We start from the raw sequence: 72,089 nt of genomic DNA, 5'->3' as shown, positions 1-72,089 counted from the left end.
TGCTAAATATGACAAAGGAATATTATAAAGCCAAATCACTTGCCTATAATGTTGTAGCCCTATGCACTACACTTCATGCCAAAAAGTCAATTAACTGAATAAAGATTAGAAAACTGTTTTCTGTGAGGGAACTTTACAACCACCCCCCCCCCCCCCCCCCGCGTTTTGCTTGAAGAAGTTTATGATAACTGACTTTCGGTTTTTGTCATCTCAAAAGTCCTCTATTTTCTGTATTATTTTATTCTGTTTAATGAACCAAAAAAGAAAGAGAAAAGGAAAACCAGTTCAGGTCATTGACATAATATGTAGAGAAAAAGACTTCCAATCCACATAAGCTCAAAGTGCTTCCTTTAGCTTCTTGCAAAAACTTTTAGTTAGTAATAATTGTTTAGATCATTTTTTTTTTGTTTCTAAAGTCTTTAACATGTGACCAAGATATGCCAATGCTTCTCTTCTTTCTCAAAAATTTCGATCTTGGAGTATAAAGTAAGTTACATTTTTCAGTTTTCTTGCTTTTTATTCCACATGTATTTCACAAAAGACCACTCTTTCATGAGGTGTAAAACTAAATAATAAAAAGAAAGAAACAAGTTGTATATAGATCTCTACTATAAATATCTCAACTCAAACTGCTCAATTACTCATCATCTCAATTCTAATCTTCTCAGTTTTAGTCTTTAATCATTTCATATCTCATAAAAAAGATGAAAATGGAGAACCCCATTTCTTCTCTTTTTCTTATTTCACTTCTCTCCATTTTCTTGACTGAAGCCATAGCTGATGTTGTGACAATATTAAATGTGCTGAATTTGGGGGCAAAGACAGATGGAAAAACTGACTCAACAAAGGCTTTTTTAACTGCTTGGGCAGCAGCTTGTGGCTCTTCAAAACCAGCCAACATATTTGTCCCACAAGGAAAGTATTTGGTTAAACAAGCACATTTTAAAGGAAAATGCAAGAATAGAGCCATAACGTTCCAAATTGATGGCATACTCGTTGCACCCTCTGATTATAATGTGATTGGAAATGCCAAAAATTGGCTTCTGTTTGAAGGTGTTGATGGAGTTTCCATTCACGGTGGAATTCTTGATGGCCAAGGGACTAGTTTGTGGAGTTGCAAAGCCTCGGGCAAGAACTGCCCGAGGGGCGCCACGGTAAGTTGTAACATTTTTACGCTATCAGTGTAATTATCTTTAGTTTATCTTTTAGGTGACTATTGATGGTGTGTAGTATATAAGTTAAAATTTTGAAGTGTTTTACTTGTATACATTGTTAACATTTGTACTATGCTGGTCACATTGGAGAAACAAATTCAAAAGTTGTTCATATCTCAGAATTAGCAATTCTCTAAATTAGTGTAACGTACCCTTTAAATAAGGATAAACAAGTACTTTATGTAAATAAGTGTCCAAGTATTTTTTACCCTGGTATTATGGTTTATTTTATTTTTTCAAAAGCAGAATTAAATTTTCTATTGGTAATAATGAGTTTTGACCTTAGACCTTAAAGAATCTTAAATGCTGCTTTTGAACTGAAATGAAATTCAAATTCCTTATACAACAAGTAGATGCTGTTTGCCTTTAAAGCTCACCAGAATATTTATGTGCTTTCTTGATATTTGCAGACTCTGGGATTTTCCAACTCTAACAATGTAGCAATAACAGAACTAACCTCATTGAACAGCCAAATGTTTCATATTGTCTTCAATGGGTGCAAAAATGTGAAGTTGCAGGCCATTAAAGTTTTTGCCTCTGGCAAAAGCCCGAATACAGATGGCATTCACGTACAATTATCGTCTGATATTTCAATCTTGAACTCAAAAATCAGTACTGGAGATGATTGCATATCCATCGGTTCAGGAACTACTAACTTGTGGATCCAAAATATAGCTTGTGGCCCTGGCCATGGAATCAGGTAATAATAACTGCAAATAGCCTTCCATTATAAGTGGGATATGTAACCTGGAAAATAAGGTAGGTAACCTGCTAAAATAGGCTAAAATACAGTGATCGCGTAAAAATATTTACATTGTCAATGAATAAGTTAAATCCCTAATACAATGCTATGGTGGTGAATTTTGTTGCAGCATTGGGAGTTTAGGCAAGGATTTTCAAGAAGCAGGGGTGCAAAATGTGACAGTCAGATCAGTTATATTTAAGAACACACAAAATGGTGTGAGGATCAAAACATGGGGTAGACCAAGTACTGGCTTTGTCAAGAATGTTCTTTTCCAGCATGCTACAATGATTAACGTTCAAAATCCAATCGTTATTGATCAAAATTATTGTCCATATAACAAAAATTGTCCCGGCCAGGTATGAATTTTCTAACACTACATTTTCCAGACAATTCCTCATTTTCTTGGATATTTAACTTTGTCAATAGGTGTCAGGTGTGAAAATTAGTGATGTTACATATCAAGATATCTATGGAAGTTCAGCAACACGAGTCGCAATGAAATTTGATTGCAGCAAAAGAAATCCATGCCAAGGAATAAAATTGGAAGATGTACATCTCACTTATAAGAATCAACCAGCTGCTCAAGCTTCATGTGCTAATGCTGCAGGAACAACTTCTGGCATAATTCAGCCTACCAGTTGTTTGTAAGGGAAAATCCAACAAAAGGGGTTCTTTCCCTTCCTTTTTGTAAAAGTATATTTAGCTCTTAATTTAGATAAGAGAGCTAGTGGTTTTATTTAATTGGTCAGACTAGGTATCAGTAATGTTTGTAGGCTGTAGCTGTCATTTTTCTTGGGTTGAAATTAGAAATGCTTGCTTGAGCCTGTGGCGTGCCTGAATCTCCTGGCCTAGCGACGTTAGTTCAAAGCCATAACCCAAACAAAGAAATTGGTTCTCACTATTCATTGTAATTGAATGTCTTTCTCGTTTGCTCTATGAGATGTGTCAATTACATGTTTTTATTGGTACATATAGGCAAGTAAAATGTTCAATTCATATCTGAATTTTGTGTTAGGGATATAGTAGATATGCCCTAGATCCAATCTCATATGTGATGATTTGAACATATTTTTGTGAACATTATTTGATATAAAAATATATGGCATTTGATATTCTTTTATCATAGTTATTATCAATTGCTTGATTAATTTGATAAGGTCCGTGATTAAAATTTTGAGATTTGTCATCGTGATGGAGATCATGATAATGAGAGTGAAGTTTCTTATAATTTAATCTAAATTTGTTCTTGATCGTATGATTATTAATTTGGACATTGGTAATCCAGTTAGATCAATATTTATGTGATCGTCTTTATGGGATAAAGATTAGTTGATCTCATTAACTAAATCACATAGATAGATGATGCATATAGAGATATCACCATTGAACCGGCTCATTGGATAATTCCTAATAGTTAGAATTACCATAAACTGTCAATAGGATATTCTCTTGAAGAATGTGATGTAAGAGTTTCCTTTGACCTGAGATCGTCATAGTAATTGGCAAGTTATTTGTTGTGCTTTGATGCTAGACACATATTGTCCTAGGGCGATAGTTGAAAGGATATTGGGTATGATTGAATACTTGTAGAATTAGTGATTGATCAAGATGGAATCTGTCAACTCTTGGTAATGAGTTTAAGCTCCATGTTGTCATGAATTATAAATGACCAAATTAAGACCTTGGCCAGGGCAATTGAATGAAAGAAGAAAAGAGTTTCTTAGGTCATTCAATGGTCGATTATAATTGACTTGAACACATAGTTGGTCGCCTATTAGGATTTGACAGTTGAACCATATCCTAGGTTGACCCAGAGCTATAAGGACAGAAGGAATTACTACATTATTCTTCTACTGGTTCTTGAGAGTAAATTGTATACTTCATGTTATCCGGTCGTTAAGGAGTGTTGCTAGACGTCACCCTTGATTAGTATATTGATATGATCAATTTACTACCGGCTTAGAATTGAACCTATGTGGCCGCACACTAACGAGTGTTCTAATCTTTGCTAAAGGAATAATTACTTTATCATTTGATAATTAAATTAAAGAATTTAATTAGTCAAATAAATTTAGTTATTAGTCCAAATAAAATATTATTATATTTTTTGCTAGCACAAAGAATATAATTAATATTATAAACAAATTGATAATTTCTATTTGTAATAGAAAATTAAATTATATCTCTTGGTTAAAATAAATATATGTGATATATATAATTAGTACTTATTTTGTATAAGATATGTTATACAAAGTGTTAATAAAAAAAGTTGATGGAAACTTATTAGTGAAATCCAATGTGAAATTAGATTCACGTATTAAAGTCCATAAAGGACTAGCCGCCGCCGACGTGCATATGATCCCATTAGGAATCGGATAAAAGTTTTCCAATGGAAAACCTTTTACGAAGTCTGTTTTTGGAACTAGACTTGTACCCAAGGTAATTCACTACCTTAACCAATAGGAAAGTGATGTTATAAAAGGGTCATGGAAAAATATCGTAGGTGGTCTATTGAAACATATACTTTGTGAAAGTGTGATTGAAAAAAAGAAGTTTTTTGAAGAAACTAAAAACTAAGAGATATATTCTTGACAAGAAAAATAATTTCTTTGTCGCATTATTTGCTGGAGTTTTGAGAAAATTTCAGCATAAGTTCTTCATTCAATTTGTTCACGGGTTTCATTGATCAAAAAGTTGATAGCAAGGATCGGTCTTGGTATGGATACGCATAGAGTCTTCGCACTATCGAAATATTTTTGAAACGAGACTCTCTTCACCAGGTACGTCTCAGATCCGATATTTGACATGTAAATAATAGTTTAAACACGAAAAGATCTGCCTAGGATTATTATTGTCTTCCGCTGCGTGTTACGAACACCTATACGCAATCCTACAGTGGTTTCAGAGCCATGGTTTCTCGTGTCTAAAATTTACTTATAAAATATTTTAAGATTATATTTGAAGAGTTCAAACCATAATACTTGTGTATTGTGCAATAGTCAAATTGTTTGAATGCATATTAGATTAATATTATTTTATTATGAATAAAATATGTATACATATAAGTTAAAGTACTGAGATAGTTTAGATACGACGGTAATCTATAATAGTTTATTGGATTCTGCTGTTATTTTAATTGTTATTAGTTCACGAGATGTTAATTAATAATAATACTCTGACATGAATTATTTTTATGTGATATATGTGATATACAAGATAAACATGTTAGAAGAATGTTGAATTTTGTTTTCATGTCACATGATTGTCCGTTAGATAATTTTGAATTATTTATTGCATGTGATATAAATTAATTTAGGACTAAGCATGTAGATAACTTGAACTAATTTCATGTGCTATAAAAGATTTTATCATCACGTTATTAAAGGTTGTTTTAATAACAATTCCCTCTTAACAAAATTTGAGTTCTTAAATAATAAAATATAAGATATTTTATAATAAAGCTATCCATCAAAATAAATAATTTTATTTATTTCTTGTTTATAAGGAGCGGCCTGACAACCAGGAGACTTATAGTTTGAGAATATGTTAGAATTATTTATTGCATTAGATGCATATATTGAAAGAATTATTTAATTTTACACTAGATGCCTAAACTACCCGGGGAGTATAAAATTTAACAAGTTCTTTGTTATCATGATGGTTGAACTTAGCTATGCCAATAGGATCGACCTGACTACCGGGGGACTATTTGGCATAGAGCTATTTAAGAAAATTGTATGGGGATGCAATTGGTAAGAGTACCTACTTTTAAAATATATGTGAGAAATGACTTGACTTCCAAGGGGCTCATATATATTGTTAAAGGATTCCTTTATTTCACTAACATAAATAAATATTTCTTAAACTATAATAAGGGTATGTAGTTTAAAATAATTAGTGAAAATATTATTTAGATAAAAGTCCATGTCTTTATGATATATGTAAATATATTTTTATATTATTACTTTTTTCTTTTCTATATTTTAGATTTCTCAATATGTCTGTTATATCACTGCGTGAAATACTTGAAACTAACGAGTTGGTAGGATCAAACTTTGATGACTGGTATAGAAGTTTGAGAATTGTTCTCATGCATGAAAATCTCATTGATATGATCGATGATCCTGAAGATTTGATCTTGCAGTCAGTATATGATGCTGAATGTTTTCACTATAAGAAGAAAGAGCATTAGAAGAGAAACTACAAGGAGTATCTTGCAACTCTAAAGGACAAGAAACAAGGTGAGATATTAATGAAAAATATTTTCAAGGCTTCTTTAGCTACTACTAATTCTTCACTGTGGGTATTAGATACTGGCAGTGGTTATAACATCTGCAATATGTTGCAAGGGTTCAAGATAAGTATGAGACTAAATAAAGGAGAAGTTAATCTACAAGTTAGAAATGGTGCAAAAGTTGCAGCCATAGCTGTAGGATCAATTTCTTTAATAATGCCTTTGGGCAAAGTACTTATGCTAGATGATTGTTATTATGTTCCTAAATTTATTTCGAACATAGTTTCAGCTTCTATGTTGGACAAGCGTGGGTTTCACATTAACATAGGCAATGGTATTTGCTCCATTTATTATGGTGATAATTTATATGTGAATGGCTATCTTCAACATGATGTTTATGTCTTACCTAATGTGAATGCTAATTCGATCATGCATGTTTCAAGTCTTAAGAAAAAAAAAGAGATGATAGTATAAATCATACATACCTTTGGCATTGTAGGCTTGGTTATATTAGAGAGAAAAGAATTAATAAGTTGTACAAGGAAGGGTACCTTGATAAGTATGATTTTGAATCATATCCAACTTGTGAATCTTGTCTCAAAGGAAAAATGATCAAATCTCCATTTACTGGAAGTGGACAAAGAGCATCTGAATTATTGGGACTAATTCATACAGACATTTGTGGGCCCATAAAAATTCAAGCTAGAGGTGGATATTCTTACTTCATCACCTTTACTGATGATATATCAAGATATGAATTTGTGTATCTTATGAAACATAAATCTGAATCTTTTGAAATGTTCAAAAGGTTCCGTAGTGAAGTTGAGAAACAGACTGGTAAAAGTATCAAAGTACTAAAGTCTGATAGAGGCGGAGAATATCTTAGTGAATATTTTACTAGGTATATCAAAGAGAATGAGATTCTTTTCCAGTGGACACCTCCAGGAACACCACAACACAATGGTGTGTCTGAAAGGAGAAATCGAACCTTATTAGATATGGTGAGATCTATGATGGGGTTCACTGATCTTCCAATAAATTTATGGGGATATGCTTTGGAAGCAGCAACATACTTACTTAATAAAGTTCCCACTAAGTCAGTCTTTATAACACCATGTGAGATATGAAAATGACGTAAGCCTAACCTTAAACACATTAAAGTTTGGGGTTGTCCAGCTTATGTTAAGAGACTGCAGTCTGATAAACTTGACTCAAGATCTGATAAATGTAGGTTCATTGGGTATCCCAAAGAAATAATGGTATATTATTTCTATCACCCTTCTGACCATAAAGTGTTTGTGGCTAGAGGAGCAACCTTTTTGGAAAGAGAATTTCTTTTGGAAGGAAATTATAGTGGAGAAATAGAACTTGATAAAGTTCAAGAAATTAATAAATCAACACAAAATCAAGATCATGAGACACAAGTTGAAGAACCTTTATTGGGTATTTTGAAGTTGACAAAGAAGTTGCCATCTTCAACGGTTGAAGTTCAAGAATTAAATGTAGTTCAAGAACAGGTTAATAAACCAGTTCCAAACCAAATTGAACAACAACCAAATCCAACACAAGGTGAACATGTTGTACAAGCACCTCCTAGAAGGTCTGCACGAGAACGTCATGTACCAACTAGATTAAATTTAATGGTACAAGATGATGTATCAAATGAGGTTGATCATAATGATGATGACCTTAAGACCTATGAAGAGGCTATACAAAATTCTGATTATAAGAAATGGAAAAAGGCCATGGAATCCGAAATGAAATCCATGAAGGAAAATAAAGTATATACTTTAGTTGAACCTTCAAAGGATATAAAACCTATAGGTTGTAAATGAGTTTTTAAGAAAAAGATTGGAGCAGACGGAAAGGTGGAGACCTACAAAGCCCGTCTTGTTGCCAAGGGATATCGTCAGAAAGAAGGAGTCGACTATGACAAGACTTTCTCTCCCGTGGCAATGCTCAAATCAATTAGAATTTTGCTTGCTATAGCAGCATACTATGATTATGAAATATGGCAAATGGATGTGAAAACAGCTTTTCTTAATGGTGAGCTAGAATAGGATGTGTACATGACACAACCTGAAGGTTTCACATCTTTGTCTGATCATAATAAAATTTACAAGATACAAAGATCCATTTATGGGCTAAAGCAAGTTTCTCGAAGTTGGAATATTCGCTTTAACAAGACAATTGAAAAGTTTAATTTTATTAGATGCGAAGAAGAACCTTGTGTGTACAAAAAGGTTAGTGGGAGCACAATTATATTCTTAGTATTGAATGTTGATGATATATTGCTCATAGGGAATGACATGTCGGCATTGCAAAGTACCAAGATTTGGCTATATGAACAGTTCTCCATGAAATACTTGAGAGAAGCAACTTATATATTAGGAATAAAGATCTATAGAGATAGATCGAGGAAGCTACTTGGACCTTCCCAGTCTTTGTACATTGATACCATTCTGAAAAGGTATAATATGGATAATTCCAAAAGAGACTATCTACCGATAGGCACTGGAATTACTCTCAGTAGGGAGGATTGTCCTAAAACACCTAAATAGAGAGAACGCATGAGTAGGATCCCATACGTTAGTGCAGTGGGAGCTACCATGTATACCATGACATGTACACGTCCTGATGTGGTTTATGCACTTGGAGTGACTAGCCGATATCAGGCAAATCCTGGTGAGAAATATTGGAAGGTGGTGAATACCATTCTTAAGTAATTAAGAAGGACTAAAGACAAATTCCCCATCTATGGATATTCTGAGTTGAAACTTGAAGGTTATACTGATGCAAGTTTCTCTTCAGATAAAGATGATAACAAATCTATTTCTGGTTATGTATTCACCTTAAATGGTGGTGCAGTGAGTTGGAAAAGTTTCAAACAAGCTACAGTAGTTGATTCAGTGACTGAAGAAGAATATATATAGCAGCTAGTGAAGCTGCTAAGGAAGCTGTATGGATGAAAACGTTCTTAACTGAACTTGGTGTGGTTCCTTCAATAGAAGGTGCAGTTTCATTGTTGTGTGACAACACTGGAGCCATTGCTCAAGCAAAAGAACCAAGATCATACCAAAAATTCAAACACGTTCTGCGAAGGTATCACTTGATAAGAGAGATCATTGAACGTGGAGACGTCGAGATTCAAAAGGTTGATGGAAAGAAAAATACTGCAGACCCATTCACTAAAGCTCTTGGTGCAAAGGAGTTTGACAAGCATAAGTGAAAATTGGGGATGAAGTACAAGAGCGATTGGCTCTAGTGCAAGTGGGAGATTGTTAGGGATATAGTAGATATGCCCTAGATCCAATCTCATATGTGATGATTTGAACATATTTTTATGAACATTATTTGATATAAAAATATATGGCATTTGATATTCTTTTATCATAGTTATTATCAATTGTTTGATTAATTTGATAAGGTCCTTAATTAAATTTTGAGATTTGTCATCGTGATGGAGATCATGATAATTAGAGTGAAGTTTCTTATAATTTAATCTAAATTTGTTCTTGATCGTAGGATTATTAATTTGGACATTGGTAATCCGGTTAGATCAATATTTATATGATCGTCTTTATGGGATAAAGATTAGTTGATCTCATTAACTAAATCACATAGATAGATGATGCATATAGAGATATCATCATTGAACCGGCTCATTGGATAATTCATAATAGTTAGAATTACCATAAACTGTCAATAGGATATTCTCTTGAAGAATGTGATGTAAGAGTTTCCTTTGACCTAAGATCGTCATAGTAATTGGCAAGTTATTTGTTGTGCTTTGATGCTAGACACATATTGTCCTAGGGCGATAGTTGAAAGGATATTGGGTACGATTGAATACTTGTAGAATTAGTGATTGATCAAGATGGAATCTGTCAACTCTTGGTAATGAGTTTAAGCTCCATGTTGTCATGAATTATAAATGACCAAATTAAGACATTGGCCAGGGCAATTGAATGAAAGAAGAAAAGAGTTTCTTAGGTCATTCAATGGTCGATTATAATTGACTTGAACACATAGTTGGTCGCCTATTAGGATTTGACAGTTGAACCATATCCTAGGGTGACCCAGAACTATAAGGATAGAAGGAATTACTACATTATTCTTCTACTGGTTCTTGAGAGTAAATTGTATACTTCATGATATCCGGTCGTTAAGGAGTGTTGCTAGACGCCACCCTTGATTAGTATATTGATATGATCAATTTACTACCGGCTTAGTATTGAACCTATGTGGTCGCACACTAATGAGTGTTCTGATCTTTGTTAAAGGATTAATTACTTTATCATTTGATAATTAAATTAAAAAATTTAATTAGTCAAATAAATTTAGTTATTAGTCCAAATAAAATATTATTATATTCTTTGCTAGCACAAAGGATATAATTAATATTATGAACAAATTGAAGTTTTTTATTTGGAATAGAAAATTAAATTATATCTCTTGGTTAATATATATATATATATATATATATATATATATATATATATATATATATATATATGTGTGTGTGTGTGTGTGTGTATGTGTGTGTGTGTGTGTGTGTGTGAGAGAGAGAGAGAGAGAGAGAGAGAGAGAGAGAGAGAGAGATAGTTAGTACTTATTTTGTATAAGATATGTTATACAAAATATTAATAAAAAAAGTTGATGGAAACTTATTAGTGAAATCCAATGTGAAATTGGATTCACTTGTTAAAGTCCATAAAGGACTAGCTGTCGCCGACGTGCATATGATCCCAGTAGGAATCGGATAAAAGTTTTCCATTGGAAAACCTTTTACGAAGTCTATTTTTGGAACTAGACTTGTACCCAAGGTAATTCACTACCTTAACCAATAAGAAAGTGATGTTATAAAAGGGTCATGGAAAAGTGTGTAGGTGGTCTATTGAAAAATATACTTTGTGAAAGTGTGATTGAAAAAAAGGAGTTTTTTGAAGAAATTAAAAACTAGGAGATATATTCTTGACAAGAAAAACAATTTCTTTGCCGCATTATTTGCTGGAGTTTTTGAGAAAATTTTAGCATACGTTCTTCATTCAATTTGTTCACGGGTTTCATTGATCAAAAGAATTGATAGCAATGATCGGTCTCGGTATGGATACGCATAAAGTTTTCGCACTATCGAAGAAATTTTGAAACGAGACTCTCTTCACTAGGTACGTCTCAGATCCGATCTTTGACATGTAAATAATAGTTTAAACACGAAAAGATATGCCTAGGATTATTATTATCTTCCGCTGCGTGTATACGCAATCCATCATTTTGAACTTCCTATAAGTTCCAGTAACCTTAATAGTTATGTAAACGCATGTGGTTCTGTTGCTCGAGGCCAGTTTCACTGTTTCGGCATACAATCTAAGAAAATTGCCTATAAATTTTCAAACTAAGTCGATGCAGCATCAGTCTTCTGTGGGCTCTATTAGAAGCTAAAAATTCAAGCAATATGGTTTCCAGTATTATTGAATATATACAGATTCTTAGACATTACATTTGCAACAAAAGCTATCAGCATACAGACTCAAACAATGGATTTCATGCTTTTATTTAGTATGCTCCTACTTTGTCTTCTCAGCGAGCAGATAAACTACAGCACTAGTCATATAGACTTGAAATCTCCGTTGATAAGAGTGTTTGTCGTACCAAGTCCCTTCGACCCTGAGAAATTGACGTGACTGTTTCTCCGTTGATAACTTTGGATGTGTACAAGTAGGCACCTCAACTTGTATAAAATTGAACACGTAAACACAAATGTTGATGCGGCACTGACGTGGTACATACATTTTGGAGGTGTCTAGATGATCACTTTGTAAGTTGGAGTGTTCAATTGACAAAGTGGAGACAAGTTGAGGTGTCTACTTGTCTGCACCCAAAGTTGGAAAGCATACTTGCCAGCATAGACCAAGTTTGAGGGCCCGTTTATGTATTATGCCATAATTTTACTGCTTTCTAGTATTTGTTACTTAATTATTTTAAAATAAAAATTGCAATCTTTATAACTAGAAAATTTTTTGAACTTGTGTTTTTTAGCGATATTTAACAACTGTAGCTAAGCTTAGTTATATGTTGATTCGACTCCAGACTCTTAGACCGGATTATATTTGCAGCGACTGCTTATCCTTTTTAGGACTAAAGTTGGGCGTGATCAGTAAACATGAGAAAAATAGTTTGAGTATATGTCCTAGTGAATGTAAGAGACCAAGTTGAAGTCCAGAGCTCAAAGATAATTAGTAATTCCGCCAATTTGTTTGAGATTGATGTGCAGTAGATATAGTACATTCTTGCCTGCTTACTTGTAAATTGTGTTAGTCCCGCCAATATTGCTGTATTTATAAATAATAATTCTGGAAAATATAAGCTATCGTAATGAAACAGTAATTAATTCGAGCCCACTGAATTCACAGTGTTTCCTTAAAGAATTTAATCCCCTCCTAGTACCCAAGGTTATGGATTATTTCCTCCCAGGATAGAACGAATCACACGCTGGTGTAGCGGTACTTCAAACCCCAGTGTTTCAGCGAACACAAAGTTCGGTAGCAAATCACACTCACAGTTGCTTTGTTTGAAGTTAAAACAATGCAGAACAACGGAGTAAAAACTCAGAAAGTCGTATGGAAATGCTGAGAAGGAAGGAGTGCAATGTATAGCCAAAGTTGAGCGTTTTGTTCTTGTTTGTATCTCTTTCTTCAACAGCTGCTGCACATATTTATAGCAGTCCATGGTGGAGCATGCACTAGCTTGTTTGTGGAGCAAGCACTTGGCCATGGTGGGAAGAGCATTAGGCGGCTGCTATTGCAGCTGGTGGTCAATACACGGATTGGAACATATCCGTTACAAATGCGGATAATCTTACGTTAATATTTACTATTAACAAATAAATTTGGTCCAAAAAATTAATCAATCAATCGATCATTTGACCAAATCCGAATCCGAATCCGAATCCAAATCCAAATCCAAAGCCGAGCCGAGCGAGCGACGACGACGACGGCGCGAGGCTTGCTTTCTTCTTAACTCTTTAAGAGCTACAAGAAGAGCAATTATATATATACCTACCAAAAATCTTTTCCTCTTCCAATATGGGACAATGTCTCATTGTCAAGAGGGGAAAACTTAAAATTTTACTCAAAAATTTTATTTTTCCTCCATTTCCTATTCACCCTCATTTTAAGACTATTTCATCTTAAATAACAAAAACCTCAACAATCCCCCACATGAATGGGGAATGGCTATATCACGGAAGTATGCATGGAAAAACTGTGTGATTTGCAAGCAAGGATTAATCGCATCTGGATAAGTAGGTTTCCCTTTGAACTTTCCGTAGTGAACTTATATCGGATATACTCGGTCAATCGGTAGATTTGATATCTTTGAACCGTCGATCTTTGGTGTATACCTAGACAACCATAAGTCACACAATCAACCCTTAACCGTCTTTGGTTCTCATTGTTGTGTTCGTTTCAGCCATGAACACCGCCTGGTTTCATAAGTGCGTAGAGAACTGGCCTTACAAAGTTCTCCTTGAAGCGGCTAACACTTCACACTTACATAGGTGATTCCTAAACGTGTCATCCTGTAGATACACTATTTGATATACCCCGTATCAAATTTAGAAATCATTAAAAAGCCTTAATGCTTTATCCTTGGTACTGAACATTGTCTCATCACGAGAACGGACTAAAATTTTATTTGACAATGTTGAACTGTCATTAATGACTTTGTTTGATCTCCTTGAACCTAGATCTTGGGATCTCCAATCTTCTAGGTAGAGTTATCTCCACAATGACTTGTTCTCGGCCATAGCTCCATTCCCCTTGATGATTTCTCAACTACCTCTCTAGTTAGGCCTTTTGTAAGTGGATCCAACACATTATCACTTGACTTTATATAGTCAATCGTGATAATTCCTCTAGAGAGTAATTGCCTAACGGTTTTATGTCTTCGTCGTATATGACGAGATTTACCGTTATACATAACGCTCCCAGCCCTTCCAATTGCCGTTTGACTATCACAATGTATGCATATTGGTGCCAACGGTTTGGGCCAAAATAGAATGTCTTCCAAGAAATTCCGGAGCCATTCAGCTTCTTCACCGGCTTTATCTAAGGCTATGAATTCAGCCTCCATTGTAGAGCGGGCAATACATGTTTGTTTGGATGACTTTCAAGATACCGCTCCTCCACCAATAGTGAATACATATCCACTCGTGGACTTAGAATCAGTTGAATCGGTGATCCAATTTGCATCACAGTATCCCTCAATCACCGCAGGGAATTTACTATAGTGCAAGTCAAAGTTCTGGGTATGCTCTAAATATCCTAAAACTCGTTTCATTGCCATCCAATGAGATTGGCCTGGATTGCTCGTATATCAACTCAGTTTACTTATAGCACAAGCTATATCTGGTCGTGTACAATTTATGATATACATTAAGCATCCCAACACACGAACATAATCCAATTATGATATGCTTTGGCCTTTATTCTTTACTAATGCAAGATTCACGTCAATTGGAGTCTTTGCAACTTTAAAGCCCAAGTGCTTGAAATTTTCAAGTACTGTCTTAATATAATGAGATTGTGATAATGCCATACCTTGAGGAGTATTATGGATCTTAATTCCCAGAATTAAATCAGCAACTCCCAAGTCTTTCATATCAAACTTGCTATTGAGCATACGCTTAGTAGCATTTATGTTGGAAATGTCATTACTCATTATCAGCATATCATCCACATATAGGCAAATAATGACTATGTGATTTGGAACATTTTTAATGTACACACATTTATCACATTCATTTATCTTAAAACTATTTGACAACATTGTTTGGTCAAATTTTGCATGCCATTGTTTGGGTGCTTGTTTTAGACCGTAAAGAGACTTAACAAGTCTACATACCTTCTTTTCTTTATCTGGAACCACAAACCCTTCAGGTTGTTCCATGTAAATTTCTTCCTCCAACTCTCCATTTAAGAAGGTCGTCTTAACATCCATTTGATGAATTTCAAGACCATACACTGCAGCTAATGCTACTAACATCCGTATGGACGTAATTCTTGTAACTGGAGAGTATGTATCAAAGTAGTCTAGACCTTCTCGTTGTCTATACCCTTTGACTACGAGTCTTGCCTTGAATTTATCAATAGTGCCATCATCTTTGATTTTTCTCTTAAAAATCCATTTAGAACCCAAAGGTTTATTTCCAGGAGGAAGATCAACCAATTCCCATGTATGGTTGTTCAATATGGATTCTATTTCACTATTGACTGCCTCTTTCCAAAACAATGATTCCGAAGAAGTCATAGCTTCTTTAAATGTTTGAGGCTCATTCTCCAATAAGAAAGTCACAAAATCTGGTCCAAATGAAGTAGACGTTCTTTGACGTTTACTACGTCTTGGATTCTCCTGATTACATGTACTTTCTTTTGTTTCTTCCCGAGGTCGTTTAGATCCTTCACCAAACGACTCACATTCCTTTTTATACGGATATATATTTTCAAAAAACTCAGCATTATCTGATTCTATAACCGTATTATTATGAATGTCGGGATTTTCTGATTTATGAACCAGAAATCAATATGCTTTACTATTTGTCGCATATCCTATGAAAACACAATCAACGATTTTCGGTCCTATCTTTACCCTTTGAGTTTAGGAACTTGCACTTTTGCCAAACATCCCCACACTTTAAAATAATTCAAGTTGGGCTTCCTTCCTTTCCATTTTTCATATGGAATGGATTGTGTTTTGCTATGGGGCACTCGATTTAATATTCGATTAGCTGTAAGAATGGCTTCCCCTCACAAGTTCTGTGGCAAATTAGAACTTATCAACAACGCATTCATCATCTCCTTTAATATGCGATTCTTTCTTTCCGCAATCCCATTAGATTGGGGTGTGTAAGGGGCTGTTGTTTGATGAATAATTCCATATTCTAAACATATTTCTTCAAAAGGAGATTCATATTTACCACCCCTATCACTTCTTATCATTTTTACTTTCTTGTTAAGTTGCGTTTCAACTTCATTTTTGTATTGCCTGAATGCGTCTATTGCTTCATCTTTACTATTCAGTAAGTAAACATAGCAATATCGAGTACCATCGTCAATAAAAGTTATGAAATACTTCTTTCCACCGCGAGATGGTATTGACTTCATGTCACAAATATCTGTGTGAATTAAGTCTAAAGGATTTGAATTCCTTTCAACTGACTTATAAGGATGTTTAACATACTTAGATTCCACACATGTTTGACATTTTGATTTTTCGCATTCAAACTTAGGCAGTACTTCCAAGTTAATCATTTTCCGCAAGGTTTTATAATTGACATGACCCAAACGTACATGCCATAAATCATTTGACTCAAGTAAGTAAGAAGAAGCTGAAATATTATTATTGTTTTCCACAACCATTACATTCAGATTGAAAAGGCCCTCGGTGAGGTAACCTTTTCCTACAAATATTTCATTCTTACTTATGACAACCTTGTCGGACACAAAAACGCACTTAAAACCGTGCTTAACAAGAAGTCCAGTAGAGACTAAATTCTTTCTCATTTCGGGAACATGAAGGACATTGTTCAAAGTCATGATCTTGCCATAAGTCATTTTCAGAAATATCTTCCCATATCCTTCAACTTTTGCTGTCGAAGCATTTCCCATATAAACTGTCTCTCCGGGTCCAGCAGGAGCATAAGTAGCAAAAGCTTCTCTAACTGCACAAACATGGCGAGTGGCTCCAGAATCAAACCACCACAGTTTAGGATTTCCCACCAAGTTACATTCAGAAAGCATGGCACACAAGTTATCAACATCATCATGCTTTACTACCATGTTTGCTTGACCCCTTTTCTTGTCTTTCTTCGGAGCACGACACTCCATAGATTTGTGTCCGATTTTCCCACAGTTGTAGCAGTTTCCACTGAACCGCTTCTTGCTTGGGTTGTATTTCGGAACAGAAGCCTTCTTCCTCTTTTTGTTATTTTCAACAATATTTGCTCCCATTATTGTTGAATTTCCATGGCCTCTCCTTTCAGCAGTTTTATTGTCCTCTTCGATTCTCAACCGAACAATGAGATCTTCAAGGGACATTTTCTTTCGTTTGTGTTTCAAATAATTTTTGAAGTCCTTCCACAACGGAGGCAACTTCTCAATCATTGCTGCTACTTGAAATGCTTCATTGATGACAAGACCTTCAGCAAGTAGATCATGAATAATCACTTGCAATTCCTGGACTTGGGTAATAACAGACTTGCTATCTACCATTTTGTAGTCCAAAAATTTTGCGGCAACGAATTTCTTCATCCCGGCATCTTCAGCTTTATATTTCTTTTCAAGCGCATTCCACAATTCTTTTGACGTCTCCATGCCACTGTATACATTATACAGATTATTATCCAGTCCGCTAAGAATATAATTCTTGCATAAAAAATCAGAATGCTTTCACGTTTCAATCACGAGAAAGCGTTCATTCTCTGGAGTTTTATCTGGCAGATCAGGAACATCTTCCTTGATGAACTTCTGTAGACATAACGTAGTTAAGTAGAAGAACATCTTCTGCTGCCAGCGCTTGAAATCAATCCCGGAAAATTTTCTGAGTTTTTCTGCCGGTGCCAACGCCGGTGTTCGGCTTGTCGATGCGTTGGCAGTTACCGTCGGAACAACTTGGTTTTCGCTTTCAGTCGTCATTTTTTCTGTAAAAGAATGACACAAACAAACGTTTAATAAACGTTTTCAAACTGGAGTAAAAATCATGTAGATTTTAATCTCCAACAAAACGCCACGAAGGCTTTACTCTTCAAAACGAGAGTACACAAAACCACAAAGGTTTTAGTTTGCAGAATAATAAGAATAACACAAATACAGAAATAAATATTAAATTCCTTAAGCTTGTTAGTCCCGCCAATATTGCTGTATTTGTAAATAATAATTCTGGGAAATATAAGTTATCATAATGAAAAAGTAATTAATTCGAGCTCACTGAATTCACAGTGTTTCCTTAAGGAATTTAATCCCCTCCTAGTACCCAAGGTTATGGATTATTTTCTCCTAGGATAGAACGAATCACACGCTGGTGTAGCGGTACTTCAAACCCCAGTGTTTCAGCGAACACAAAGTTCGGTAGCAAATCACACTTACAGTTGCTTTGTTTGAAGTTAAAACAATGCAGAACAAAGGAGTAGAAACTCAGAAAATCGTATGGAAATGCTGAGAAGGAAGGAGTGCAATGTATAGCCAAAGTTGAGCGTTTTGTTCTTGTTTGTATCTCTTTCTTCAACAGCTGCTGCACATATTTATAGCAGTCAGCTTTGAAGATGAACGACCCTCCACCCTCCATGGTGGAGCATGCACTAGCTTGTTTGTGGCGCAAGCACTTGGCCATGGTGGGAAGAGCATTAATACACGGATTGGAACATATCCGTTACAAATGCGGATAATCTTACGTTAATATTTACTATTAACAAATAAATTAGCCGAAGCCGAGCGAGCGACGACGACGGCGACGACGCGAGGCTTGCTTTCTTCTTAACTCTTTAAGAGCTACAAGAAGAGCAATTATATATATACCCACCAAAAATCTTTTCCTCTTCCAATATGGGACAATGTCTCATTGTCAAGAGGGGGAAACTTAAAATTTTACTCAAAAATTTCATTTTCCCTCCATTTCCCATTCACCCTCATTTTAAGACTATTTCATCTTAAATAACAAAAACCTCAACAAATTGCAGACGAGAAAAATCCTTGAGATTTAGTTCCTCACGCATTTGTCTTTTTCTCACTAATATGAAGCTGACATCCAGCATTCTCAAGATGCACTTTTGAATAAAGGCAGATGAATGATTCAAGTATACGTACAGAAAATGAAACCAAAAATCATATTCAACCATGTTAATTTTGGAGTAACAAAACTGTTAGGGAGAAGGACAAAAATCAGATATACCAAGTCTAGTGAGCTATGTACAGGGGATCGGTTATCTGATACAGGTGTGTGTAAGTATTTAGTACTAGTACGTGCAGCTTTTGCTAGAGTATCCACACCAGTATCACACCCGTTCAATACAGGTATAACGTGCCAATTGAAGGATCCATAAAATATAGCTACATTGCTATTTGCTGTTGTTGAATCACCAGGACAGAAGCCCTGGTCTTAAGATCCTTTGAGGCAAGCATATCACCGATGACTCCTAACTCTGGGATTTCGCTCCATTCCTCAAGTCCTGCTGTTAGAGGACAATGTGTATTATTTCGTCGCCCTGTTATTATAAGGTCATAGTCATCCACTAACGAACGAACTAACAAGGCTGTCTCTGTTGTTTCATTCACTTGATGTTCAATGTACTGCACATTTTCCCAACCACTTCTGCTATGTTTCCAGTCACCTACAATATCCAAATCAATAACTTGATCAACATTAGAACTCATTTCTTTCTTGGAAATTAACCGTATCACTGTGAGGCTAATGGTCCCACTAATTGCCATTCTCTTAGCAAATGTCAATGCTTCTTGATCATCATTTCCTCCAAGAAATAGCATAGCAACACAATATGCATTCTGAGATGAACGGACAGAGTTGGAACGTCGCAACTGGCCTCGATCAACTAGGATTCCAACAGAACAAGGAGCCCTTTCAAGAACACTACAGTTCAAAGTTCTCAAACTGTGGTCTTCAACTTCTACTGATCCATCTACGGCCCATTTTCGATGAAAGGGCAATATAATGATGGATGCAAGGACATCAAGGGCAAGAGTACATATATCCTCATGCATTAGATTGCATGGGGAGATAGCCGTAAAAGCCTGGATGGTCACAGCTCCATAGTTGTTCCGTTCGTACCCTTGAAAAGCAAGAATGACATTTTCTGAATAAGATACATCGGAAATGGCCTTTGTCTGAATTTGGTGGGAGATGAAAACAGAAGATGCTCGACCCCGTAGCTCTATAAGGTGGAGGACATTGGCAACTATAGGGAAATCCCTAGTGGGATTAGATTTCTCCAGCAGTCTAAGTATAGCAGCAGTATTATCCTGATTGTGGATGCAAAGAAGTATGGGCAATTTGTTGTTGGAGTTGATTAAGTTCCTTCTTTGATATCCAGCATATTTCCTTGATGGATCATAAAGCCATCTCACCATAATTTGCACAAACACTGCAGTAAAGGCTGTTGCTATAACCATAAAAGCAAAAGTCTCCTGATTGATAATCTGCAAAATATATGTTAAATTTTTTGTACATAAGAACTTTCATTCCTCTGCATTATTGCTTGTACCAACATTATACAAGCACAAGAATCCATAACCAAGGTGCTCAAGTGATATTTCTTGCTTCTTCTTTTTTCAACTAGATTAAATGAGGCCAGGAATTCACTTGCCTTAGTATCTCTTAGGAAGCTGTAGGTAGCCAAGTCGACGACCCCTCTCGTAGACATGATGAGGCTGAGTGCTGCAGCATCATTTAAGGGCATCTTGCAATATAGCATGGGAAGTAAACATGCTAATATCTTTGATATACTTGCAACGCAAATTAGGATAATATTGGCAAATGTAAAAGAAGAAGACGGATTTATGGCCGAGAGATTTGTTCTTAATGACATTAGACTTACAAAAATAGGCAACAGAAAGCCTGAGGCAAATGGATCAAGTTTATTTACTAGAGTAGATCCTAAAGGTGGTCCCTCAGGCACAGCCAAGCCAAAGATAAAAGGCCCTACAAGAACTGTTTGTTCAGCCCAGTCTGAGAACACACCAGAAAGTAAAACGGCAAGAACAATTAGCAAAATGTAAAGGTCTTTAACAGGCCTTCCTTCAGGGGTCTTTTTGGCTACCCATATCATGAGTGGTCTAAAGACAAATATAACCACAATAATGAAAATAATAAAAAGTATTGCATCCTTGACTGCTCTTGCCAGTGTACCTGTTGCACTTATAAATACTAGCACGCTAATTACGGTGATAGTGAGCCCAAATAAGTCACTAATAAGTGCGGAAGAAAGTGCTAATCGCCCAAGTTCTGAATTAAGGAGTCCGAGATCCTTAAGGAGGAAAGAGATGACAGGAAATGACGTCTTAGCAATAGTTATCACTTCAACAGAAGGGGACACTGTTGTGCCACCTTCTTGAAAGAAAGAACGTGATAATGCAGATACGGTTATCATACCAGCTACCAAAGGAACCAAGTGATTAAGAATGCCTATTACTAGTGCTCTTCTTCCTATTTTTCTTGTCAAGCTAGTGTCCATTTTCACACCACTTAGAAACAAGAAAAGTAGGTAACCAAAAGTTGACAGTGCACCCAGAATTCCTTGACTTGCAATAGGAAACAAGGATTCTTGGTAACTCCTATAACGCCCAAGCAAAGTAGATCCAAGGATTAACCCGGCCTATACACACAAAACAATCATATTCGCATCAGTTATATGATGGCAATTGTTGAGATATAATATAATTGTGTACCTAAAGAGTGCTTTTTCTAACAGATTAATCGTTTATTTAAATGAGATAGTCACACTTGAACATAGTATAATAGCAAGTATGGTTTCAAATCTCACCACCGCCCGGTATGCAAAAGACATTTCGATGAGTTTGGTCCCAGAAAAATAATCAGGCCGACATGTGAGAGGGCATGCTGAAACATTATATAATTAAGAAATTTAAAGTGTGCTCTTTCTAACAGTATGAAACCTCATATAACCTCTATACCACATTTCTTCCTAATTGGATAGGTTTGGTACAAGTAAGGGATAGCTTTTGAGTTGGCAAAGGAAGAATGCAACAATAAGTACAATTGTGGCTCCACATTTATCCATGTAAAAGTCTAAACTCTAAGCAGAAGACTCAGCAAATCTTTGTTCCTTATTGTTTCTTGTGAGGAGAAATGCTGCGCTAGGAAACACAAACTTGAATCAACTATAAATTTAAGAAACCAAATGAATGCCTTTTTCTACAATTTTATTGAATTTCTATTGTTCTAAAGTCCTATAAATATGGGCTTAAGAGGACCATTGGATTAGAATCAAATATTTCAAGAACAATGGCAAGCAAGAAACATTACAAGAAAACATGAAATGCATTGAATTGAAAAATACACATTACAAGAAATGCATGCAAAATGAAGAAAAGATAAAAGAGAGCTAAATTACATACAAAGATTTCAGAAGTGATCTTGGGAAATCCAAGGCGCTTGAGGGGAATATGAAAAAGTTGTGTAATAACATATATAAGGAGAATTTGAGATTGAATTGTTGGGACTGAATAAGTCCAGGGATTATTGTCTTTTCCAAATATTCCAAGTGAAAACCCTCTAGGAGGGAACCTCACACATTGAAGAACTTTTTGGGTAGAGATGGAGTCTGTGTTATTGCTCATTTTTGCAAGCAAGATATATGATCAGTTATTATATACAGTTTTACATATTACCACCTCTACCTTGGGAAGAAATTAAAAGGGTTTTTGTTTTTTTAATTAGCTTTCTATTTTAATTTGTACCTGCCATACCTAGGGTTAAGAGAAGTTTGAAGGTGGGGAAAGTGCAGAATTTAAGGAAAGTGGAGGTCTCAGTTATTTAACTGATTTTGCTGATGATCAGCTTTTTTTGGTATACTTATGTGTTTGACATTGCTCCAATTTTATCGGATGTTTCCAGCAGACCAACAGTTTTGTCAGCAAGTTTCCTATTTCTTTAATTGTTGTATAACCTTTTATCAAAAGAGTGAGCTTATGTTATGTACACTTCAAGTGTATTATTTGGTTGAGTTAAATTGCAATAATAGGTCATTCTCATATCCAGCATGATATTGTAATTTGAAATATAAAGTAGGGAATTTTAGGGAAGCGTCCCAAATAAGTTTTAACTTGCTAACCTCTGACCATTAATTATAGAGTTAATACCCTAAAACTCTCTTAAACTATTATATTTTTGTCAATTTCCTACTCAAACTATTTGGTGTCCTCAAAACACCCCAAAATTATATTTTCCTTCATATTAAAACCCTCACGTTGCTGACCTTGCATAACGTGTGTAAATACTCGCTTGGGAGCACGTGTCAGTTGGAAAAACCAATCAAAATGGCCCACCTGACATAAAATAAGGGTCGATTAGCCTAACCCTCTTTCAAATTTACTTTTTTAATAAATATTCGCCTTATTTAGTAATATCCACATTCCTTTCTTATTTTTTCACCATCCTTCTTTATTTTTTCACCTTTTTTCTTTATTTTTCACCTTCTTCATTTTTAACCTTTTTTCTTCGGTTCTCCATATGGGTTTCCTTTGAAAATAAATTTGCCTCTCTTGTTTCCTCTGAATTAATTTATTCTCTTTCTTGTTTTATTCTTTTTTCAAGTCTTACATATATTATTGAAAAAATACCAATTTAATCTTCTTATTAAACTCAACACCTTGTAGAGAATAAAGTTGAATCTCTTGAACCTTCTTTATGTAATCCGAAATTAGAGAATGTAATTTCTAGCCAATTAATTTTTTATTTGTGAAATTTTATTTTGTGAAATATTTTTTATGTAATATAAGATGATTTTTAAAAAAATGCAACACTATATGCTATTATTTATAATTTTACTGTTTCTACAAAATGAATATAAATAAGGACTTATTCAATTAGAGTCTAGCATAAAGCATAATCACAATTAAACCTAAAATTAACACAATACATTAGATATTATTTTGGCCAAAACTCCTTAAATTAATCAATCATTCGAGAGTAATACATCATGAATCAACTATATAAAAACTTTGTACAAACCATAAGTTAATATAGTTAGACATATGTACCTTTAAAAGTCCAATATGAGGTTTTAATATATAAGAGAATATAGTTCAGGGAGGTTTTGGGTACACCTGATAGTTTTAGTAGGTAACTGACAAAAAAAGTTATAGTTTAAGCGGGTTTTAGGCTAATTTAAATAGCCACGTGTAGTGCTACATGGCATATTTTTTAGATAATTAGGAGTGTGTACTAGACGCACCACTAAGAATGCAATGAGAGGGTTTTAGTATGAAGAACAGAATAGTTTAGGGGGTTTTGGGGACACCGAATAGTTTAAGTAGGAAACTGACAAAAATATGATAATTTAGGAGGATTTTAGGGTATTAATTCATAATTATAGACTTATCAAAACTAGTCAAGCACGTACAAAAATTGAAAACCCAAATAAATAGAGTTAATACCCTAAAACCCCTTAAACTATCAAACTTTTAACAGTTTCCTACTTCTACTATCCGAGGAACACAGTTCATATGGGGGTTTTGGGGACATCAAATAGTTTAAGTAGGTAACTGACAAACAAGTGATAGTTTGAGGTGTTTTAGGCTGAGTTAAATAGCCACGTGTAATGCCGCATGATATATTATTTTTAGATATTAAGAGTGTGTACCACACGCACATCTAAGAATGCAACGAGGGAAATTTCAATAACTAGTGGAATATAGTTCAAGAGGGTTTGAGGACACCCGATAGTTTAAGTAGGTATCTGACAAAAATATGATAGTTTAGGGGGAGTTTAGGTTATTAACTCAAATAAATAAGGATTCTTTCTCTCCAAGAATCACTTGTAAAGATCCCCTTCCATATTTTTAAGCATGAACGGCAACATTAGAATTAAGACAGAAAAAAAAATTCATGGATGAGGCAGCAAACAAGGTGATGAAATACAAGATTCCAAAAATCTAAGCAAAAAGGGACCTTTTTCAATGGATATAGTTGAAATTCATTGAAAACATATAGATGAGTCAATATACAAAATTTAAGAAAATTTGGAGGTGATTTGGACTGGTTTGATATCAAAATTCGTAGTGACAATCGAGTTCAAAAAACCCTTCTGCGACACATGCATCAAATATGTATCACGCATGTATCTCACACACATGTATACACGTGATAAATATTTGATACAAATATGATACATATATACACAAATGATACACAGTGTGATACACATCATCATTTTCCATGTTCATCTTCTACTTCAAATTTTCAATTTAAACCACCTCAAAACTCTACCAAATCATCACAAAGTTGAGATTTAAACTCCTTAAGATGTATCCAATCGATTCTAACAACACCCACTCAAAAGAAAGCAAAAATTTAATTTTTTTTGGCTAATATTAGTAATGTTTTATGAACTAGCTAATTTTTGTACTAACTTACTTATGGGCTGACATAATTGATAATTTTCCTATATAATAACGTACAATTAAGGGTTAAATTGCATTTATAAATAAAAACTTGTTATCAGTGTATAAAGTTAAACTCATATTAAAAGTATTTCTTTCTAGCTACCATTCAAGTTATATACGTCCGACATAGTAAAATATTTTAACATTATTAATGCAATTTGACCTGCTATACTACACTTAATGTTTTTGACCCAATAATATTGTATAGAAAATGAGTACTCCTATTTCATTAAATCGCTCTAGTATTTTGAGGTAGGAAATAATACCTTATCTGTCGATCTTTTGGAACAACAACAATAACATACCTAGTATTATCCCACATCGTGGGGTATGGGGAGGGTAGTATGTATGCAGACCTTACCCCTACCTTGTGAGGATAGAGAGGTTGTTTCCAATAGACCCTCACCTCAAGAAAGTATAAGCACCATATTAATGAAAATATAGACAAGAAGGGACAATACCAAAAAGTCATACAAAAGCAGAATAATAACAACAAGATATTAAGGTGATCAACAATGAAAGAAAACAACGGTTAGTCATAAAAACTTACTGCCCACAGAAAGCGAGATTATGTGTCAATACTATTGTTATGAACACTCTAGACTACCTACTCTACTACCATAATCCTAGATCTCCATACCTTCCTATCAAGGATCATGTCCTCGGTCAGCTGAAGTTGCGTCATGTCTTGCCTAATCACCTCTCCCCACCTTTTCTTTGGCCTACCTCTACCTCTCCGTAGGCCCTCCAATGTCAACCTCCCACACCTCCTCACCGGGGCATCTATGCTCTTCCTCCTCACATGACCAAACCATCTAAGTCGCGCTTCTCGCATTTTGTCCTCAATAGGGGCCACGCCCACCTTGTCGCGAATAACCTCATTTTTTTATCCTATCTAACCTGGTATGCCTGCACATCCATCTCAATATCCTCATCTCTGCTACCTTCATCTTCTAGACATGAGTGACCTTAACTGGCCAACACTCAGCTCCATATCTGTCGATCTTTTGCATGAAATAAAAATTAGTTAGAATAATATCTTCAAGAGGTTTTCGAAATTCATAACTATTATATAACCTATATCACGATTCAAAAGTTTTACTTTTTATTTTGTTAATTACAGTGCTGAAATATTTTTAAAAAATAATTAGACTTTTGAATATGTAAGAATAACATGTAAATAAAATAAATGATTTATACAAAATTGACTAGTTGAAGTGAAATTTTAATACCTTACTAGTATTGTTACTTATAATATAATATTTGTCTTGATTGTTACTTAAATTTTATTGTATCATATCATTAAATTTATCGCTATGTAACGGAAAGTGTCACTTTATGTAAAGACCGATTTGGTGTGGTCGTGTCGTTACCTTATTTTTCTATCTCATCTTGGCCTTCCTTATTATTAAATAATCGTATTTTATACTTTATCTTATCTTTTTATAAAATAATCTTATCTCTTACCCTACTTTGTTTTTATAATATTAGAAGTTTATCGTTCATATTTTTGGTACATGATATTATGTAATAACGACAAATGATATAATCCATCCAAACGTTGTATTCATCAAAATAATTATACAATAGAATATGATGCATTATAAAATGATACGTAACAACCATCCAAACAAGTTGCTAATACTTATATAATGGTGTGACCTAGTGTAACGACCCGACCAGTCGTTTTGAGATCTAGCAAGTCGTTCGGCGGGTTGAGGCATTGAGTAGCTTCATTTCATGCATTATAACTTGCACGTGTGGTTGGGTTCAATTTTTGATAAGTTCGGAGTTGATTTGGAAGAATAATTCTCAATTCGGAAGCTTTAAGTTGGAAGAGTTTACCAAGGTTTAACTTTTGAGTAGAAGACCTTGGAATCGGGATTTGAAGGTTCCTATCGGTTCGTAAGGTGATTTGGACTTAGGCGTATGTTCGGATTGAGTATCGGATGGTCCGGGAGCACTTCAGCGATTATTATCGGAAGTTTACATTTTTGAAGGTTTGAAATTTGCTAAGTTTGACTTAGAGTGTACTTTGGTGTTATCAGACTCCGTACAATATTCCGGGACCTTGGATAATTTTATTGATTGGAACTTGTGCGTGAAGTTTGGTTGCAATCCAGAATGTCTAAGCGGGATTCGGACGTTTTCGACGAAATTTGAATGTTTAAAAGTTAAGAGGAAATTTTGATCATTGACTCGTGATTTTGATATTATTCGTGGAGTTTCGAGCCTTTGGATAAGTTTGGATAAGATATTGGTACTTGTTGGTGTGACTAGACGGGATCCGGGGTGCCTCGGGTGTATTTCAGGGTAGTTTCGGACCACTTCTCCTTGTTTTGCAACTGCTAGTGCTGGTTCTGGTATTGTCTTTTGTGAACGAGGTGGGAGCACGCATTCGCGAAGAAGGATTTGAGATGGAGTTCTTTTGTTCATCTCATTCGTGATAGGCCGGTTGCATTCGCGAAGGTTGGGGCAGTGGTGCTCTGCATTCGCGATAGCCTAGTCGCGTTCGCGTAAGAGAAGTGGCCTGGGGGGGTCATGGCCTTCGCGTTCGCGATGGTCAGGCCTGGTAAGGCATCGCATTCGTGAGACAAGGTTTCACGATCACGAAGAAGGATTTGGACAGGAGCTGAGTTTGTGCTTCGCGAACACGAGGCACATGCCATGTTCGCGAAGAAGGGCGCCTGGGCAGATTATTGACGAGTGTAAATTACACACTAAAATATGCTCGCTAGTTGAATATTGTAAATTATAATATCGTATCCACATGGATTGGAGTTAAATAGTATTACCATAGTTTGTATCTATATTGCTATCCAGGATGATCAATAATGGAGATATATGTGATTTAAACTAAAATTAACTAAGAGTCTAAACTATCGACTAATGACAATCAACGCAAGTATTTAGCAAAGGAAGTTATTAATTGGGAGAAGATAGGGTTGATAGGATAGGTGCAAGACAAATGTTTGGGATTTAACTCTAGATAATTCACTTCTAATATTCAAGTGAGTCTCTCGAATTCACTTGGTTATTAGTTCAATTGATTAGTAGAAACTCCTCCCTCGATTAAGTCTCAACCTCACAAGATGAACCAATTTTAAGCACGTGAAGATATGCAAGAATTCGTAGTGGATTGGTCTTTAGGAGAACCTCTCTTGATTATCCTCCTAACTAATTTTAATCAACAATTCAACTAGCCTCTTCCGATTACTAAGAAGAATCAATAACTTCAACCAACGAAATATAATGCAACAATATCACAAGTTATGTCTCTCTCAATTACACGAACAAGTGAATATAGATGCACCAATTAAAACATCCAAAATAATTAAATACATAAAACTAGAGTTAATTATCCACAAAAAAGTATCAATACACCAAATCCATCAAACCTTAAAGAGAACTACTCCATGGATATGGAGTAATTCATCATAACAATGTTTAAGTTAAAGGAAAATATAAAACGATCCAAACTCTTATCTTGAGTGAGGATTGAATGATGAAATCCTTGAGTTTTTACTTCTCCACCTCCTCCCTAGCTTCCTTAGATCTAAGATGTGTCAAAAGTGCATAAAATAATATTTTACATGTATTTATACTAAGTAGGGTCAGGCCCAGATAAAAATATCTTTTCCTGCATGAACTGGGATAATAACTTTGTAAAAATTGCACAGGCGCGCTGCAAGGGGCGACGCGCCATGCGGGGCAATTATGGGAAAGTTCAGAGAGCTAAAATCTGTCAGGCATCCGAAAAATGTACAGGCGCGACACGCCACGCGCCGCCCCACACGCCACGGGTGTGTTGTTTTCTCAGAGTCCAGATTTTTCTTGACTTTTTGATATCCAGACATGATTTTCGACCCCCGAACGCGATCCCGGCTTAATCCCTTGGGTTTTTACTCAGACTTCAAAGCTCCAAATAACTCAAATTATCTCTATAACATTTACATAGCTCGGAATTCTCCTACAAGGCATAAAATATACAATTAGTGTAAACCACTAGCGATTAAAGCTCAAACTCAATTAAAGTGCAGTAAATTGAAGTGTAATAAGTGACTAAAATACGATATTATAGCCTACCATCAACACCCCACACTTAAACCATGCTTGTCCTCGAGCAATCAAACCACACTTTATATAGATATGATCTTATTTAGCAATTCTCCTAACTCATTAAACCAAGAATATTTAAAATAGACTAAGCACAGTAGTGTAACATCCTTGCCTCAAGATTTGACTCAAAAGCACCACACATTATTTATAACCCGCTCACTTACTCTAACACAGAGGTCAGCGACATTACCTTTCCTTCATGAATCAAGTGCCCTCACAACAGTAGAGAGTAGTTCCACACACATCAAATTTAACCACAATCAGGAACTCAATATAAAAATAATTCACTCACTCTCAGAAATAACATCCATATGCCACAAAAGATGAACCATAGGCTTGCCCGTAATGTACTACTCAACTAATCGAGCTCATTCAGTCAAGGATCAAGTAGGACTTTAACTGGTTGTAATGTAAGCTGCGGGACGGGTAGGATACATTTATATATAAGAGTGACTACACCTCTCTAAGCACTTTAATACATACAATTTAACATTCAAAACCCCACACTTATGTCAAACCATACTCCACCATAACATCATTATACATTAACTCCCAACTTCTTTACACACAATTACATCAAGATTTACCACTATCATGGAATATTTTGCACCATCATACACTTATGTGTGTGTGTGTGTGTGTGTATATATATATATATATATATATATATATATATATATATATATATATATTTTTTTTTTATTTTTATTTTTTTCCAATTCAAGTGGCTCTTACTTTTTCAATACAGTTCACCTCTCTCCTTATTTCATTAGTTCCACTCAAAAACCAAACCAATCACCCCATACTTCAACTTTTATAAAGTTCATAACATATTTAAGTGTTGACGAGAGGTTAAAGGTTCAAATAGATGATCAATTCAAAAAAATGGGTAGGTCTTGCAGTGTGGTTGCCAAATAAATAGGATTACAGACTTAACAGGATTAACTAAGATACATAACAATCAGGTGGGTAATAACATATAATTGGCTCAACAAAAAAATGCTTATAACACTTCCAAGACTGAACAAAACTACCATTTTGCATTGCAAACACACGGAGCAAGTTCTAGACATCAAATGCAATGTACAGAATGACATAAACCTTACGCACACATGGCACATAACTCACTCAGGATTGGATTCATCAAGACACTCTAATCAAAGCAGTTAAGCAAAGTTAAGTTCATACCATTTAAGGTACTTATACAAGAGTCAAAAACTGAGCATAAACGTCACAACTAAAGCACTCACTATTCTTAAGGTATAATAGAGACAAGATATATTGCTTCCGATTCAAAACACAGTACAAGGTTTCCTATACCTAACAAAAATAAAAACTAACTACACCCGGTTCACACAAAACCCTTAGAAAAGAACCGCGGCACAAAGAAAAACCAAGGGGGAATTATTACACTAATTACAAAAGAAATTTTTTTTCTTTCAACTTTAATCCCTAAAGAAACCCGTCGAATGATATCCATCATCGAGAAAAGTCAAAAATTTTAAATTTTTATAATTTTTTCTCATTTTTTCTAACTACTAAAAAGCAAAAACTAACACATATACATACAACATACAAATGTCCCCACCCTACACTTTAAGTTGTGGCATGTCCCCATGATACACAATTAAAAAATATAAGGTAGAGGAAACTTCTCTGAATCTCTAGTCGGGGTCCGAGTCGAAGTCGGGCTCCAGTCCACGCGCCCGAACCAATGCACACATCCATGCAGACAGCTTCTTCTCAGCCTTCTTGGGGTGTATCCCAAACTTATTTTTCTCAATCACTAGGACCTTCTCATTCGTGCTTTTCATTCTATACTCAATACTTGCAGCTGCTTCTCCTTTTTCACTCCAGTTGCTACATTCATCTCAAACGTCACCATCTCTTCACCCACTTTAAGCATGAGTTTTATATCATGCATATCTAGTATAGCTCTACCCGTTGCTAAAAATGGTCTTCCTAGGATGAGGGGGACCTTCTTGTTCTCCTCCATATTTACCACTATGAAATCTATAGGAAATACAAACGTATCTAACCGAACTATTATATTTTCCATCATTCCCTCACGTATTATAGTTGTTTGGTCTGCCAGCTACAAAGATATTGGTGCAGACCTTAACTCTCCAAGCTCATTCTCTAGTTTTCTATAAATAGACAAAGGCATTAAATTAATTGAGGCACCAGAATCATACAGAGACTTATCAAAATTAAGAGTGCCTAACGAGCAAGGTATAGTAAAACTTCCTAGATCTCCACACTTTTGTGGGAGTTTGTTTTGCAAGATCGCGCTGCAATGCTCTATAAGCTTGACCACTGAGGTCTCTTCTATCTTTTTCTTCTTTGTCAGGATTTCCTTCAAGAACTTAGCATAAGCTGATATTTGGGAAAGAACTTCAGTAAATGGCAAATTTACATTAACTTGTTTCAACATATCCAAAAATCTCTCAAATTGCTTGTCCAGCTTCTCTCTATAAAACTTTTGGGAAAAGGGTAAAGTTGGCATGTGCTTGCTCTCTTCAGATTCATCCCTTCTTGAATTCTCTTCCTTCTTCTTTTTCTGCTCCCTTCTTGCCTTTCTTCTTCTCAGTCTTTTTGTCATCTTTAATTTCCAACTCATTCCCACTTTCTTTTTCTAGCGCAAATTCTTTGTGAATTGGAGTAGAATCTTTCAACACTTGTCCGCTTCTCAAGGTTACAACATTTACCGTTTCTTTAGGATTCTTTTCAGTATCAGCTGGCAGAATACCTGGGATTCTCTCAGATAATATAGTTGTAAATTGTCCCACTTGTCTCTCCAAGTTATGCAAACCTATCCCAAGTTCTTTGATAGCTGCACCATGAGCATCTAATCTCTCATCAGTCTTGACAATAAAGGATTTCATCAAATCTTCTAACCCAGACTGAATTGGTTGTTGAGGATGAAACTGCGGCCTCGGCTGATTCACAAAACCAGGAGCTCCTTGAAATCTGGAGTTATTTTGTTGCCATGCATTTGTTGTATCCCCAAGTAAACTCCATCAAAAACCGGGGAGCTTCTGACCCATTGCATTGAAGTTATAATTACCCACAGCATTAATTTCCTCAGTTGAGGCCTGGCACTCATGAGTAGGGTGCCGGTGTCCTCTTCCACATATGTCACATGATGCATGAGGCTCATTATGTATCGAAGCTAAGTTCAACTTCCTTATTTATTTTTCCATGGCATCAAGTTGTACCTGCACAGATGTGTTAGCATCAACCTGGTGAACACCATTCAACCTTCTTCTTTTAGCAATTTTAGAGGGCCACTGATTTAAATCTTCAGACAATTCATCGAGAATAGTGACTATCTCCTCTGGAGACTTTTTCATCAACGGGCCTCCAGCTGCATTACTCAATGTTCTCCGTGAAGCCGGTGTCAATCCATCCCAAAAATCCTGGAGTTGCATCCAGAGTTCAATTCCGCTATGTTGATACTTTTGCACTATCTCATTAAACCTCTCCCAAACTTCAAACACAGTTTCAGTTTCGTTCTAGCAGAAGTTATGCATTTCTCTTCTAAATTTGCCCATTTTAGCTAAGGAAAAATATTTAGCAAGAAATTTTCTGGTCATCTCCTCCCATGTTCTAATCGATCCCTTGGGCAAGCTTAGAAGCTAGTGCTTTGCATCATCTTTAAGTGTAAAGGGGAATGCCTTTAGGTAAACTGCATCTTGTGATACACCATTGTATTGAAAGATGTTCATTATCTCCTCGAAGTCCATCGGATGATTGTTTGGATCTTCGTTCATCTTTCCTCTGAAGACGCAACTATTTTGAAGCGTTTGGAGAAACCCTTGCTTCAGCTCAAAATTATTAGTTGCCACTGTAGGTGGTCTCACACTTGATAAGCCTTGGTCGTAGATCAGTCTAGCATAATCACCAAGTGGTCTCCCTTGGCCGGGAGCTATGTTTTCTAACTGGTCTGCACCCACGGGCTGATTCTGAGCCATTCTTCGAGCCCTCTCCAGCCATATCTTCCTTGGTTGAGGATTGCCCAACCTTCTATACTTTCTCGGCGAGATTTCTTTTCTTCCTCAACTGTCGCAGTTGTTTCTCGATTTCTGGTTCGTATGGTTGCAATTCCTTACCAGAAGATCGAGTCATGCACCAATCTAACTTGTAGCCTACGCACAGACAAAGAACACCAAAGGTAAAAAAGGGAAAAATAAAATAAAATAAAAAGAAAAATTTCTGAATTAGTACTACAAACTATTTCAAATACTATTGATTGCAAATCCCCTGCAACGACGCCAAAATTTGATGAGCGCAAATTACACACTAAAATATGCTCACTAGTCGAATATTGTAAATTATAATATCGTATCCACATGGATTGAAGTTAAACAGTATTACTGTAGTTTGTCCAGGATGATCAACAATAGAAATTTATGTGATTTAAACTAAAATTAACTAAGAGTCTAAACTATTGACTAATGACAATCAACGCAAGTATTGAGCAAATGAAGTTATCAATTGTGAGAAGAAAGAGTTGATAGGATAGGTGCAAGACAAATATTCGGGATTTAACTCTAGATAATTCACTTCTAATGTTCAAGTGACTCTCTCGAATTCACTTGGTTATTAGTTCAATTGATTAGTAGAAACTCCTCTCTCGATTAAGTCTCAACCTCACAAGATGATTATATATATGGATTTTAACATGAAACTTGGTACAAATTGTGGGATTTTGGAAGAAAAAAATGGTAATCTTGGATTTTAACCACAAAATTAGATATGGAATTAGGAATAAATTATATATTTGAGTTCGTAGTGTTAGTAATTATCTTTGAGAATTTCAAAATCCGGGCGCGTGGGCTCGGGGGTTTACTTTGTTGACTTTTCGAGCGGAGTTGAGAATTATTATAAATTACTAAATTATGACTCTTCGAGTATATTTTGATTGGATTGCACGTTGTTTGACTAGTTTAGGATCATTTGGCATTGGTTTGAGGAGTTAGAGTGGCATTGGAGCCGGTTATCGGAATTCAGGAGCGAGGTAAGTCTCCTGTCGAACCTTGTGAGGGGGAATTTCCCCTATAGGTGCTATATTTTTTATGTGCTACATGTTATGGGAGCTACGCATGTATGAGGTGACGAGTGTTCATGCGTATGCTAGAATTCCTGATTATGTCCAGGTAGACTTAGACTCACGACATGCTTTAAATGTACTATTTGAGTTATTCTTGCATGTTTAAATGCTTTAATTCACATTATAACTTGAGACTAGACTCGCGTAGAGTAATGGACTTGCTAGTTTTAGATACTTGACGAGCTACTTGATTAACATGGAAATGGTACTTCCCTTAAGGATTCCTCCCGCGTTGTGCGTATTTATCGTAAAGTTTTTTTGAATTTCATAACTTACATATACATTCATTAGTGGGTTCAAGGACCCGTTAAAGTTTCATATTCTAATGGGATGGGGCTGAACGCCTCAATAGTACTCTTATGGGATCAGGTTGTTCGCCTCGGCGGTATGATGTAACATATTCTTATGGGATCAGACCGTTCACCTCGGCAGGATTATTGTAATACATATTCTTATAGGATCGGATCGTTCGCCTCGGTAGGATTATTGTAACACACTCTTATGGGATCGGTTCGTTTGCCTCGGCAGTTCTATTAAACACTCTTATGGGATTGGGCAGCTCTCCTCGGCAGAATCGTGCGTAATATTTGATAAGAAGTCAGTGTACCTGTGAGTTTTCCTGACTTGAGATGTGACATTTTATCTGATGTTGACCATTATGTATTTTATTCGAGGTAGTATCTGCTTACTGAGGACCTCGTGTTTATTCTTCTGTTGAGGATCGTATTATGCACTTATATATGTTTCGTTGTTTTACCTGTTATGCCTTATATATGCACTTATATATAAGGCATAGCAGGTAAGAAGTCATTGTGGGTCCTTGGAGTTTGCGAGTGTGTCTTAAAGCTAAGTGGGGGAGCCTACCATCGATGATTGGGTCACGTGGTTATGTGTCCTTGCAGTTTCTGGTTATTGATACGTTGGTGGATTCGTTACGATTGAGGAAGAGAACATTAAGGGTAATTCAAGCAAAGAATTTTATGGATGTGTGCTACATTTCACCTTATTTATGTGTGAAGGTTGTGGAACGACTCAGACTACTATTTCTTTTTTAATGTATACGGGAAAGGATTCATTTGGTTTCCTAAGTATTCGTGTGCTAACAAAGTACTAGTTATTTGGTTATATACTCGGGGCCAGGTTAGAGTGGGCGGCTCTCAACAATGGTTCTAGTGGGTTCAAGAATTAAAGTGCAGTGCCTAAGGATTATCAGATTTGTCATGTGGCTGAGGATTTAGTTGTGTGTAGGGGTATGAAGGAGACTTGGAGTATCTCTATGAATATCACCGGCTCTGCGGTGCAGTATTAGAAAGATGGAAGGAAAAACTTCAGATTCGCAGAAGATCTTTCAGAGCGGGTGTATCAGTTGGATATACTATTGAGTGCATGGGGAGAATATAAAATGGCTTATGGTTATTGAGGCGATGTGGTCATACGATTTGGGGTCACTCGGGATGAGTGTTAATTGGGATACATAGTGTGCTGGTAAAAACAGGTGTTACCTTGAAGGCAAGTTAAAGGGAAATCAGAAGAAGCTGAGTTAGTCTAGTAGTGGTTTGGATCAGCATGATTAAGGAAATAATCGGTTCTTTCTGTGTGGTAAGGCCATACAAGTGTTCCGTGGATATACTTGCGGGGAGTGGCTATTTCACTGGTGGTTCAGTATTTATGATGGGATTTTGCATTCTCGTGTAATAGCATGAAGTGCAGTGAGCAGTGTGGAAATGAAATTGAAGGATTAAGGTGCGGTTTAGTTTGGCCTAGATGTTACGAGCTCAGAGGAACGGGGAAAGATTTCAGATGTTCAGAGTATGCTGGCGCTATTTTAATGTCGTCTGAGAATGGTGTTTTGTGGAAGAGGCAATGTGTATTGAATTGCGAATTCTTGATTTGCATTACAGAAATAGTACGATTGGTAACCATGGATGTGTAGATTTTGCTACATTGTGCGGAAGGTTGTGGGAGTATCTCCCACATGATGATCGTATAAGTGTGACATGTTAGTCATTTAAGTGGAACAGATTGAAATCAGGTATGAGGATTATGGTATTGTCGATGATGGGAGAGTTTATGTCTAAGAGACGCTCTATTCCTTTGGTTGCAGACTGTGAAAGTTTGTTCCGTATTGGACGATAGATTGTATGTGTAATGGATAGTGTCATTGTGGATCTATGGAAGGTATTGACCCATTTTGGGATGATTGGAATCGGCCTGAGGTCCGTTGGTAGACCTAATGTGAATGTGTGTTCTACATCAGATTGGATGTGTTCATTCAGCATAGCATTGCTTATGGATGAGTTTTTGGGCGTGGTGTATGTTATTCTCGTTGTCGTCCATTTCATGTGTTACCCTTCTATGCCACGTGGGCGGTGAGAGAACTTGATTATCACACGGGTGTTGTGATCCTGTGTAGCTGGTGGCTCTCGAGATGCTGATTTGTTTATTGCACCTTAATTGTTCTTGGGCCTTTATAACGCATGGTGCTATCCGTTTCCCCAGGAATATGTTTATGCAATCGACGTATTTTTGGTTATTATACGTGTGTCTAGTAAGTATGAGCATTTTTGGCTCGATGGGTATTCCCATGTAGATTTATTATGGGTGGATAGGGTGGCACGCTGCCACGGGTATGATGTTTGGATCGGACTGCACGCCGCAACAGTGAGATATTGAGTACGGTTCCTTATACTTATTTTGTGTGTCTTATTTCTCATCTTTGAGATAGATTCATAGCATTTGTTTGGTTGTTTTATTCGTTATGTGGACTGAATAGTTCTATACCCGAGTTTATTTTTCTTTATTGGTCATATTCGAGTTGTGGATTATTGGTGCATTGATGGCGTCGAATGAGATTTAGACGGTGTTTGAGGTGGCTTATTACCCGAGCAGCTTGTACTGGGTGAGACGAGGTTGCTGGACTTGAAATCAGTGCAATTGCATTTATATAATATATATTGGAAGGAAAATGTCACTAATAAGTTCAGAATGAGGTAATGGTTCTTGTCGAGCGGAAAGACTCCACGAGTTATTGATTTGGCGGGTAGTTATGAGTTTTTATACATCTCTTTCATCATTGCAGTATTGCAAGGGTTGGAACAAGGCTTGTATATGTTATGAGGTACATTACGGACACTAGGTTCGTAAATTGCAGGTATTGTGGTTGGAGGGTGTTACTATGGGAAAATAAATTATGCGGTGCATTGTGTGATTACAGCATGTGGGTATGATCATGTTTTAGTACAGCTTGTCGAGATTGATACGATGTACGTATGCTGGAATCGCACATTATAGAGAATTTTGGATGTTGGGACTTGGTTATAAGACTCGTGGGCTAAGGTAGCAGGAAGGATCTTCAGTCTAGGTTGAACTAATGCGCTCATATGGATTGTGGAAGCACGAGTAGGTGCACGAGGTGTTACAGTGATTTTGGCGACTTTGTAACGGTTCTTGGCACGTTTGAGGACGAATGTATGTTTAAGTGGGAGAGAATATAACGACTCGACCGGTCGTTTTGAGTTCTAGCATGTCGCTCGGTAGTTTGAGACCTTGATTAGCTTCACATCATGCATTACGACTTGCACGTGTGGTTGGGTTTGATTTTCAAGAAGTTCGGAGTTGATTTGAAAGAATAAATCTTAATTCGGAAGCTTTAAGTTGGAAGAGTTAACCAAGGTTTGACTTTTGAGTAGACGATTTCAGAGTCGAGATTTGAAGGTTTCTATAGGTTCCTAAAGTGATTTCGGACTTAGGCATATATTCGGGTTGAGTATCGGATAGTCCGAGAGCAATTTGGCGCTTATTATCAGAAGTTTGCATTTTTGAAGGTTTGAAATTTGCTAAGTTTGACTTTGAGTGTACTTTGATGTTATCGGACTCCGGACAGTGTTCGCGAAGAAGGGCGCCTGGGTATATTATATATTAGCCAAGTCGGAATTTTCTCATTTCAATTTATTTCTCCCTTGCTTGGGCGATTTTTGGGCGATTTGAGGAGTCATTTTCGTCATCTATCATGAGGTAAGTTATTTTTTCACTTGTTGTAAGTTAAATACATGGAGTATATATGGATTTTAATATGAAAATTGGTAAAAATTATGAGATTTTGGAAGAAAACCTAGAAATGGTAATCTTGAATTTTGACCATGAAATTGGACATGAAATTAGGAATAAATTATATATTTGAGTTCGTGATGTTATGGGTAATATTTATCTTCGAGAATTTTTGGAATTCGGGCGCGTGGGCTCGGGGGTTGACTTTGTTGACTTTTCTAGCAGAGTTGGAAATTGTTATAAATTGTTAAATTACGAGTCTTTGAGTATATTTTGATTGGTTTGAACGTTGATTGACTAGTTTCGGATCGTTTGGCATTGGTTTGAGGAGTTAGAGTGGCATAGGAGCCGGTTATCGGAATTCAGAGCATGATAAGTCTCTTGTCTAACCTTGTGAGGAAAAATTTACCCTATATGTGCTACGTGTTATGGGAGCTACACACGTATGAGGTAACGAGTGTCCATGCATATGCTAGAATTCCTTACTATGTCCGGATAGAATTAGACTCACGCCATGCTTTAATTGTACTATTTGAGTTAATGCTTTAATTCACATTATAACTTGAGACTAGACTCGTGTAGAGTAATGGACTTGTTATTTTTAGATACTTGACGAGCTACTTGATTAGCCGTAGAAGTTGTACTTCCTTTACGGATTCCTCCCGTGCTGTGCGTATTCATCGGAAGTTTTCTTGAATTTCATAACTCATACGTATATTCGTGAGTGGGGTCAAGGACTCGTTAAAGTTTCATATTCTAATGGGATCGGGCTGAATGCCTCAGTAGTAATCTTATGAGATGAGGACGTTCGCCTCGACAGTATGATGTAACATATTCTTATAGGATCGGGCTGTTCGCTTCGGCAGGATTATTGTAGCACACTCTTATGGAATCGGGCCGCTCGCCTCAGCAGAATCGTGCGTAATATTTGGTAAGGAAGTCAGTGTACCCGTGAGTTTTCCTGACTTGAGATGTGACATTTTATCTGATGTATCCGGTTACTAAGGACTTCGTGTTTATTCTTCTATTGAGGATCGTATTATGCACTTTATATCTGCTTCGTTGTTTTACCTGCTATGCCTCATATCGGTTACTTTCATCATACATGATTTATTGGACCACTAGTAAGTGTCGATGTCGACCTCTCGTCACTACTTTTTTGGGGTTAGGTTAGATACTTACTGGGTACGCGTTGATTTACGTACTCATGCTACACTTTTGCACTAATGTGCAGGTACTAAGGCAGGTTCATTCGGAGGTTATCTTGGCACATAGGCGCAACTACGGAGGGAAAATTATGGTGAGCTGCATTCCATGTTATGATCTGCAGCACACAAAGTCTCCCTCATATTCATTTATTTTATCCTGTCTATTTTTATATTCCAGACAATTGTTATAGTAGTATTGTATATTTCAATAGATGCTCATGCACTTGTGACACCGGATATTGAGAATTTTTAGTGGATGTTCATAGTTATATTTAATATTATTATTATCACTTCATTTTATGATTTATTTATACTCGGAAGTTTGGTAAAGAAAAGAACATGTTTCTATGAGTGCTGGATTTAATTCTATTTATTTAAGAAAATTTCTGATTTTTATGAATTAAATGGATAATTAAGTGGAGGGTCATGCGTTGGCTTGCCTAGCAACATTGTTGGGCGCCATCACAACTTATTATGTGATTTGGATCGTGACACCTAGCAATCCAAGAAGATGAAATGTATCAGCAAAGTTCAAAATTCATATATTAATAGAAGCAAAAATATGCTAAGGTTTTTCGTATGTCTAACTCTTAATGGACAATGTTATTCGCAAAACAATGCAAAATTAGTCCGGACAACATCTTTATGAAAAACAATATTAAATTAAAGCTTGCTGGCATTAGTACTGAAAAAATCCAATTAACTTACTACAATCCACATATTTATTAGTATGATATGATAGATTTTAGAGAAAATGGCCAAAATATACCCCTGAATAATTCAAAATAGAATAACTTTACCCTGTATTTTTTCTTTTTAAAAAAATACCCTCTACTTTAGTCAAGTAACTCAAAAATTTCCTCCCACTAACAACTTGTTTGGATTGTTGTTATATGTCGTTTCATAATGTATTATATTATATTGTATTGTATTGTATTGTATTATTTGATAAATACAATGTTTGGATAGATTGTATCGTTTGTTGTTTCATGATATCACATACTAATAATATGAAGAATAAACTTGCAATATTACTAAAAAAAAAATAGGATACGGGATGAATTATTATATAAAAAAGTAAGGTAAATGATAAAATATGATTATTTAATAATAAGAAAGGTGTAAGATGAGAGAGAAAAAACAAGGAAACGATGCCACCAACCAAATTCGTCGTTCCATAAAATGAAACTTTTTGTCATTACGTAACGATGAATTTAACGAAACGATACGATATAATAAAATTTAAATAATAATCAAAACAAACATCATATTTAAAGTAACAATACGATACGTTACAATATATAACAGTCATCCAAACAAGCTGTAACGGTTGCTCCGGAACAAAAGAAAAAGAGCCAATTTTCCCTAGAGAAATGATGCAATTTGCCCTCCATTAGGGTGCGGATAAGTGCTCCTGATTATAAAGATTTGAGCAAAAACTTATATTGGAGATTAAGAGATTACTTTAACTATTTTTAATGATTCTTTTATACACTGTCAATTTTATGCAATATAAAGTTTAATTACCAACATTAATTTATCAATTAAATAGTTATTCTACTTTCCATTCGAAAGTGTTATACCCTCGACTCAAAACTAGGATGACATAAAGTTACAATAAGTAATATATTAAGGTATAACAGAATTGAATTTCTTTTATCATATCATTCTTAGACTTAGTAAGATAAATCTATCATTATTGGTGTAAGAAAATAAATCTTAAAATAGTTATGTAAGAAAAAGTCAATTATTTGGAGTTCAGAAAGAATAACTCATGCCAATGCGTAAGGAACCAGAAGAAAAAGAATAGCTACATGTCATCGTTTCTTCTTTGTTAAAACGAGAAGGATTTATACTACTCTTATTTTCTTATTTTTGTTGTTATACATTTCTAGCACATTTAAATTCCCCTCCACAAAGATAAAAAGAACAAGGGCAAAATTGTCTCATTTCGAGAATTAGCCTTTTTTCCGTTCTGAAAAGGATATTTTTGAGCTATTTGGCTAGTTGAGAGTGTACATTTTAAGCTAATTGACTAATGAGGAGGGTATTTTTATGTCAAAAAGGCAAAAACAAAACAAGAGCAAAATTATTCTATTTCAAATATTTCTGTAGTATTTTTGTGCATATTGATTTTAAAAAAATATACATCCTAGTTAAAGAAGGAACGGGAAAGCATATGCAGTTATTCTCTTCAAATCAAATGCACAAAATTCTAGGCCTGGAAACTTCCAATGATTTGTTGATGATTTCCCTCTTCCTATTTACAGTCGTCTCGTCTCCTTCCTTGTATAGTTTGTCAATCTCCTCCCTCCACCTAAACCCCAAGAAAGAGAGAACGAGAACTAGTGAGATGAGCTCACCTGGTCGATCTCGAGGAGGAGAAAAGGAACAAAGAGCAAGGACTTTTGACACTGAAGCGAAGAAGATGTGCTGGGCCAAGGCCGAGACTGTACCCGGTCGACATCCCGAACGCTGGCGCAAAGATTCCGCCGGAAATGTCGTCTGTAAACGCTTTGCCAATTGTCAAGGCTGCCTTTGCTTTGAATATGACCACATTATTCCCTTCTCCAAAGGTTCCTCCTATTTATTACGACTAGTGTTTGCTAGCACAACTGTTCTACATATTTCCCTTTTTGCCTTTATTTCCTTATTTTTAGCTGATTATCTGATTAGCCAATAGAGGCCGGATTTGAACTCTATGGGTTTGATTCCGGGATTCTACTACTGTACAACTCATTTGATTTACTGATTTCGAAATCAATCATTTGTACTTGTTTAGTTATTTTTTTTAACACATACACAAGGTACGAGCCAAAGTTTTGCATTAACCCATAAATTACACTCTATGTCTGCCCCTTATACCTGACCTTGACTAGTTTGTTCCTGAATATTCCGTCCTCAATTTGGGATTGAGGATTAGTTGATTGTTTATTATTGTCAAAGTGAATCATTACTGCGCAAGCAAAATGAGTTGGACTCGGAGTTGATACATAGGATTCATGTGGTCAACCCTAGCTAGTTTGGAATTGGGGCTTTATTGATACTGCTCAAGTGGAACAAACTAAGCGCGAATCGAGCGGAATGGATATAGAAGATTCATATAAACGAACTAGTTTGGAATTGAGAGCAGGGGCGAAGGTAGATGCCCGAATACGGGTTCGGACGAACCTAGTAACTTTTACTCAAACAGTATATTTCTATTGAGAAATTCATTAAATATGTACAACTATTAAATTTAGAACCTAGTTGAAGTCGTACTAAAATTAAGAACCCATAAAGTTGAAATCATGGCTCCGCCTCTAAATTTGAGGGGTAGTTGATTCTATTTTCACCTAAATGTAATGAAATGGACCTTAATAATGGGCAACTTCAACAATTGGGATTGAGGGGTATTTGATTGTTTGATTGATCTGATTCACTCCTAAACTGATTTTGGTTTTTTGTTGTTTAGTGATTTTAATCATTTGGACCGAATATTAACTGATGAAAAATCCTGCTGCTTTTTTTTTTTTTTTTTTTTTGCATCTGGTGGTTGGGCGGGAGGTGTGAGTTGGGGCCATTGAATTTTGATTTGGTGGTCAGCACATGGTTGTTGCACCATTTTATGATGCGTTTCCTTATGCAGGGGGTGAATCGATAGCGGAGAACTGCCAGATCCTTCAAACAAGGGTAAACAGGCTTAAAGCCAACAAGGATGAGATTGATATTAGTCAGTTAAAAAGCTACTCTTGCGATATCAAGTTCACTGGTACTCTCCTGATCTTTCCCTATTTGTTCTGCTTCTATCACTTGTCACATTATCAATCTTTATGGCTTCTGAACTTAGCCCCTACAGTGGAGAGCTGTGAGCTAAATAATAGTTCTGTTCTCCTGTAGCCTCTTAAGATAAAAAGTGCATCATTTCCGTGGTAATTTCAAAGTTTAAGTCATTGCCTGATCTCTATCTGGATTACAGGATTACTACTGATTGATATGCTATGATGATCTTATTGACGTCTGGAATTGAAGTTTAGTTATAGTAGTTGTAATATTTTATTTTCATGGCGGTTCTCAGGTATTCATGTGTTTTCAGGTTTAACAAGATAATTTGACACAGTTCATAAATGGATATATAGAGGTACAATCAGTTAATATAGGATTTGGTTTGAACCACTGCTGCTGTTGCGGTATTTGGTTTGAAACTAAGTTGCATTTTCATGGTTGTCATTGTGATGGTTCTTGTGGGGATGTCTTGCTCAGATTAATGCTTTTCCACTCTCTTGGCCCATGTAAGGTCTCATTCTGATAAAACATTTCATCAGAGGGGCAGTATGCATGCGGTCACATTAAGATTAATCTTTTCTGTATATCTTTTTCTGTCTCCTACAGCCAGCAGTAGATGGAGAAGGTTTTTGGTTTAAAGTTGGTTTCTGAATCCAAATAAAAGTTTGGTTAGAATTCAAGTCCTAGTTCTCGTCGCATAACCTTAGTGAGAAAGCATGATGTGAAATCAAGAGAAGCTTTGCAGCAGAACACAAGTAATAGAACTGTTTTTCTTTTGTGCAAATGTGGATGTAGACATTTCTTCCCAAACTACGTAGATCTTATCTTTTTGAGATTATTCTTGATAATCTAGGTCCTAACAGAGATAAGATTTTGCCCTTGTAGAAGATCAAGCAAAGAGCCTATGATTCGTCCACCTAGAAGGGTTCCTTTGTCATGTTAGCTAGGCATAGCCTAAATACATATAGAAGTTCTTTATCTTGGTAGATGCTGCCTCACTTCCTCAGAGTTTGATCCCTGCTATATCAGCCGTGCTACCATCTCTATATAATCTTCTCACAAAGGATAGAACCAATAACGTTTGCATGGCTCTTCCAACTGGTTAGACCCCTTTCTGAAGTTGTGCCAGTCTTTCCCCTTCATTTATTTTCCGGACTCTATATTCTGCTGTTTCTCAATAAGTTATTACAGAACTTACCTTGTGACACAACAGCTTAGGCAACTTCAGATTATGGATCTGGTAAGTGGTGAGTTTCTTTTTTCTCTTTTTTGTGGATAAGGTATAATGGAACTGTTTAGGACTGAGGTGCAGTTGTTGTTAGATAAGGTATAATGGAACTAGTAAGTATAGAGGGCCACTAATACCTTCTTCTACACAATTAGTGCAAATAGAGATATTCTTGTCTGAGAGGTAACCTGTGGAGACTAGTCAATAGTATATGGTATAAGATTTTCTATGAAATCTAGCTGAACGTCACCAACCTTAAGGTCCATTAAAATGTGTAATTGCTTAAGCCATCCTTTCCTACTTCGCACATAATTGGGCATATAAATTTGTATACTTCCTGCATGATCAAATTTTTTGCAGCAGTAACATTTTACTAATATTTACCATGTAACTTGGGTCACGCAGATAAGGAGCTCGATGTAATTGAAATGGCTGTTTATGGGGATGTTATCCGCCCTGGAAACCAATGTCGTTGTAGAACTGTTGCAGAACTGCTAGGCCAATACAAGTCAAAGGATCGAGCTGCTCCCTGCAAGTTACCATAGGCTGATGAATCCTTATAGCAAAGGGTAGGCATACATTTCTCCAACTACGCCTCAGTCCCATACAAATTGGGTAGGCATACATTTCTCCAACAACTACGCCTCAGTCCCAAATAAATTGGGTGGGCATACATTTCTCCAACTTCAATATTAATTTTCCAGAAGTCATTAATTTGTTGCATTTCAAAAGCTTAAAGTAGAGTTTAAATTTTTATGTAGTTCAGCAGTCTATTGAGTGGATTGTTGGTAGCCTTGGTGGATAACTGTTGTCACATTGTGAACCTAAGTGTCGCGAGTGAGTCTCAATGACATAAGGCAAATAATTCTAAAGCCATTTGCAACAGCAGATCGTGTTTCGTGACCTTCCGATTCCTTAAGATGGATTCGTATAACAGGATTCATATAGCTAATCCTGACCAGTTCATAGAGAGTCTGTTAAACCTGAAAGCACAGACCAGCAAACTTGTTTGTTTTTTGTGTCTCTTCTTCAAGTATTACTACGTGATGTGGGTTCAGTTTAACCATTTGGCTTCAATCATGAAATACAAGGAAAAAAATAAGCCCAAACACTCTACAACCTAATGCGTTCCTCTAATGGAGAGAATTAGTTGTAGCTACTTTTTATTGCATGTTGAATACCGAATACCTAATCCAAGAAACATGCTATTATTATTTTGAGGGTAGCTGTCTACATTATTACTACTAATTATTTCTGGGGACCTATAGCTCCTTTTATGGAGGTTTTCCAAATCAACCTGCAAAATTAAATAAAATTCACGTATCTTGGTACCTTGATGTACGATATATACATCATATACTGGGAGAAGTGATACATACTATTCGTCTACAAAATAATTTAATAAATACTACTTACCAACATTCTGTATTAACACCCAACCACATAAATTAACATGGTTATATGATAAAGTGAGGTGAGAATATATAGTGATTAACCGTGAATAAATAATAAAAAGTATATCTATGAGTACATACAGGAACTGCTGCTGAATAATTAGACTGATTGATAATGCTTGTCCAATGAGACTCTAGAGTCTAAAGTGATCAATCATTCATAATTATGTTTCAAAAGTTGCTTTAACCACAGTGCTACTAATTAGATAAGTCAAAACTTCCAGTTGCCCACCCTCAAAGAACAACAGTGTTTATTACCTTTTAGACGCATAACAACAACAGTTTTCATTACCTTTTACACGCGTAATAACTTGTGTTATTACGTTCCGTGAGTGCATAGTATCATCGCATCTACAACGCCTATTTTGACATTAGGTGAAATTCCGGGGTGTGATAGATGAATGAGATTCTTCCATCGTTAACTAAAAGTCTCGAGTTCGAGCCGTGGGAATAAAAAAATATTTAGCGGGAGCATGCTCCCTTTTAATGGGCCCAACACGAATTTGGATTATTTGGACCAGTAAATACAAGATCCTAGATAATTATGTGAATCTGCCCTGGCTCATTGTTGTTGTGTTGTTTGCCCGCTTATGGAAGTCTTAAACTTGGTATCACCTAATTAACTTTTCAGAGAAATGAACCTGCCCTTGCTGTGATTCATGCAATGGGTTTTTCATTTATAAATGCCAAATATGATAAAGTAGGTAGCTAATCAGTGATCCTACGTAGTATATAAATGGTCCCAACTGTGAACAATAAAAGTTAATCACTTTCTTCATAATCTCAAGACCCAACCTCTAACCCCACACCCCCGTTTGCGGGGCGGCCCAACTTCATCGGAGGCCTAAAACAAAATCTTAATAAGAGGCCTTAATATATATATTATTTAATGAACATCATTTAAAAAAAAATTAGACAAGTGAGGATGTGGAATAAAAAAAAATGAGAACTTGATTTTATAAAATACAGAAAATTAAATGAATTTAATATTGATTGCATCACAACTGAAATGGGAGAACCCAGAAAACATAAGTGACTCCTCTTTTTTAGTAAGTCCCTTTCTATATTTGGTAACAATTCAACTTTAGATTTTTTTTTTACCATTAATGAGACGATTTCTAACCCAAAAACTTCTATGATTTATTTAAGATTACAAGTTTCAAAAGTCTTCCTTTATTTCATAAAATCCATGTCCAGGCAAACACTTTCATATAAATTGGGACGGAGAGAGTATAATTTATGTAAGAAAAATAAATAATAAGTTAGATTATTAGATATAGTTACGTGACTAACTAATGAATAGAGAAATATAATTAAGTAAGAAAGTAAAATAAGATTGACAGAAAACTATTTTAGTTATATTAATTAGAGGAAGAAATCGAGTTATTAAAAATTAATATGACAATAAAGAAATAAATTTATCAATAATAAAAGATAATTATATAAATAATATACTACTATATATAGAGAACTACTAGTAATTTTGGGGCCCTTAAATATTTGGGGTCTAAAGCAAGTGTTTCACTTGCTTTAGGCTTGGGCCGTCCATGCCCGTTTGTGTGTGGCTAGTTAGATTCTTAAATCGGCAAATGGCCAAATATACCCCACTACTTTCGAAAATGGTCTAAGAATACCCCTCGTTATACTATTGGGTTATCTATACCCTTGCAGTCATACTTTGGGTTCAAATATGCCCCTCATTTAAACGGAGGGACACGTGGCATCGTCCTGTTGGTCAATTCTAAATCTCTCCTAATTATTTAAAAAGACTCATTACTCATACCCGAAAAATATATTATTTTTTTTTGTAAAAACTGAAAAAAACTATTTTATTTTTTACAAAAAATAGAAAAAAAACGATTTTTTTTTTCAGTTTTACAAAAAAAAATGCTTTAAAAAAACTGAAAAATATTTTCTAAAATAATATTTTTGTAAAAACTGAAAACAAAACTGAAAAATAATTTTCTAAAGTAATTAAAAACTGAAATATTTTAAACTAAAAACTGGAAAAAAAAATATTTGTTTTCTCAGTTTTTACAAAAAATATTGCTTTAGAAAATTGCTTTTTAGTTTTTTTTTTCAGTTTTTAAAAAAATATTGTTTTAGAAAATATTTTTCAATTTTTTAAAGCAATATTTTTTGTAAAAATTGGAAAAAAATATTTTCGTTTTTTTCAGTTTTCAGTTAAAAAAAAGAATCTGTTTTTTTCAGTTTTTACAAAAAAAAATTGCTTTAAAAAATTGATTTTCAGCTCTTTTCTTTTCAGTTTTTACAAAAATATTATTTTAGAAAATATTTTTCAGTTTTTTCTAAAGCAGTTTTTTTTGTAAAAACTGGAAAAAAAAAAAATTCATTTTTTTCAGTTTTTAGTAAAAATAATTTCAGTTTTTTTCATTTTTACAAAAAAAAATTGCTTTAAAAATTATTTTTCTGGTATGGGTAATGAGTCTTTTTAATTAATTAGGAGATATTTAGAATTGACCAACAAGATGATGACACGTGTCCCTCCATTTAAATGAGGGATATATTTGAACCCAAAGTATGAATGCATGGGTATAGATAACCAATAATATAACGAGGGGTATTTTTAGACCATTTTCGAAAGTAAAGGGGTATATTTGACCCTTTACCGTTCTTAAATTGCTTTGGTTTGGAGAAGCTTGGCCAAATAGACTATTATTCTATAATGACGTGTAAGGACAGGTGGAAAGCAAATTATATTATGTAGGCCAGTAGCAATGTGAAGAGTGATTCAAGGGTGGTTCCATTATATTGCATAGAAATATAAAATACTAAAGTAGACACAACAAAAACCATCTTTGACAAGAAAAACAACACAGACCAGGATGAAATTTGCAAGTCAATGGTCAATTTTGGAATTTTTTGGTCATCTATTAAGTTGATTAATAAAGTAGTATAGACTAGGCAAAAAAAACTGATTTGGTCAATGAGTAATTGCCAATTAGTCCACTGCCAAAGTACAACCAGACCAAAGTTTTCATGAGGTTCTGGTACTCCAGTACTGAGTTATTTTTCTTCCATAGACAGTAATCATTCTATTCAAAATGGAGTAGAAGCATGCTCTCCAAATGAGTATTGAAAATAGTCTATATCATGACCACAAAGATTCATGATAGGGCAGATCTATGGGTCCACAGGGCTAAAACTACTCCAAAATTTTGGAAAGATGGGTACGCTATTACGAAGAGATAGATTTAGAATATAAATTTTACGAGTTCAACTTTTAGTTCTTGCTATTGCACCCATTATACTTTTAAGTTCTAAATTATTATTTTTTAAATACTATAGTTTCTTACATCTATATTTGTACTCCGTGTCGAAAATATTGGAATCAGATAAACCCATTAACTATATGCTAGATCTTCCATTGCTACTTGATTTTATATAAACATTGTATTTGATCATATAAGATTTTACAATAATAAAAGAAGAATAAGAATTTCAATGTGTGAAAATTTTAAAAGGATAAACCAAACAAAGAAGAAAGAAAAAGAAAAAGTACTTAACTAATACGCAAAAAGTAACATCAACACATGTCCATCTCCCGTGGGCGCCTAGTTCTAGGAAAAAAAAGGAAAAAACAACAAGATTGATACTATAAGATTTGAACTCACAATCTCACTTATTAGAGATGCACCCAATAATCATCACATCATATGATACTTTGAGCTTGGGTACACACATATATTTAAGTATTTTTTTTTTTAAATATACATAATCTAGGGAGAAGAGCATCAATTAACGTGCCCTATGGAACCCTTCGTAGATACGCCCCTACTTAAGTTACAAGATTAAGTGAGTGCCAATAAATATTTATTCACACTCAATATTTGTATCAAATTAAATAATTTAATCTTAGCAGTTAAAATATAAACTAAAATAAATATTATTTAACTATAGTTAAGCGATAAAAATATATATAATTTATTAATTTAATTTAATATTTGGATAGATTTTATAGAGTGGTTGGTAGTGAAAGTGCAAATGGTGAACACAAAACACCAGCTAGTAGGATGCAAAGAAAAGCTAATCTCATTGTTTGTTCCCCCTCATTACATCAATATCCACTTTTTGCTTTCTTCTTTTTCTTTCTTTATTCAGCAATTCATCTCCTTTTCTGACTTCGTGTTTGTCCCTTGCATGTCCAGCCCCACGCCTAGAGCACTTAAATAAACAAGAATGGGGCGTGGGGACCACTCCAGTCCCTTCATTGAACCAAAATGTAATTTAATTTTAAACAAATCTACTTATGAATTTTAGATGTGATGAGAAATAATTGGAGTTTTAATCAAATATTTTATAGTTTTTATTGGGTGTGTGAATAAAGTCTCACATTGGTAACTGAAAAGATTGGGAGCCGACATATAAAATATAGGGATCTCTTAATGGTGTGAGCATTTTGAAGAAAAGCGTGTGCGCTTAACCCAAAACGGACAATACCACATATTCTCTAGTGCTACTATTTAAGAATCAGCCAATGTATTCTGAATTTCAGTTATTGAGTTCAAATTTTCGGGACAAAAATGTCCTGAAGTTAAGATTTTTAATTTAAAATTTTAGGATAAAATAAGTACCGACTAATCTCTAAATAACATCCTTGAAAATGACTATTTGTGCATTTACCAACTTAGTTGAAAATTAGGTTAGTAAATTTGTTAAACCAAACCACAAAAAATTACTCCTAAGCAAATCTACTTACTCCATCACATGTCACTTCATTTGGCTGGCCCCCACCTTCTCGGACTGTATACTGACCAATCTCCAGCTTAATTCTAAAAAATTTAGCGGGGAAAATAACAAAAATATTGCCAAAATTACCAACAAGACCAGGAGAGTTTCAAATTTCCGCAGTGAATGCTGAGACAAGTCAAAGAGTAGTTGCTCTCAAAAGACTGCAATGCTTACTTTTCTTTGTCATTTGCTTTTTTCTTTTCTTGCCCTCCTTGATTATCTATTAATTCCACATAACCAAAAAAGAAGTTTGGTGATTCCTACTGTTACTATTGAAAAGGCTACAAGTTCTCTTTCTCCCCGTTGATTTCGCTCATCACTCATTCCTATACTGTGATTGTTAACCACATTAAGCTCTTATTTTCCTTGTCCACCTTCCGCAATTGCCGCAGAAAAGAGTTTCGAGGAGGGAGAAAGCTAGAGGGGAGGGGGGTAGTGACTGTGAACTGAGTTCTTGATTCTTGAATATATAAAAGTAATATTTCAATGGTCTTGAGAATCTCCATTGCTGCTTCAGAATTGAACTTGACCCACGTCAAGATTCAGTTAAATGCCGTCTGGGTTGGTCTTGTTTTGTAGTCAAGTGCCACTGTAATGACAGAGACAGATTGAAGATTTGGAGTTAATGAGTTCAAAATGGATGCAATCTAATACTAAACATGTATATACGTACATTGTTTTTTGGATACATATACATAGCTAGCTCGAGTGGAAGCTGTTGTTTCGTCTGCAAATGGCTATATTGACCTCTTTTTGATAGTGTAGAATCATTTATAATTATATTGTCCTTCATGGGTTGTGTGGCCTCGAAACAGACCGTGTCGGTAACCCCTGCATGTGATCAATATTCAGGGACTCTCAGAGAAAATGACGACAGTAGGAGCCATGTCGGCAGTGATACATTAGTATCTGAATTTGATATGACGAATAAGGTGAAGAAGAGAGGGGAATTATCAGGACTAAGTGGAGGCGCGAGCGAGTTAAATGAGTCGGGCAAGGAATATTCTAATGGTGATCAATCAGTGAGTTTGATGAAGTATGTGGAAGGAGAGCAAGTTGCTGCAGGTTGGCCTGTATGGCTTAGTACTGTTGCAGCTGAAGCCATTCATGGCTGGTTGCCTCTCAAACCTGAGTCTTTTCAGAAATTGGATAAGGTTAGTTTCAAAAGAAATGTTCTCTTCTAAGTTCTACCTAGATTTGGTGAGTAGAGTTATCCGGTTCTTGTGGGAGGTAGTGCATGCATACCTAGTTGAGTAGTCGAGGTGTGACCAAACTGTCCATCAATAATATTTCTACATAAGTTTCTTCTTTTTTTCTTTCTTTTTTTGGTGGGGGTTTTGGGGGGAGGAGAGCACATGGAAACTAGGAACAGAAGGGGATGAATGAGATGAAGATAGTAGAGTTTTCTGTTGACGGAATTGATAAAGTTTTAACCTTTTTGTATGACCGCTCCAATTCAAGTAAAACTTGAGGAATATACTCTCTTTACCTTGCAAGTCACTAAAAAGTTAGTCTAGTGCTAGAGTAGCAGAGACTTCGTGTTCTTAAACTTTTGTGGGCATGTTAATAATATTTCTACATATGACATTAAGCTTTCTTGCTGATGAATTTTGTTTTCTTTATGTGGTTTAACTGCTGTAACAGATAGGTCAGGGTACATATAGCAGCGTATTCAGAGCACGCGATCTGGAAAGTGGAAGGACAGTTGCACTGAAGAAAGTGCGATTTGATAACTTTGAGCCAGAAAGTGTTAGATTTATGGCACGAGAAATTTTGATTCTTCGCAGGCTTGACCATCCCAATATAATGAAGTTAGAGGGGATAATTGCCTCCAGATTATCTTCTAGCATATATCTTGTGTTTGAGTACATGGAACATGATATTTCAGGACTCCTGTCCTGTCCTGAAGTCAAGTTCAATGAATCACAGGTTCGTTAGCTTCTCATAGTTAAAGGTATTGGGTGTTTTTGCCCACTCTTCAACCTGATGAGTGCATAATATTTATGTTTGTGCTAAAGATGTGCTGCTTCTTTTGCAGGTTAAATGCTTAATGAAACAGTTGTTATCTGGACTTGACCATTGTCATTCTCGAGGTATAATGCATCGGGATATCAAAGGTGCAAATCTTCTAGTAAATAATGAGGGAATTCTGAAGGTTGCAGACTTTGGATTGGCGAACTTCTCTGACCTTGGAACAAAGCAACCACTAACCAGTCGAGTTGTCACTTTATGGTATCGTCCTCCAGAACTTCTGTTGGGAGCCACGGATTATGCAGCTTCTGTGGATCTCTGGAGTGTCGGATGTGTATTTGCGGAAATTCTTACTGGTAAACCAATTCTTCAGGGGAGAACTGAGGTACCTCCTTTAACACTTGAGGTGAATCCAAATGTTTTCGGAAGATAAAGTGCTTGTCTGCTAACCTGCATCATCAGAATTTTACCTTTTACACCTTTTACTCAATTTCTTGCCTTCGTCCTTGATAACGCGATTTATGTATGTGATTTAGGTTGAACAGCTGCATAAAGTATTTAAACTTTGTGGATCTCCACCAGATGATTACTGGAAGAGATCTAAACTTCCTCACGCGACTATATTTAAACCACAGCATCCTTATGAGAGCTGTCTTTGGAACACCTTTAAAGATTTGCCAAAAAGTGCAGTCTCACTCATAGAAACTCTTCTTTCTGTGGAGCCACACAAACGTGGAGCCGCTTCTTCTGCCCTTGCATCTGAGGTAGCGATCCACAAACTATTGAATTACTTGTATATTGTTAGTTCCATGTCATCGGATTCACACCTTAATGATACATTCTCCTATCTCTTCAATGCGCTTTGTTTATTCCTGTTGTGAGCGTCCACTGTGAGTTAAGTCTCAAATCTCAATTCAAGTGAGTTTTGATAACTTGTTGTCATGTTATATTCATCTAAGAACCCAACAATTTGCCACTTCTCTACGATACTTAAATTTCAAGAGTGCTAATTCTTTTTCAAATGATACCTGTAGTATTTCAAGACGAAGCCTCATGCTTGTGATCCTTCAAGCCTGCCAAAGTACCCACCAAGCAAAGAGATAGATGCTAAGCACCTTGAAGATGCAAAAAGGTAAGAATTTAGGTCATATTATGTTACAAAGAGCTTTTGTCTAAATAGTTTACAGCATTTAATTTACATTTAAGGAAAAACATGTGATTAGACAAGAGTGCTTTACCCTGCCCCTTCCTGAATCCCAACTGACCTGAGACAAAGGGAGAAGCAGCAAGTATCCTTTTGAAGTATCATTCTTATGGATTATATAAAAGGTTTGATTATCTCAAATCAAGTCAGTAATTCGGCATAAGCATAACTATTGAATACAATCCACTTATGCTATTGACTCATCCAGCTTGAGGTTCGTCCAAGATAACTTTCAAGTCATCTATGTCTGAACTAGATTCGACTCGAGGATGAGTAGTGAAAAAAAATCAGCCCGATGTATACTCCAAAACCTTTCAAGAGCTGGAACTCACGAATATCAGCCCGATGTATACTCCCTCTCTCTTGGGAGAGAGAAAGAGAACTTAAAAGTGATGCCCCACAGAACGAATTGCTTGCGTACCAAGATTTAAGAGAAAGATTAGGAACTTGGAGTTGCAACTTACATAAAGAATTGCTCACTTACTTACCAAGCCACCTTGACTACCACTCGTCCATTTAGATTGTTCTAGCTTTCTATGACTCAACCAAAAACAGGCAACTTTCCCATTTTCCATGTTGAAACCTTGACATTGAAGAGGGAGGGGAATAAAACTGTATGACTAAAGTTGCACCACTTGATCTGGTAGAATGATCCTTCTGCAGGTTATAATAGATTAAGTCTACTATCTTGCTCTTTGGTGTTGACAAAAGCTCATGCAGTTGATACAGTTTTTAGGAGCTTTGCACAGATCTGACCACAGTTATGATTTCAGGAAGAAGCCAAGTGGAAGAGCCCGTGCACCTGACCCAACAAGAAAGTTAACTAGAAAGCAGAATGGCCTCCGTAAACTAGCACCAGAAGAGGTCCAATTTTTTCCTCTCAACCTTTCACTTCTTAAATGATTCCCAAAGCTGCATGTTACTTTTTAGCAATATTCTTTTTCCTTTCCATATTTATGAGTGCATTTTGCCTTTGGAGACGAAACTAAATTTTCGTTTCTGCAGAATTTGCCCATCCAAAATAAAGGTGCTCATATAAGTGACTGCAATAATGTAACTACTCAAGAAGAAAGAGATACAATAACAAGTCTTGCGCGACCTAAGCCATCAGTTGATATGATGGTAAAGACTTTCCATGTCAAGAATGCATCTCAAGGTGATGTCCCCTTTCCAGGTCCACTTCAAATTTCAGGATCAAGTGGTTTTGCATGGGCAAAAAGAAGGTTCGACGATTCATCAGTAAGATCACGAAGGAGAACTAGTTCGAGAAGCCTTATTTTTGAACCTTCAGTTGCATTGCATGTGAAAAATAACATGGACCCAAAAGTACAAGGCAACTGTGAACTTATCAATGCAAATCAGACCAATTCTGTGGGACATGATACCGACGAATCCACCAAGCATGCAATTCGTCAACGTTGGAGCCAATTAGAGCGCCCAGATTCCTTTGATGCTTCTGATGGCTACCATTCACAAGAACTGTCACTGACACAATATCTAAAAGAGGAAACTGCTATCAAGAGAATCAATTTGGTTAGTCAAAAGCTTTTGTCAAGAGTCTTATTTAATAAGCACATTTTCCCTCATCAGTTTATATGTATCGCTCATAACAAAATATACCAATTCTTTTGCACTGGATCTTTCAGATATAACAATTAACATCTATCAAGAAAATCAATTTGTTTAGTTCAAAAATTTTCTCAAGTACTTATTTAATAAGCACATTTTCTCTACTCCTTTCTATGTTTTGCTAAAACTGAAGGACACAGTTGCTTTAGTACTGGAGCTTTCATGAAAACTTGAGGATTATAATTCAAGTAAAATTTTCAGAATGCTAGCTTTTACGACGTCACATCTCTCATTCTATTCTTCTGATTCTTATTGGATTAGTGCTTTAGGATACGTTAACCCCGTGTATTTATCAGAGCTGGAATAATCACTTAGTATAGGCCAGTTGCAATTAATCAGATCATTGGATGCATAAAATTGGACTCCATATCTTAGCTCGGGCTTCTATTAATATTTCTGAATTGGACTTCAAACAGGTACAGGATCAAGTGGATAAAGTCGAATTTTCCGGACCATTGCTGTCTCAAACACAAACAGTTGAAGAGCTCCTTGAGAAACATGAGCGTCAGATCCGCCAGGCTGTTCGACAATCATGGTTCCAAAGAGGATTAAAAGTTCACCAAATGTTTGCAACATAGGAAATCAAAGATCAATTATCTACCCTGTAAATTAGTAAGGTGCGCTAAAACTACAACCCTGAACATTCAACCTTGTATCACTGCCAGATTTTTAGACCTCTTTATTTGTACAATAGAGTTTACCTTTTACTTACTTCGTTTATGTCTGAAAGTTGATAAAGATCTGACAGCAAAACGGACTACTTATATCTTATTTCCATTTAACTGCTACCTGGTTGTTAACACTTATATAGATGTCCATATATTACCATCCGGATATATTCTTGCAAGTTTATGGAATTCGTTATTTACCAAATAGGCAGAAGTCTAGACTCCCTGTATATTACCAGAAATCAGTTTATCTTTGATCAGGCTTTATTGGCCAAATAGCTGATGGAAAAATGACACTGTAAAAATAATAGGAAAAATGTATAAAATTTGTATATTTTTTTGTATATATATACATTATGTATGTTATATACAAGTTTTATACACTTTTTCAGCTATCAGATGTAAATAGTTTATGACGCGAGCTAAAAGTGATAATACCCCAATAGCTGATTGAGTACCGTTTGTTTTCAGTTAGGAAAAATAGAAGGTGATTGCTGCTGCAGCGCTCCCATTTCACAGGCTATGGAAAGCAATCAGCCATAGGAATTTTGATAACCAAATCGATACAGAAATGACTGCAACACTTTGAAAGCTTGTAAGGCTAAAGCTATCAAAGTCTTTTTCCTTCCACTTGAATTGAAGAATGAAGGGAGGAAATCAATTGCTGTCTTCTCCTGCTAACTGATAGGGAAATCCTTACTCAAGCTCAAGCGAAAAGGCATGAACTCCATCTTCATCTCAATTCCCTGCAAAGGTGAGTGTCTAATGACAGCTGAGAACCAGTTCTCTTTAGGAGCTCTGTTGCAAGCTCATTTTTTGTGTTTTCAACGGCCAATACACACACACAAACACATTGTTCCTCAGTACTGCCTCTTAATATCTTCTCCAGTCTTTCATTCTGAGTGTTTTTCTTCAGCAATGTATAGTTCCATTCAATGGTTGAGACACCCTTTAGTAAGGGGAATCATCTGACACCGCTTCTCAAGAAAAGAAAATTTCCTTATATATGTATAACAACATACCGAGTGTATTCCCATAAGTGAGGTGTGGGGAAGCAGTGGCGAAGCCACATTGTCACAAGTGTAGTTAACGGACCACCCTTCGTCGAAAAATTGCACTGTGTATATAGGTAAAATATTACGTTTTAGATGTATATAACACATATTGAACACCCTTTGTCGGGAATTTTTTTTCACTTCTTTCAAATTTGAATACCCTTGGGAAAATTCCTAGCTTCGTCACTGTGGGAAGGATAGTATGTACAGAGACTTTACCTCTATCTTGTGAAGGTGGAGAGGCTTCCAGAAGACCCTCAGCTCAATAAAAACAAAATCACATCAGTTGTGACAATGAACTACGGAAAGAGAAATAATAAAAATAACCAGAAAAAATAAAATCGAAGCAAAGGAAACATCAAGTAATAATGGCGATCTAAAAATAGGGAACACGAGGATAACACTTGTACTACAATTATGAAAGGAAGTACATGTTTGGAAAAGAAATACGCTCGACTACTTACTAACCTACTATCTTAATCCTCGACCTCTACATCCTCCTATCAAGGGACATATCCTCGGTAAGCTGAAAATTTTCTCATATATGTGAGTGTACAAAATAGTTTTCTAAAAATTATTTAGAACATATACAACTGACCATCAACACTTGAACATAATACAAAGTAAATATCAATTTGTGATAGGAAGTAAAGCCTTAAAATTGTCATACTCTTAACTCAGTTACTAGCCGAATAGGCCATATGGCTACACAAAATTATGTGTACGTCATTGTTCATAGTATAGTGAATGGATCACTATACACAAAGTTGAATCATTAGAATACTGCGGTTAAAGATAATCATAATAGTCTTCTTATAGTCAGTGCAGTTATATGCTATATTCATATAATAAGATATAGGTCTTTTAACTTGTGTAGGCAAAATTTTACTAGGTCCAGTCTATACAAAATTTTAGTTAAGTCTTAAATTGAAGAGAAATTAGCCCAGGCATGATTGTGGTTGAACAAAATTGGATAAGTTCGTCAAGTAAACTTAGTAAAAGAGAAACTACTAGCTATGTTTATTTATAAATAACTTATTACAAAAATTGACCAATTCATAAAATATTACTAATATTAGCCAAATATTATCAATATTAGTCAATTAGTTTTTTTTTTGGGTGGGTGTTATTAAAATAGATTGGATAGAGCTTGAATCTCAGTTTTGGGATAATTTGGTGGAGTTTTGAGGTGGTTTGAATTGAAAATTCGAAGTAGAAGATGAACATGAAAAATAATGATGTGTATCACACTATGTATTATTTGTGTATCACATATGTATCATATTTATATGGCAAAATACATAAATTACCCTCTGAACTATGGACCTAATCACTATTACACACTTTTTACGTACGAAAATAACCTTACACACTCAACATTTCCAGAATGTGCCTAAGACACACCCCTTTGTCTACGTGTAAGGTGCGTGTTTTACAAACAAAATAAAGCGTCTCAACAGTAAAAAGCTGTATATCTAAGGCTTTATTTGAAAGGTTCATATTTAACAAAACTTATCCAACAGTTAAATAGATTTTTTTTTTTGTCCCTTTCTAATATCATCCTTTTTTTTCTAAAGTAATGTGGTTCAAATTGAAGATAATAGATGTTTACTATCCATTTTCTCCACTTTCAATGAAGAAATCTGTTCAAATTGTAACAGGTGAAAAAATCGATTTAAGAAGAAATTATAAACAATGTAGAAGAATCTGTAATGAAATCTTCAAGTGAGATTGGAAAAACAATGTAAAAGAATCTTCTTCTTTTTTTTCCCTTTTCAATGGGGTAGCCATGAAGAAATCCACTTATTATATCTCAAAAAGTTTCAGAAAAAATACATTAGAAGGTAAGAGTAATTGATTAGGGCTTCTACTTTTTTTTTTTGAATTGTAAGATGGAGGTTTGGGTTCTTTTGGTGCTCGACGGCAATGGAGATAACGAGAAGGTTGTGGAAGGTGAGTAATGATGGTGGAACGGTGAAAACTGGGTTATGTTTTTAGTCTATTCATGATTTTTTCTTGGATATGTGTATGTTAATGGAGAAAGAGGATTGTTGATGAAGGAGTAGTGATGGTGGGACTGTGATGGCAGGATGAAGGAGATGGGTCCCTTTTTATTTTTGCTTCTTTTTTTTCCTTTTTCTTGGGTGGGTTTGTTTTTCTTTTTATTTTTTATTTTTTTAAGTCAATGTCACGTGTTGCTGTATGACTGATGCGTGATATTACACATATTTTAAAAAACTGATCAAGAAAAAAGTCGTGTGTCTTAGGGACACTTTAGAAAGGTTGAGTGTGCAAGGTAATTTTCGTCCGTAAAAAGTGTGTAATAGGAATTTGGTCCATAGTTGAGGGGGTAACCTATGTATTTTGCCTATTTATATCAAATGTGTATCACATGCACATCCATGTATACCTGTGTGTGAGATACATACGTGATATATGTATCGCAAAATAATATTTTGAACTCGATTTTAACTACGAATTTTGATACCAAATCAGTCAAAATCACCTCCAATCTTCCTAAAATTTTGTATATTGACTCATCTATATATTTTTCAATGAATTTCAACCATACCCATTGAAACTGAATTTTTAATCTATTAGGGCTCTCTTTCCTGACGGAAAGGAAAAAGATTCCTAAAAAGAATAAATCTCTTTCATATACCGTATTCTTTTTTTAGATGAGAAGTGTTGTACTTCTATAAATTGACGTTTTCTTCTCACAACAAGAACAACCTCCACAATGTAGTCTTTACGAAAATCATGTTTGGGGAGATTGTTCTCTCAAAACTTTTATTCCCTTTTTATATTAATTAGTGATAGATCATATATAAATCGATTGACCAAAACATAATAAATTATTATGCCTAGTTTAGTATATTTATATTTTATAATTTGATTTATCGTCCATCAAGCTTTGCACTGTTAGCTTCCGCATACGCCATATTAATTCGATCTCAACAAGTGGTATCAGAGCCAATGGTTCGAAGTGAGATCGAAGACAGATTCAGGCAGGTTCAAATCAAGCCGCAACTAATTTGATGATAGTGAATATTTATCCAAAAAGTTTGAATGTGATGCTTGTCACACCTCCTTTTTTCGGAAAAAAGGAAGTTTTTCCAATTAAAGTGACATTATTAGAAATGAGATTATTTATTTAATTAGAGTCGCCACTTGGGATAATTATGATGGTGTCCCTATTCATCGATTTATTTTAAAATCCTAAATCGAGGAAATTGACTCTATTTATGGTCCGCGAACACAGAAGATCGGGTAAGAAATTCTGTTAACCCGTGAGAAGGTATTAGGCATTCCCGTATTTTATGATTTTAGCACGGTCGCTTTAATCATACCTGTCTTAATTAATTGTTTAAAGAACCTACATATATTGTACCTTTTATCGCTTTTAATTATGGCGTTATAGATTTATCTATGAAACGGATCACGTGTGTGTATATCCGTTGTGTTTGAGTAGCGAGAATAAAAGTATTCGTCATCCCAATCGGAGAACATTAGTGTTTTACAAAGGGTCAAACATAGTACCTTTTGACTGCATCCGCATTGACATTTGTTTCAAGGATATTTCCTTCGATGCTTCCCAGGTACAACGCTCTCTTTTGGCAGTACTCTCGTTATAATGTATGGACCTTTCCAATTTGGAGCCAATTTTCCTTTAGCCTTTTCATGAGGTGGGAGGATACGTCTCATTATAAGTTGTCCTATTTCAAATTTCCTGGGCCGTACTTTTTTGTTGTAGACATTGTCCATTCTTTGTTGGTATAACTGCCCGTGGCAAATTGCGGCCAATCGTTTTTCATCAATCAGTGTCAATTGTTCCAATCGGTTCTTGACCCAATCATTATCCTCAATCTCGGCTTCAACAATGATCCGAAGAGAGGGAATCTCAACTTTGTTCCAATTTTCTATTTATTTTCTTATAAGCCTTCTCTTGAAAACGTTATGTTTCTTGATTCATTATTTCGGGGTCTGACAGCGTTTTAGGATCTCGGCATGAAGTCCGCAAGCATGTCATGTCATTATAATCTGCATTAACATAACTGAAAAAAGAATAAGAGAAGTGACAAAGTCAATAAAAGAGACATGGACGATGAAATATTGATTTTATTTATTTAAATTTTAAAGATAGAAGGGTTTACATTGGAAAGTACAACAACATCAACCCAGTAGTAATTCCACTAGTGGAGTCTGGGGAAGGTAGAGTGTACACAGACCTTACCTCTACCCGGGGGTAGAGAGGCTATTTTCGGGAGACCTTCGGCTCATAGACAAAAGATCTGTAACAGCACAGAAACCAGAAAAATAGAATCAGCATCGTAAGAGACAACAAATAAGTGAAAGGGCAATAAGTATGTCAATAATAAAATTGAAAAATAAATTATGAAAATAAAAATCGTGTGATGAACAACAACTGCTAGCAGACCTAGACCAAACTCTATCAGACTAGCCGGAAAAATGCTCAACTACCCCCTAACCTACAACTCTAATGCTAGACCTCCACACTTCCCTATCCAGGGCTATGTCCTCGAAAATCTGAAGTTGCGACATGTCTTGCCTGATCACCTCGCCTCAATACTTCTTAGGTCGCCCTCTACCTCTTCTCGTACCTGTCAAAGTCAACCGTTCACACCTCCTAACCGGGGCCTCTAGGCTCCTCCTCCGCATGTGCCCAAACTATCTAAGCCTCGCTTTCCGTATCTTGACGTCCATGGGAGCCATGCCCACCCTCCCGAATATCTTCATTCCTAATCTTATCCAGCCTAGTATGCCCACACATCCATCTCAACATCGTTATTTCGGCTACTTTCATCTTCTGGATATGAGAATTCAGAAGACAATAAAAGTAAAACATCCGGATTACACCCTAAAATAATCTGGACGCAGAAAGGATAGCAAGACCGGCTATCAAGACTCCCATCTGACAAGGAACTTTTAAGTTTGGCGACAGGTTTTTGGCTTTTCTTCTGTCTCGGCAATGACTGTAATAGCCTTCAGTGCCAGATCAAATTCCTTATCATCACAGATCATTCCAAAGTCTGGCCCAATGTTGTGAGCATGCACTGGATTGTTCGTCACATTAGGGGTTTTTTCTTCCCTGAGAACTATTGACTTGACCTCAATGAGGTTCTCCAATGCTCTTTTGAGAGTCCAACAATCTCCAGTATCATGTCCCACTACTCCAGAGTGGTATTTACATCTAGCATCAGCTCGGTGCGAGGAAGACTCAGCGTATGGCCGGTTCGGGACTACTGGCTGCAACAGACCTAGCCTGATTAGCTTTTGAAACAAACTCGAACACGATTCACCAATAGGGGTGAACTAATTCCTTCTGAGGGGCTCTCTTGAGCGAGGATTGTATTAGGGAACATTTGGTTAGGGATTATATGTAGCTTGGTAGGGACGGGCATTTCTGGGAGGTGGAGCTCGATTTTGTGTATAATGATGTGGCCGCGTGTAAGGTTGCACGTTCATCGCCGCATAGAGAGGCGGTGCCATGGCATAAGCAGCATCTTGATGGGGATAATAGTGTGGTGGGACCTTAGGAAGCATATATGATTGGTTGAATGACCTGCGGGTCCCTCTCGAATTCGAAACCATCATGGCTCCCTCTTCTCTATCGTTTTTGTTCATCAAACCCCCCGAACCATTCTGAACGGCCTGTGATGTGACCTTAAAGGCAGCATGACTCAAGATTCAGCCCGTTTTTAAATTATTTTCGACCATCTCCCTAATTTTGATAGCCTCGGTGAATGAATTACCCATAGCGGACATCATATTCTGGAAGTAGTCCGCCTCTTGGGCCTATAGGAAGGTCGTAACCATTTCTGCTTCGTCCATTGGAGGCTTTACCCTAGCGGCTTGCTCGCGCCATTTGATATCATTTTCACAGAAACTTTCCGCGGTTTTCTTTTTCAAATTGGACAAAGAGTTCTCTTTTTGGATTTTTTCACTCTTGCTTTCTTCTTTTTTGTTTTTGGTTATTTTTCGCTCTTTATTTTTCTTTGTTATTTTTGTCTCTCCTTTATTTCTTTTTTTTTTCACTCGGTTTATTTAATGGCTATGATCGAATCCGATGGGGATTGTCTATGTATCATGACGCCGCATGAATTAGATAATTACATAATTCAGGAATACCGAGAACAAAGTACATAAGCTAGCTCTCTTTTTTTTTTAGGAATTTTTGAAATGAAGACTTCTTAAAGGAGAAAGAAAATATTTTTTAGATTTTGATTGATTGTTTTTTTTAAATTTTTTGGGAGAAATACTTCTAAAGAAGGAAAAAAATATATTTTTGGATTTTGATTTGATTTTTTTTTTTCCGAATGAAAGACTTCTAAGAAGAAAGAAAATATTTTTGATTTTAAAATATTTTATTTGGGATGTTCTAAGGAAAGACTTCTAAAGGGGGCCGGAACCGTTGAGGTTTGCCTACGTATCTCACATTCGGTGAGAATCAGACCCACGTAGTTCGATCAGTTTTGACACAACAGGAAAACATGTTTTTTGAAGATATTGACTCTTTCTTTGCTTTTTTTTTTTCTAAAATTTCGGTAGAGTTTCGGGACTTTTCCAAATACCGAAATTTTTCAGAACCAAGTAAATTTCTCTCTCCTACCTCACTTTTAGTTTTTTCTTGATTTTTCTTCCCCTATTCTAGAAGTCGATCAACATGCAAGCCGAAACAAACAAATGCACAAATAGCACGTAGGATGCATCAAGATGGTCTTTTATTTTGGGTACACTTGTCCTAGACGGACCAAACCCCTGTGTTGAATCCCTAAAGTCAAATTCACATGATCCAAACAAACGTTCCTACTAAGGATCCGGCATGAGGCTATGTTATTCTAGGTTTAAATTCCGGGGGGGAGTGTTTTAGACCTGGCTTACCCAAGCGGACAACTCGAGCCGAGGTGGGGGCAACATACCGGGAGCACGAAAGTCTACCCGGCCTAGTTGCTGATCCAACCTCGTTCTATTTGGTATGACCTCTAATAGAAAAGTGGGTCACGCGTACGTGTACACCATAGTTTCAGAAGACTCAGAAGGGAGGCATAAGAAGACAGTTTAAATAATATCAAAGCGGTAAATGAGCGGCAATAGCACATTAGGCCCACAAACAGAGTAATATCAATAATCAAGAAAGCCAAGTATAGATCACATTACAAGCTCGTATTCTGAACCCTGAACCAGAGATTCTGGGTTCTTTTCCCCAGCAGAGTCGCCAGAGTTGTCACACCTCCTTTTTCCGGAAAAAAGGGAGTTTTTTCAATTAAAATGATATTATTCGAAATGAGATTATTTATTTAATTAGAGTTTCCACTTGGGATATTTATAATGGTTTCCCAAGTCACCGGTTTATTTTAAAATCCCAAATCGAGAAAATTGACTCTATTTATGGTCCGCGAACACAGAAGACCGGGTAAGAAATTATGTTAACCCGGGAGAAGGTATTATATATTTCCGAATTCTGTAGTTTTAGCACGGTCTCTTTAATCATACCTGGCTTAATTAATTATTTAAATATGTATTTTAGAACCTACATGTATTGTACCTTTTATCGCTTTTAATTATGGCGTTATGGATTTACCTTTGAAGCGGATCACGTGTGTGTATATCCGTTGTGTTTATTGTGCCAAAATCATGTCACGCGTACATGTACATAATCACGTTAATTAATTTATTAATACGTGCTTAAAGCATACTAGCGATTTTTGAGTTATTCTTACTACGTTTGGGATAATTGTAAAGGCCATAGATTATGGATATGACGTTGTGGAAGAAGTGGGCTAACTTTATTATTGGTATTTGGCCCAAATAGTAACTAAAGAACAAGTATCCTATGCGGTAAAATAGCACGGGCTAGCCAGTTTTTTAACTGGTAATTCAAAAATAGCCAGTATTTTCAAAGTCATTGAAAAATAGCCACTATTTTGCTGCAACACGGATCGGTCCAACATAATATACTGGAGATTGGTGCACCTGTGTATGAACTTCCAGCATATTATGCTGAAACTCCAACACGCGGAAAGTTCCAGCATAATATACTGGAGATTAGAGCACCTGTGTATGAACTTCCAGCATATTATGTTGGACCGGTATATTATACTGGAACTCCAGTGTATTATACTGGAATATTGTATTTTCGTTCACATTTATCTTTACATAAAAAATGGCTACATTTCGATTATTTTTGAAATTACGGCTATTCTTCAATTACCACTTGTAAATCTGGCTATTTTTGAATTTCTCACATCCTATGCGTCTAAAAAGGTGGACCAGCTATTTTATGAAACGGTCTAGTAAGATTCCACTCATCCAAGCCCAATTGTTTCTTAAAGGGTTAAACCAACAAATGACCCTCTTTTATGATTTCAAGAACAATCACCACATCCCAAACCACTTTTAAATCTAATTAAATATACAAATCAATTTAACCACTTCAATATCTGACGATTACCCAAATCAAACAATAGATTTCAAGAACAATAGCCACAGGAATTTTGATTACCCAATCGATACAGAAATGACTGCAACACTTTGAAAGCTTGTAAGGCTCAGAAATGGATGATTTGTTGAATCCATACCATAAAGCTATCAAAGTCTTTTTCCTCAGTACTGCCTCTTAATATCTTCTCCAGTCTTTCAGTCTGAGTGTTTTTCTTCAGCAATGTATAGTTCCATTCAATGGTTGAGACACCCATTAGTAAGTGGAATCATCCGACACCGCTTCTCGAGAAAATTTTATTATATATGTACAACAATATACCCAGTGTATTCCCACAAGTGAAGTATGGGGAGGATAGTATGTACGGAGACTTTATTTCTATCTTGTGAAGGTGAAGAGGCTTTCCAAAGACCCTCGACTCAATAAAAACAAAATCACAGCAGTTGTGACAATGAATTACGGAAAGAGAAATAAAAAAAACAACTAGAAAAAATAAAATCGAAGCAAACGAAACATCATGTAATAATGGCGATCTAAAAATAGGGAACACGGAGATAACACTTGTACTACAACTGTGAAAGAAAGTACATGTTTGGAAAAGAAATACGCTCGACTACTTACTAACCTATTATCTTAATCCTCGACCTCCATACCCTCCTATCAAGGGTCATATCCTCGATAAGCTGAAAATTTTATTGTACAAAATAATTTTCTAAAAATTAATTAAAACATATACAACTGACCATCAACGCTTGAACATAATACAAAGTAAATATCAATTTGTGATAGGAAGTAAAGCCATAAAATTGTCATACTCTTAACTCAGTTACTAGCCGAATAGGCCATATGGCTACACAAAATTATGTGTACGTCATTGTTCATAGTATAGTGAATGGATCACTATACACAAAGTTGAATCATTAGAATACTGCGGTTAAAGATAATCATAATAGTCTTCTTATCGTTAGTGCAGTTATAGGCTATATTCATATAATAAGATATAGGTCTTTTAACTTGTGTAGGCAAAATTTTACTAGGTCCAGTCTATATAAAATTTGAGTTAAGTCTTAAATTGAAGAGAAATTAGCCCAGGCATGATTGTGGTTGAACAAAATTGGATAAGTTGGTCAAGTAGACTTAGTAAAAGATAAACTACCAGCTATGTTTATTTATAAATAACTTATTATAAAAATTGGCCAATTCATAAAATATTACTAATATTAGCCAAATATTACCAATATTAGCCAATTAGCTATTTGTACCAAAAAAAGATCAAATTTTGCTTTCTTTTAGGTGAATATTATTAGAATAGATTGGGTACATCTTAAGAAGCTTGAATCTTAGTTTTGGGATAATTTGGTGGAGTTTTGAGGTAGTTTGAATTAAAAATTCGAAGTAGAAGATAACATGAAAAAATGATATGTGTATCACATATGCATCATATTTGTATCAAATGTGTATCACATGTATATCCATGCATACCTGTATGTAAGATCTATGCGTGATACATGTATCACAGAAGAATATTATGAACTCGATTTTTAACTACGAATTTTGATACCAAATCACCTCCAATCTTCCTAAAATTTTGTTTATCGACTCATCTATAAATTTTCAACGAATTTCAACCATACCCATTGAAATGTCAGAATTTTGCCATGAATTTTTAATCAATTTGGACTCTTTTTCTTGAAGGAAAGGAAAAATATTCCCAAAAGGAATAAATCTCTTTCATATACCTTATTCTTTTTTTGGAGTAGAAGTTTTGTACTTCTATGAATTGACGTTTTCTTCTCACAACAAGAACAACCTCCATAATGTAGTCTTTACGAGAATCATGTTTAGGAGAAATTATTCTCTCAAAAATTTTATTTTTTCTTTTTATATTAATTAGTGATAGAGCATATGTAGGTTGATTGACCAAACCATAATATATTATTATGCCCAGTTTAGTATATTTTTCTTTTATACTTATTGTCCATCAAGCTTTGCACTGTTAGTTTGCGCATGTATCATATTATTTCGATCCCAACAAGTGGTATCAGATCCAATGGTTCGAAGTGTGATCGAAGACATATTCAGGCGGGTTCAAATCAAGCCGCAACTAATTTGACAATAATGAAGATTTATCCAAAAAGTTTGAACGTGATGCTACATGTAGAGATAAATTACAATCACAAATATTCAAAACCCCTGCTGCTGCATCTTTTATAGAAATAAAACTTTTTTTAACCCATATTTGGGCTCCTTTTAACAAATGCCAGTTTTAAGCCATGCCTATTTGTAACACATGAGCTCCAACGCCAGTTTTAACTCAGGTGCTTGAGCTCTTTTTAACCCATGTCAGTTTTAACCTATGTTTATTTTTAATGCGTGCATGAGCTCCTTTTAACGAGGGATTTGCATCTATACCCAGTTTTTGGGTCACATTTTAACTTATACCCGCTTTTTAAAAATAATTGCAAGTATACCCACTTTTCGGGTAAGTTCAGACATACGGGCCTGAAGTAGTAAAAATTTATGTCTCAAGATTGAACTTCAAAATGTTTTGCCTGAAGTGTAGCCTTATCAAAGCAAAACTTCAGATATTTTTGCCTGAAGTTTGACCTGACTTGCAAAGGCAATCACGCAAATTTCAGTTCATAGTGTAATGGCAAACTTCAGTTCAATAAAACTACAACATGTTTTGGCTGAAGTTTTTATTTTGTAATTGATAAACTTCGGCATTCTAGGAGCTGAAGTTTTATTTTGTAATTGTTGAACTTCAGCATTCTAGGAGCTGAAATTTTGTTTTGTAATTGCTAAACTTTAGCATTCTAGGAGCTGAAATTTTGTTTTGTATTTGCTGAACTTCAGCATTCTAGGAGCTGAAATTTTTATTTTATTTTTGCTAAACTTCACCAGTCTTAGAGCTGAAGTTATATTCTGCCTTTCTTTGAAGTTAGATGGCTTTAAAATATAACTTAAGCCTAATTGTGCTGAAGTTTTAATTGATTTTTTTGATAATGTTCTGAAGTTATTTTTTCTATCTTTTATTTTTCAGTTCTGCAGCCCTTTTCTGTCGTTTTTCCTGCAGATGATATCATAAATCAAGGGGTAAGCTAATTCCAAGAGATCACGAGAGCAACTATGGTAGTAGTCAGTAGTCAGTAGTCAGAGCAACTTGTGGCAGGTAACTTGAAAGAGAGGACATGTAGTAGTCAGTTGCTGTTGTATGTTTAAGAAGGATGGATCAGGAAAAGACACAAATCACACCTACTTTAACCAGCTTGTGGAGTTTTATTTACTCGTCCTTCAACATAGAATATGGTAGTTGATAAGATTTAATAAAAATTTTACAGGTCCAATCAATAATACTTATACAAAGACTCATGTGTTTGAGAGAGAAAAGAAGAAGAGGAAAAGAAGAGGAGGAAGAAAGGAGCGCATAGATCAAGAGGAAGAAGAGGAGGCGTCTGAAATTGTCAAAATTAGGTTATAGGTTAAAGAATTTTAAAAATATGGGTACGTGCAATTTTTACCCTTTTAACCCATTTTTGGGCTTCTTTTAACCAATACCAAGATTCTTTTCAACCTATACCTATTTTAATCATGACAAGCAGCAGCGGTGAATATTATGTGAAGAAGACGAATCAAGTTTTGTGAAGAAATTTCAGGCTATGGGGAAAATTGTTAGGATTTTGCCCTGAATTTTTAATCTATTAGGACCCTCTTTCTTGAAGGAAAGGAAAAAGATTCCTAAAAGCAATAAATCTCTTTTATATGCCTCATTCTTTTCTTGGAGGAGAAGTTTTGTACTTCTATAAATTGACTTTTTTTTTCACAACAAGAACAACCTCCACAATATAGTATTTACGAGAATCATGTTTAGGGGAGATTATTCTCTCAAAAATTTTATTTTTCCTTTTTATATTAATTATTGATAGATCATATGTAGGTGGATTGACCAAACTATAATAAATTATATTGCCTAGCTTAGTATATTTTTCTTTTATACTTTGATTTATCGTCCATCAAGCTTTGCATTGTTAGCTTCCGCATGCACCATATTATTTCGATCCCAATATGAAAAAGTTTTCTTTTTGCTTAGAATTTTGGAATCTTATATTTATATATATCTTTTTATATTTCATCACCTAATTATTTGCTATCCCATCCATGAAATTTACTTTTCGTCTTGCATTTAATGTTGTTAATCACGCTTAAAAATATGGAAGAAGATCTTTGCGTGTGATTTTTGGAGAGAAAGAACCTTATTTGTTTGGATTTTCAATTTTTATATGTGCTTGGCTAGTTTTGGTAAGTTTATGATTAATGTCTAGAGGTTGATAAGTTGGGACTTATTTGGAATATTTATATAAGATTCCCGTATTAAAATCCAAATATTATTTAGGCTGGTCATCAGGTTGCACTTCACAAAATTAATATGGTTACTTAAAGCCCTAGATCATACCATGTTAATAGACGTGTCATGGCAAGTCAAATAGAAAACCAATGAGATGGTGCCATGTTTTCAATACCATGGCATGCACAAATGCCAGTCAAAATAAGCAATCGAAAATATCAAGTTCAAGCTCATTGTGTTCAAACTAAAAATATTTGTTTGTGTGATTGAATCGGAGTTATTATCCGTGACAAATAAAATAAATTCAAGATAAACTTGTCAAACCATTGTAATATCGTTTCCGAAGAGAAGAATTGAAGAACTATAAGCCACTCTCTTTGGAACCCTCATTACTCATTTAAAATCGAATATTGCACTTTGTTTCTTTATTCATTGTCTTTGATTTTCATACTTGAAATTTGTGTGCAGTGTGAAAAAAAAATTCTTACTAGTATAGAAATTTATAAAATTAATTTAATTCATATTTGAAAAAAAAAATACTCAAATGTCATGTCTCTCGAAACTTGAAAAACAAATAATATGATTAAGGTCATCAACTATTCCATAAAATTACAAGAGAGTTTCAAGCGCTATATGACCGCAAGATCGTTGGTTTCAACTCCCATCAACATCTAGATCTTATTTAATTTGGACTTCTCTAATAATATACATTTGTTAATTGTCTTTTTACTTGTGCGTTAGTTTTAAATGTTATTTAACTGAACGTGTAAGTTAATGATTGTGTTGCACTGACCATATCCATCACAATTACCAACATCTATCTAGCAAGAATACAATTACTATCATAATCAATGTTGATCAACCTATCACAAACAGTATTTTAAAATTCGTAGGCTTAAGGCGGGGCATTTTAGGCCTAAGTCCCTAGGGGCTTCGTCCCATGAGCATTTAATTTATAATATTATTAAAAATAATATAATTACAGTAAATATTTATAAACATGTAAAATTGTATAAAAATTGAAGAAAACTATAAATATGTAAAAAATATATATATAGATGTATTGCATCCCCACAAAAAGTTAGTCAAAATAATCTAATATATGCTACTTACAAGCATAAGTAACTTAAGTCGAAAAAAATAAAGTTTTCTACATGCAAGAATAAAAAGGATGACTAACCTACAATTTGAACTTTGAACTTTCTGAGAATGGAGTTCTCTTTGTATTTGTAAAAAAAATTGAATATTCGTTGCTTTTGGGGATATTAGCAGACTAGCGGACAGGATAAAGAATTGGAAAAAATCATAAATTAGGTCTTTAATCAAAAAAAGGTCTTGACTTTTAAATTTAATACATTTCAGTTCATTTTTAAATTTTTTGAGTAATTACAAGTTGACTTTTGAGAATTTGGGTATTATATGAAGGACTTATTCAATAAATTTTAATTTAATTTGATAAAGTTTCTGGGGCTTACGTCTCATTATAAAAACGCGCCTCAAACGCCTGGGCGTACGCCCCGAATCGTTGGGCGTACGCTTCTTGAGACTTTCGCCCCACACCATCGCCTCGGGACATTTTTGGTGCGCCTCTCCCCGGAACTCGCCCCAAAAATACCTTTTACTATATTGATCACAAGTAAATAGAATTTCTAAACATCGATCTACTTGAATTATAAAAGGATCT

General features: G+C 35.4%; 5 protein-coding genes across 5 annotated transcripts; 3 read left to right on the top strand and 2 right to left on the bottom strand.

Annotated features, from left to right (window-relative positions):
- Positions 1 to 316: 316 nt before the first annotated feature.
- LOC104089507 (polygalacturonase-like) lies at positions 317 to 2,936 on the top strand. The gene is made up of 4 exons (XM_009594424.4): positions 317 to 1,154; positions 1,625 to 1,914; positions 2,087 to 2,315; positions 2,386 to 2,936. The coding sequence occupies exons 1-4, from the start codon at positions 705 to 707 to the stop codon at positions 2,605 to 2,607; spliced, it is 1,191 nt and encodes a 396-aa protein (XP_009592719.1). The 5' UTR covers positions 317 to 704; the 3' UTR covers positions 2,608 to 2,936.
- Positions 2,937 to 19,050: 16,114 nt separating this feature from the next.
- On the bottom strand, positions 19,051 to 22,763 carry LOC104092969 (cation/H(+) antiporter 4-like). Its single transcript, XM_009598666.4, has 3 exons — positions 22,339 to 22,763; positions 20,568 to 21,575; positions 19,051 to 20,400 (listed from the first exon to the last, which is right to left on the bottom strand). Exons 1-3 carry the CDS (start codon positions 22,558 to 22,560, stop codon positions 19,297 to 19,299), a joined length of 2,334 nt encoding a protein of 777 aa, XP_009596961.1. The 5' UTR covers positions 22,561 to 22,763; the 3' UTR covers positions 19,051 to 19,296.
- Positions 22,764 to 31,315: 8,552 nt separating this feature from the next.
- Positions 31,316 to 32,011, bottom strand: LOC138906827 (uncharacterized). Its single transcript, XM_070196531.1, has 2 exons — positions 31,820 to 32,011; positions 31,316 to 31,600 (listed from the first exon to the last, which is right to left on the bottom strand). The coding sequence occupies exons 1-2, from the start codon at positions 32,009 to 32,011 to the stop codon at positions 31,316 to 31,318; spliced, it is 477 nt and encodes a 158-aa protein (XP_070052632.1).
- A 9,972-nt stretch (positions 32,012 to 41,983) lies between these two features.
- On the top strand, positions 41,984 to 45,589 carry LOC104092970 (uncharacterized). The gene is made up of 3 exons (XM_070194889.1): positions 41,984 to 42,449; positions 43,502 to 43,624; positions 45,272 to 45,589. Exons 1-3 carry the CDS (start codon positions 42,053 to 42,055, stop codon positions 45,409 to 45,411), a joined length of 660 nt encoding a protein of 219 aa, XP_070050990.1. The 5' UTR covers positions 41,984 to 42,052; the 3' UTR covers positions 45,412 to 45,589.
- Positions 45,590 to 51,173: 5,584 nt separating this feature from the next.
- On the top strand, positions 51,174 to 57,549 carry LOC104092971 (protein IMPAIRED IN BABA-INDUCED STERILITY 1-like). Its single transcript, XM_009598668.3, has 9 exons — positions 51,174 to 52,226; positions 52,717 to 53,001; positions 53,111 to 53,428; positions 53,580 to 53,807; positions 54,078 to 54,175; positions 55,021 to 55,111; positions 55,253 to 55,780; positions 56,293 to 56,493; positions 57,016 to 57,549. Exons 1-8 carry the CDS (start codon positions 51,864 to 51,866, stop codon positions 56,452 to 56,454), a joined length of 2,073 nt encoding a protein of 690 aa, XP_009596963.1. The 5' UTR covers positions 51,174 to 51,863; the 3' UTR covers positions 56,455 to 56,493; positions 57,016 to 57,549.
- The last annotated feature ends 14,540 nt before the right edge of the window (positions 57,550 to 72,089 follow it).

This window comes from Nicotiana tomentosiformis, chromosome 2 (assembly GCF_000390325.3).
Source record: "Nicotiana tomentosiformis chromosome 2, ASM39032v3, whole genome shotgun sequence".
Taxonomy (NCBI): domain Eukaryota; kingdom Viridiplantae; phylum Streptophyta; class Magnoliopsida; order Solanales; family Solanaceae; genus Nicotiana; species Nicotiana tomentosiformis.
Note: the sequence above shows the minus strand (reverse complement) of the source record. Positions and strands in the feature narration are given on the sequence as shown.

What these genes read in the sequence shown, in the direction of transcription:
- LOC104092971 (XM_009598668.3), top strand. Translation starts at nt 51,864, where the DNA reads ATGGGTTGTGTGGCCTCGAAACAGACCGTGTCGGTAACCCCTGCATGT. An exon ending in CACCTTGAAGATGCAAAAAG is followed by an intron (nt 54,176 to 55,020) that starts GTAAGAATTTAG and finishes TTATGATTTCAG; the next exon opens with GAAGAAGCCAAGTGGAAGAG. An exon ending in CTATCAAGAGAATCAATTTG is followed by an intron (nt 55,781 to 56,292) that starts GTTAGTCAAAAG and finishes GACTTCAAACAG; the next exon opens with GTACAGGATCAAGTGGATAA.
- LOC138906827 (XM_070196531.1), bottom strand. Translation starts at nt 32,011, where the DNA reads ATGCCAACTTTACCCTTTTCCCAAAAGTTTTATAGAGAGAAGCTGGAC. An exon ending in AGATAGAAGAGACCTCAGTG is followed by an intron (nt 31,601 to 31,819) that starts GTCAAGCTTATA and finishes ATATCTTTGTAG; the next exon opens with CTGGCAGACCAAACAACTAT.
- LOC104092969 (XM_009598666.4), bottom strand. Translation starts at nt 22,560, where the DNA reads ATGAGCAATAACACAGACTCCATCTCTACCCAAAAAGTTCTTCAATGT. An exon ending in AGATCACTTCTGAAATCTTT is followed by an intron (nt 21,576 to 22,338) that starts GTATGTAATTTA and finishes TTGTGTGTATAG; the next exon opens with GCCGGGTTAATCCTTGGATC. An exon ending in GCTTCCTAAGAGATACTAAG is followed by an intron (nt 20,401 to 20,567) that starts GCAAGTGAATTC and finishes TATATTTTGCAG; the next exon opens with ATTATCAATCAGGAGACTTT.
- LOC104089507 (XM_009594424.4), top strand. Translation starts at nt 705, where the DNA reads ATGAAAATGGAGAACCCCATTTCTTCTCTTTTTCTTATTTCACTTCTC. An exon ending in ACTGCCCGAGGGGCGCCACG is followed by an intron (nt 1,155 to 1,624) that starts GTAAGTTGTAAC and finishes TGATATTTGCAG; the next exon opens with ACTCTGGGATTTTCCAACTC. An exon ending in GGCCCTGGCCATGGAATCAG is followed by an intron (nt 1,915 to 2,086) that starts GTAATAATAACT and finishes ATTTTGTTGCAG; the next exon opens with CATTGGGAGTTTAGGCAAGG.
- LOC104092970 (XM_070194889.1), top strand. Translation starts at nt 42,053, where the DNA reads ATGCAGTTATTCTCTTCAAATCAAATGCACAAAATTCTAGGCCTGGAA. An exon ending in CATTATTCCCTTCTCCAAAG is followed by an intron (nt 42,450 to 43,501) that starts GTTCCTCCTATT and finishes TTCCTTATGCAG; the next exon opens with GGGGTGAATCGATAGCGGAG. An exon ending in TTGCGATATCAAGTTCACTG is followed by an intron (nt 43,625 to 45,271) that starts GTACTCTCCTGA and finishes TGGGTCACGCAG; the next exon opens with ATAAGGAGCTCGATGTAATT.